General features: G+C 40.7%; 5 protein-coding genes across 5 annotated transcripts; 2 read left to right on the forward strand and 3 right to left on the reverse strand.

Moving 5' to 3' along the window:
* Window positions 1-3035: 3035 nt before the first annotated feature.
* Window positions 3036-8615, reverse strand: cnmd (chondromodulin). Its single transcript, XM_076262797.1, has 7 exons — window positions 8544-8615; window positions 8234-8371; window positions 7130-7274; window positions 6890-6999; window positions 5773-5926; window positions 3695-3879; window positions 3036-3263 (listed from the first exon to the last, which is right to left on the reverse strand). The coding sequence occupies exons 1-7, from the start codon at window positions 8613-8615 to the stop codon at window positions 3036-3038; spliced, it is 1032 nt and encodes a 343-aa protein (XP_076118912.1).
* A 3263-nt stretch (window positions 8616-11878) lies between these two features.
* pcdh8.2 (protocadherin 8, tandem duplication 2) lies at window positions 11879-24996 on the reverse strand. The gene is made up of 6 exons (XM_076262798.1): window positions 24982-24996; window positions 24690-24819; window positions 23920-23964; window positions 12904-15266; window positions 12621-12816; window positions 11879-12252 (listed from the first exon to the last, which is right to left on the reverse strand). Exons 1-6 carry the CDS (start codon window positions 24994-24996, stop codon window positions 11879-11881), a joined length of 3123 nt encoding a protein of 1040 aa, XP_076118913.1.
* Window positions 24997-25443: 447 nt separating this feature from the next.
* pcdh8.1 (protocadherin 8, tandem duplication 1) lies at window positions 25444-38700 on the forward strand. The gene is made up of 6 exons (XM_076262801.1): window positions 25444-25500; window positions 26968-27056; window positions 35126-37421; window positions 37541-37611; window positions 38103-38236; window positions 38348-38700. The coding sequence occupies exons 1-6, from the start codon at window positions 25444-25446 to the stop codon at window positions 38698-38700; spliced, it is 3000 nt and encodes a 999-aa protein (XP_076118916.1).
* A 929-nt stretch (window positions 38701-39629) lies between these two features.
* On the reverse strand, window positions 39630-46025 carry LOC143099891 (protocadherin-18-like). Its single transcript, XM_076262802.1, has 6 exons — window positions 45959-46025; window positions 41797-43122; window positions 40871-41100; window positions 40678-40751; window positions 40357-40427; window positions 39630-39967 (listed from the first exon to the last, which is right to left on the reverse strand). Exons 1-6 carry the CDS (start codon window positions 46023-46025, stop codon window positions 39630-39632), a joined length of 2106 nt encoding a protein of 701 aa, XP_076118917.1.
* Window positions 46026-52404: 6379 nt separating this feature from the next.
* On the forward strand, window positions 52405-54996 carry slitrk5b (SLIT and NTRK-like family, member 5b). The gene has a single exon (XM_076262615.1). It carries the CDS (start codon window positions 52405-52407, stop codon window positions 54994-54996), a length of 2592 nt encoding a protein of 863 aa, XP_076118730.1.
* Window positions 54997-72089: the final 17093 nt, after the last annotated feature.

A 72089-nucleotide genomic window follows, 5' to 3' on the forward strand; every position in this document is an offset into this window, starting at 1 on the left:
ATCACCCAGCCCAAGATATTCTCCTTTGTGAATGGTGCAAATGAAAAGCTACACTGCATCGGATTTTAAATGACTCTCCATTCCTGGAAACGTTGGTGAATTTTGGGAATGAAGAGCTTCCCATTTTTTTTTTTACTAATGGCCCTTTTTCCTGGGTTGTAAATTCATATACAAGGCAGAGAAACAAAGACAGAAATATAGATGGGCCTTTTTGTGCATTTTTGTGCATGTTGTGATTGTTTGAAAAATCTCTGAAAAACAGACACAGCACATGAAATTAATAAATAAAACTTCCCATTCGTACGGGAATACTGCAACAGCAGCAACCCCTGCTCCCCCTCTTTGTTTTGATGGTGGACGATGAAAGCACAGGTGGATGCTAGAAAAACAGAGAACCTTCCCCCGGCTCTGGCCGCTGCCGAGCCCACATGTCTGTGGGCTCCCATTAGCACAGGAGTGGTGGTTTGCTGTCTGGCTGCTGGGCACAGCAGGTCAGTGCTCACAAAGCTCTGTTTGTTCCTGGGCCTGCAGGGTTCCCTGGGTGAGCCTGGCTCCAGAAGGGAGACAAACAAGAAAGCGCTTCAGTCTCTGACGCCGGAGCTGCTCCCTCAACATATTTGTCTCTTCCCCGCAACAGGGGTGCCTTTCGCCAGCACTTCCTTTACTGAGCGCTGAGCCGCAGGATCAACAATCTTGTGTTGTTCTAAGTGAAGGAGCTTAAATGACACTTTTGTTGTCTTTCTGTTCTTTTCTTTTCACTTTGTAAGATTCCTCTGCCCTGCCCTGTCTTTTTTTTCCCTTCCCGGTGACATAGAATGCATTTCATGGTTGTAAAAATAGAGAGTCTTTGTTTTTTCTATGAAATTACAGCACTTGCTCTTTTCCCTTAGATAATTGCACTTGCTTTACTTGTGAGCTTAATACATTTTAATCCCAGATGACCTATGCCAAACTTCATGGGCAAGCTTGGCCTGACTTTTTTCCTCCCTCCACAGATTAATAAGAGAGCGGCCTCCCCTTGCTCTGTGGCTGTCAGGTCAAAGATTCAATACAGCACTCCAATCTGCAGTCCAAGTATAACTCCATTATAGAGGAGACTTATAAACGTGGGCTGTGTGACACACAGCCGGTTGATTTAGTTTAATGACCATGACAGTGCCAGTGCACTGATGGAAATTGGACTCCCCCCGCAAATTTACATCACTTCAGGGTACTTGGGGCTCTTTTAGTGGCTGCTCTCCGGAGCACGAGCCATCAGGAGGTCCTGGATATGTCATGCTTGTCACCTTCCTTTAAGTGCATCTGCAGACGTGGGAGGGGATTAATATTATATAGCCTACGGAAGCACATAGACTGTCTTATCAGTGCTGCGTCTGCGATAAGCACCTCAGCCCGGTGAAAACCAAAGGCTCTCCTTGCCCAGAGACAATCACCTCATATTCTTCTTCCTTCCTCACAAAGAGACATACATTTAATGTACGGTACATTAAATGTGTGTTAATAGAGAGACATACATTTAATGTATGGTACATTTAATGTGTATTAATAGAGAGACATTCATTTAATGTGTGTTAATAGAGAGACATACATTTAATGTGTGTTAATAGTCTCCTAGTGTTGTGCACAATAATGCAGGTCTGCATTTCAAATATTGTCTACAGCATAACTATCACAAGGATGAGCATTTTGCTCTGGTGTTTTGTCTTTTCATTTCATTTTGAAATCTTTGAAATATGTTTTGTTTGAAAAGATACTGTGTAATCCCTTTGCTCCATGGAGCCCCATTCTATCTCCTCCAAAGAAATTCGACGCAAATATTAGCAGACATTATCATGCCCCAGGGCCTTGTGACTTTTTCAATTTCACTGTGCCCATTCACAGATGTCAAAGTCAGTCTGCTTTTTCCCTGCCTAACTCTGGATCTTAGAAATTCAGATGACTCTAAAACAGTCCCATAAAAGCCTCTTTCTCAGAGCGTTATCATTGAGGATGATTTGCCTGTAATTTGCATGTAGAATCTCACCATTTTGAATGCACTTAGATGGCTTTGCAGAGCCACCCACTTGTTTGTTTGATAATGTGACCTAAAATCTGGACTCCGACTGAAAGTGGAGAGCGAGTGAGTGAGTGAGTGAGACAGAGAGTGAGAGAGCGCACGAGAGATTGCATGAGAGAAATGGAATGGATGGAGAAGTGTTAAAATTATTTAGGTGTTTCAGCTCTCCTGTTTTTACTGAAATGTCATTTTTTATTGAAACGTTGGTTCTCGGTAGTCTTGGCACTCACCTCACATTAGTCCACATCAATGGAGATGTCAGAGGACTAAGAAATTACTCTGCCATGCGCCTGGCACATCCCCTGCTCTGCTGAGAGCAGGGGTGTACTTGAGAAAAAAAAGACCACATCAGAGAGTGTTAAAATCACTTACCCAAAGTCAGCAGTGTGATTAGCACAACACTTCTAATCAAATCAGACTGCAGAAGGTAATGACACACACTACAGATGCCACAGGCCAGAGACTTGGAGCCTGAGATTCGCTAAATCAAACCAATAATGCGCTTTCGCATGCAACCGCACAGTCGTCTCCTTCTGAATCCATGCTGTGCAGAGTCGAGTCTTTGACTTTAATCAGAGGGACATAGCATATTGAAGCAACCATATTTGATTAATTGTGACCTAGAAAAGAACTAAAGAACTAATTGCCAGAAGACAGCTCATATCTCGTCAAGGTTTATTACGGAGTCACAAGCAACAAAAAGCAATTCCATGTTTGTGCAGTTGTCTTGTCTTTTCTTAATAGGGTACAGTACTAGGGGTATGGCTTATCAGCACCAGATATAGTGTAATTATAGACTAGTCTCAACAAAAGCCTGATGTTTCTGCAATTTCACAGTGCCTCTGATGGATACAAGCTCTACAAAGTTATATACAACCACATACAAATTAACAAAAATAAATAGCACCATTACAAAATTGTATGAATATGTCAACTGTGTGTCTTTGTTTTAGCTGAGAGCTTGAGGTGACGGGCCATTTCAGACAATACCCATGATGCGAGCGACCCACCAACGGCAGGGCAAGATGACCCGACAGGCCACTCGGCAGCCATGGTAGTTGTAGGGCCACGGCCAGTATCCACCCAGAGGCTCGCATATCCTCTCACAGTGAGTGTGGCTCCGTTGGCACTCTGTGCAGCAGATGCCATTATGGTCCAGCATGGGATCGAAGAGCATCGAGCCGGCCTCTCCCTCCTGACCACGCTGCTGTGGAACAGTGGAGCACAAGTCATGTTAGGCAAGGGGAGGTGCACAAACTGTCGATAAAAAATTGTTTCAAGTATTTCCCAGACTCTCATACTTAATAGAGAAATCTTTGGTCAAAAAGAGAAATCTTTGACCAAAAAAAATCATACAATATCAGTAACACTTTATTGTACAAATGTGACATATTAGCCTTCAAAACAGACTATCACCCTTGCTCCTTTGGTTGCACAAAAATGCAATGACCTTAATTCAAGAGAGGTTACTGTCACTTCAAATAATGCTTTTTCCAATGTTCTCGAGTGAATTTCTCTCAAGGAAGCCAGTTGGACAGAGGTCAGATGAGGTAACAGTCCAACATTTCCTTGCCTTATGTTATTCATAGGACTGAAAACAAGATGTGTGAGTGCTGACATGCTAGAGGCGCTACTCACGTGGTAGGGGTTGTCAGGGTTAAAGGCAGACGTGGACCCCTCCCTGCCCTCCTCCTCACCCCTGCCAGAGGTGATGTTTTGGCCAAAGTCATGGGAGCCGTCGGCAGAAGCCGGGTAGTCCTCTCTGTCATACTGACGCTTTGTGCGGTCAATATCCCTTTTTTCTCTGTCTCTCTTAGTGGCATCTATCATGAGGAACACACCTTAACGTTATGTCTGACCAATAATGTGTATGAATAAAAAAAAATTATCTTATGGCAGCCATTAATCAGTGGCTTAGAGGAGCTGCATTTCAGTGAGGACAGCTTGGCCATATGAATACAATATACTTACAATCTGATTCAAAGACAGAACAGTTGGTTTTGCCAGTTTGGTTTTGCTGTGGGCAAACTCCCAGAACATCCATTTGAGAATTGCAACATAGCTTAAATGTGCATTTACATTACGGCCATTGTTAGACATCCAGAGTAGAATGACTAAACATGAGTTCCGGAGTCATGGACAACTAAGAGCCAAAAAGTTGAAATGTGGAGCTTGGGATAGTGTTTAGCGTTTGGAATGTTTTGCAACCTTTAAATGAAAAGGTGACTAAATCGGAGAGGATTTAGAGCAATTTCACTCGTTTGGTTGGTTAACATTATGAATTGTATAATACACATACACATATTCACATAGGGCCATATTCTCCCATAATGCTTAAGACAAAAAAGCGTCCAATTATACACTCTGCCTCCACACATTCTGTCAGAAATTGATATTAAGTTCCAAACATATGTCTTAAATGACTTTTAGTTAATCTAACGTCGGCCTCCCACTCTGTATTACTGAAAAATGATAATACAACCATACAAATACACAATTATATACACATCTATATATCTAATGACATTTTCATCCTCAATGGAAATGTGTTTCATGATTGAGTTTAGTTAGAGTTACCGCAGATACAGGCTATAAAGCAGTTGGCATATAGACACATGCACTTCTCTTTTTAAATCATGAAACTACACCTCAAGCAATAGACTTCCGAGCAAATCTGTAATTTGGTTCATGTAATTCTTTGTAATGTGATGGGAGAGATGTTTTGTTTGAGATTCTTCCCTATAATTCTCCATGCTGTTATTATGTTCTCCATGCAATTAAATGGCATCCAAGGTTAATGGGAAAATCCATTTTCCACATTTTCGTAACAGCCAAAACTAATGAGGTTGTGGATCAGTCTGGTTTTGGTGAAATAAATCATGTTTTTTTCAGAAGGCCGCCTCGATTCTGAACTTATGTGTTGCGGTTATGACAGAAGTGTGGAGGGGAAAATGTGCTCAAAAGTGTGTATCTGGAAGCAAGTAAAAAAAAGGAGAATGGGAGAATATGGCCCATGCAATATGCAACTGCAACTAACGACAAGATACCATGCAAATGTAATTCTGCCATTACGGGCAAAATAACCACTAGCAATGTGAAAAGCTGCATAACAAAGTTAAAATAATTTCAAGTTTTGAAGCAAAGTGAAACAAATGAATCAGCGTATGTGTAACAATTATTGTAATACAATAACACAATGGCCAGTATGTCCTAAAAGCGTTAAAAGGGTAATGCAGCAGGAAAACATGTTTTCTTATTGACTTTCAGATAAGATAGTCGATGTGACTAGGGGATGTACCAGGCTTTTCAAATTTGATTTGGCCATGAAAAGAAAATGGTCACAAAGCACAGGCGAATTAGTGCATAGTTTCTACATCAAAACTGCTCTCATTTGTTAGGCTCCCTCCCCTGTTAGCAATCTAGTAGTACACCTGGAGGATGCCTAAAGATATTGGCCAATCAGAAGGAGGCCAATTATGCATACATACATTTTATATATCAAAATAAAAGCTCAAATCAACCTATTTTTCCTAAAGGGTTTTCAGAGCATGCTTGAAACTCAAAAACAAGGCAAGGATTTTATGCAATGCACAACCTTCAGACTTAGGGAATGTTATAAAATAGTTGAAATACAATGTATACAATGACGCCTTTAACATATATGAAACACTATCTCTGTTACAGGATATAGTAGGTCTGCAAAGTTGTAAACATACCATCCAGGTAGGTCGGACGTAACCAGAAGATGGGCAGATGGCCACAGAGGTTGAGGATTCTGCTGGTCAGGAAGCTGCTGTCCTTCAGTGGTTCCTCTGAGGCAACCCAAATCAGAGACTTGTCTTCAAACTTGGCAGGCATGACTTCATCTTCCTAGGAGGACAAGAGTCACCTTACTGCTCCAGTGCTGTGGTGCTTCAGGTCAGGTCAGGTCAAGTTACTTTATTGGTACCCACATATTCTAATGTTGCATGACATGTCATGTGAGGAGCATATAGAATGTACATTCTATGTATATTCTACAGGTCAACCTTCTTCAATGTTGACTGTTTATCATCAATCTCCTCCTTATCATCATCAGCATGTTTCTCTCCTCCTTTATTCATCAGTTTCTGCCCTTCTCTCTGATATTACATTATTGATCTTTCTTCCCTTCTCTCCCAGCTTCACTCCGTAAACCTCAGATTCACATTATTCTCTGCACTTTTATACTTGATGGCGCTAGTGCCATGTTCATTCAGAATCATACTTCATATCATGTCCTTGTATAGCTATGTATTCAGGGGTATACTGTATGTTTACTCTCCTTATTATTATTATTACAGCTTTGTAACAGAGTTGAGAGATTGTGTTCTGTGTGTATTTTCTGTGATTCATTTCCTGTTCTTCCCCTTCTCTCTATCTCTCTCTCGCTCCTCCTCCTTCTCTGCCAGGCCTGCCTGGGGCTCATGCCCCTCTCCCCTTTTGAGTTCGGATTTCTCAAGGTGTCTTCCTGTTATAAGGGAGATTTGCCTTGCCAGTGTTGCCATAGGCTTGCTCTTGGGGCATTGGGCCTTTGTTTCGGTAAAGTGCCTTCAGACAATGCTCATTTTTAACAGTGCTACACAAATACAATTGAACTGATCTGAACTGAACAAAAAGTATATTGCCCCATCAACAAAATATGTAGTTTGTATTTGTGAGGGACTTGGTGTTGTAGATATCACAATGGCATTCTATGGAATTATATTAAGACATTTCATTACAACGTCATAATAGGTTCATTCAGCTTCTGGTATGTATTATATCAGATGCTTTAACATCCTTCATATGTACACTACAATACTGAAATCATACCACTTCAATGATCAAAGAGTCCTTGTTCACCGTGTCCACGTCTGGAAGATTGGCTTTGATTTGAGACTTGATGTAACACTTCTCTCCCCCAGAGAAACGGATTCCAGTAACTCCCTACTAACAGGATCATAGCAGTAGCAGATATAAAAAAAAAGAAATCACAAACAAGCACATCCAAAAAATAGCCTAAAAGCTCTCATCTAGTTGGGAGAAAATAAGAACGGCAAAAGTCAAAAATACTCCCAATTTGGAAATCATGAATCTCTACTGCCTCTTCATCTCCACTGCCAATTCTGAACCTCTCCAGGTTATTTTCAGAGTCAATCTCCATGGAACCCTCTTCAATCTTCCCATTAATGCTCACGCTGTAGTGAAGATTGTACACCTGCAGAGATGAAACATGCACAAGTGATCAAATGACTGTCGTCTGCTTTTCATGTTGTCATGTCTCAAGAACTCTGCATGTAGACTTTTTGCAATGCTCAAAAACACATCCGTGAGGGAAGTTGGGGTTGATCAAGACCAGTGTGAAAGGTGTGTTATACATTACTGGCTAATGGGAGAGTGTCGGATATTCAAAAAGCCTGATTCAGAGGAGCATATGAAAAATGCACACCTAAATCCTGATCATCTTAGATATTCCTTTTTGAAATGTATTTACAGCAACTGCACTTTCACAAGTGGTCAACTAAACAGGCTAAAGAGGTGGTCTATGCACCTTTAAAGTCATTTTATATTGAAGACTAACCCATTTTCCCCGATCTATAAATCCTGTACGATACTATGTTTCCTTTGGCATAATCTCCCTGTGACACACATGCGGCTTCAACATTTCTTTCACTTAGTGGCTCGGTCCAATTACAGCCATGATTGGAATGTAATACAGGAGGGCAGTGTTGGCCATGGGCAAAAAAAAATCCAACCTGCGCTGCCTGCCCTTAAAGCTTGTTATAATATGCATAGATATTTCATTATCATTAATGAGGCAATGAACAGGCAACTGGTCCCCCTCATTTTAATCAGTGAACAAACTTCTCTGGACTTCAACAGAATAGGCCTACTACTACTGCAGAGCTGGATGGAGAAGGTCAAAAGATCCCTGGTCAATACACAACTGTTGTAATGAATCGGATAGTTTATTAGATAGTTTGTACCTCACTAAAGCACTACACACAAACCCAGACATTTGTTTGATGTTAATATATCTCACTCTCACAGTATTTTTATATCTATCGCATATTAATTGATGTATTCGTGATTTCTCATGAAATGAAAGAAAAATGGTCGGTGTGCCAAATACCAGTACATTCAGTGTCTAATCATCAAATAGATGACAAGCCTTACATTTTTATCGCTGACTTTCCAGAGGTAAAGAGCCCCCGCTGCTCCAAGCAGCATGAGGGTTGTGCCCGCGATGAACGCTGTGGTTCCAATTCTCCAAAAACTAGTGCTGCTGGGCTTCAGAGTCGTTGCGGTAAAAGTCTATCAGAATATAAAAAAAATCTTCGGCTGAAAGTATGAACGGTAAGATGGATATGATTTCTTTGGATTGGGTCCTACAAGACAATACTCAGGATAACGCATTAGGCTACTTCAGCCATCTGTAATTAACCAATATGAACCTTAATCTTTAGTATGGTGCATAGTGTCTTACCGGTGAGAAACCTTTCTCCGGATCCATAGGACAAACATGAGTGAAAAGAATCTTCTCGGAACTTTCCTCCATCGTAGCGCATTGACTCCTGTTGCTGAAGTCTGCTCAAATTAAGAAAGTGCCCTCCCAGAAAAGCGAGTGACCATAAGTCTGGAGTTATGTGAAAAAAAGGAAGCCAAACCGCAGCTTGGACGATTTATTGGAACATTAGGCTACTGGCTTTTCCGGTGCATTCCTACAGGCTAAATAAACTAATTCACATGGTCATATTATAGTTAGTATAACACTTATCATGCATAATACGTAAACAACCTATCAAATACTGTAAACCGTAGTCATATAGACTACAGTCAGATGTCAGAGTACCGGTTGCCTAATTCAGTTAAGAAGTGCTCTTAGCTATTCACTAGGTGATGGCTGTTTCAGTTCATGCTTACGGCAAGTGGTTCATGGTTCATGCAGATAGAATGAAATTACTACTGTTACGCTAAGCGTTTCCAAATTGATCTTAAACTGTAGATGATCATATAAGCACTTCCCTAATATATTTAAATACGTTTAACCACAAGTAGCATATGCATATTAAATAGGCTTAGATGAGAAGAGGATACGTCTATATTTTAAATATACTAGAATTTTATTTGTGATGTGGTGTTTCACGGGTTATAAATGGTTACAGTCGTATGAGCAAATTAACCCAGTGTTGTGGAGATTTGGGTGCAGAGACCGTTGAAGTTACACTTAAAGGGATTGTAGTTTCTGGCGTATGCGTTTTCGCCAGAGGAAATTCTTGATGTTTGCAGTGTGTTGGTTCAAAATGAGTGTGCAGTGTTACTCTCTAGCTAGCATTTCAAAAGGATGCCCAAAAGCGTTCTAGCAGCTCTAGTCGCTATACTAGGTGAACGTCAGTTGGCACTGATGGTTATTTGGTCTGTGAAGCATGCGTCTTCAACCTAAACTTATAGCTCTAATGGAAATGATGTGTTGTTGCTGAGTAGTAGTGGTTGGCAGTGCCAACAGAGGGCCTGGATTATGAAGTGACTGTGTATGGACTCTGACAGTGATTGGTGGAGGGGGTGCAGAAGAACCGGCTCAAAGCGCACCCCTGTGGTGCACCTGTAGTGCCGTGGTGATTGGTGATGACGGTGTGTGCCACCCACTCCAACAGATCAGGATCTGCACACTTCAAAGCTGCAGACATAACCATATCAGGGGCAAAAATAACATGTTGCATATGAATGGCATATGATATAAATTAATTAGGCTAGTTATTTAAGTTGTTATGACTAATTTGTTCTTAATTTGTTCAAATCTGTTCTGCTGAGACCATCAAAGTAATATAAGGTGACACACGAGCGTAAGTGACTACTACCTATATGATTCAACTTGTAGTTTACAAAATAAATGTGCTTAAAGTTTATGATAGAGTTAACATGTTGAATCATTAATAGCAAATTATGGTATGCTGTGTATAGCTGGTATATTATTAACATAGTACATTATGTCAGACAAGAGAAGATAGTGCATCAAAAAGTGGATAGAACTGGACACTGCAATTGGTAGACAAGTCTGTAGCAAGAAATATCTTCAATTGCTCATTAAGTTACAAGAGTAGAACCTGGGATTGTGCATGTACCTTCACAAAATATTGATCTAAGTAGATGGTTTATGGTTGCAATTTTGTTTGGAAACATTAAGTATTGAGGCTTGTAAGGGACACTTTGGTAGAGGGAAAACAGTGATGTTCCTGATGGACCAGTTCTTGTACTTGAAACATCCTTCCAGCATCACATTAGATCTCAGGATGTCCTATGGTAGCTCTTTGATAACTGGACAAGGGTCAATTATTATTGTTATTATTATTATTACATATTAATAATCATAATAATAATAATAAGAAGAAGAAGAAGAAGAAGAAGAAGAAGAAGAAGAAAAAGAAAAGAGAAGAAGAAGAATCAAAAACCAAACCTACCTAACAAATACAAAACCTGACCCAAAAATCTAATGCATACCATTAGTGGACTGGGTAGCCTATAACGGCACTTTTGATCATCAGAGTTGACAAAATTGCTGTTTTCCAAATTGACATGTGTTTGTCTAGTAACATCACAAAAACGATATCATCAGAAAAAAAGTAGTAGGCCAACACATTTCCATGTTGTCCCTCATTTATTTCACAGGCTCTGCTCTATATCCTTTGGAAAACCCAAATCAGTTAATGCCTCATTAGTTGAAGCCTCTTAGTTGTAATTCACCCCAGTAAATGTGGGCAGGCGGCTGTGTGGGATGATCCATGAGTAATAGCGCCACTCATGCACCAGAATCTACATGATGTCTAATTCATGTTGCTTTGGGGTCTTTAAAAAGTACCCATTAAAGATACACGAATGCAACTTCGATCTCTTTCACACCTACTATGAAATGTTTAAAGAAAGACATCTTTGGCTGTGCTGTTGGATGCTCCGGGGCAATCCTAGTTCATTTTATAGATCAAATATTGCTACACCTCATCAAACAATTTATTTTAGAGTTTATAGTTAACAGTAGGAGTAATAAAACATCATTAGGCTTTCACAGGTAATGGTTCTCAGTATTAGTTTGTATCTCATGGTCTTTTATCTAGATAGATAGATACTTTATTGATCCCCAGGGGAAATTCAAGATTTTATCTATCTATTTGTCAAAGGCATAATTTGGCACATCAGTGCATACTGTTGTAAAACACTGGAACATTGGAGTGAGTCGTTTACATTTGTAAATAGCATATTATTGAAAGTGTTCACAGCCAAAATACAATTTACATGTTATAGTCAGTAGATGTTAAGAGCACCATGCCCTTCTAAATCCTCACTGCACACATTATGATCTATTAATAGGCTTTCCTTGTTGTGGCTAAACTGAGGCTTAACATTCAAGTATGATATGACCTGTCATGTTGAATGACCTTTCAGCATTTGAGGAGATAAGAAAGCAGTGGGTGGTTTTCTATGCCAAGATACATGCATTTGTTGCCCAAACACAGCAGCATTTTGGATTTCTTTAAAACTGTTTATTTGTGCAACATTGTGACAAAATCGGATACAAACACAAAACACATTTAGTTTTCTATCATTGATTAAGACTGAATATGAATTATTCTGCCCAGTAGTTATCCATTACATGAGTCTCCACATGCCATATAAAATCAGAAGGGTGTTGTTTTCCATCTCTAATAGAAAAATATACTCTGTATTTACAAAGAAATGTAATATCAACATATTAGAAATAGTCATAAAAGAGACCAAAGGACAAACAACTACAGTACAAACTCACCTAAACACTGTGCTCTTGAGATTTTATGATTTTGAAAACCTATCATCATCATCATCATCATTATCATCAGCTGAAAATGTCTTTGTAGAATGTGTGTACAAGGGAATACTGATCTCCTCGGACTCCGGAATCCTCTCTGGTTGTGCAGAGCACACAAGTATGTAGTCAAATTTTCTATGCTGAACTTTTTCCTGAACACTGTAGGGACCACTTGTCTTGGGCATTTGAGCCTTGTTATGGCTCTCCTTCTGAAGACTGTCCCTTGGCAATGTGGCTGTCTTGGCAAATGTTGAGAGATGTCTGTTAGATGGGTTGCCATTGGGTCTGATTGCTGATGGGCTCCAGCATCTGTCAGAATGGCCCAGGATCTTGCACTCACTTGTGCAGGCCCACAGCCCTATGGAAACAATGCAACACATGTCATTCTCATTTAAAGGTCAAATATCAATTGATCACTCAGAGAACACAGTCATTGGTAGGGTCATTAGATATGTAGCCTCACTGGATTTACATGTCTTGGAATGGGGCCAGTGGGTGTATAGTGTCATAACACAAAGGATGTCAGTCAGCTTATAAAAACCAACTGGGTGATAATGTGTATTGTATGAGTGGTCTCCATCTTTACACTGAAGTCTGCTGGACTGGAGGTGATTCAGCTCCCTAAGGTTTCACATCAGATAAAGAAAATGAAGTCCTTTGGATCTCATCTATGTGGTGTATTTTTGTTTTATCTCCCTGACATTTAAATATTAAAGGGGAACTCACCATTAACAGGTTGGCAGTCTTTTTTGTTCCCATCACTGATGTCTGAATCACTGTCATTGATGTCACTGTCTCCTTTTCCACTGTCCTTTCCACTGATCTGTGGGTCTCTTGCTGAGATGGTTGTCATTGAATTGCCCTTCCATATTGTAATAGGCCTCATGGTTTCTTTTCCATAGCCAGGCAAGGTGCAATAGCCCTATGAGAAAACAAAACATGGTAAATAATAAAACCACCACCCACTTTCAAATACAGAAGATTCAGCCATTTACAAGAATCCACATACCTCCACCTTGCAGTTTATTGTCCTTCCTTTGGGATGAAATGCATGGCTTTTCTCTCTTCCACTCTTGGAGCTTGGACAGATGTCGTTACCAGTTGCAGGTGCACTGGAGTTGATGAATACAGATTTGTTGGGGAATGGCTGTGTTTCAAACATGTTGCCAACATGGTCTGATATCAGAGCAACAGAATTGCTCTCCCCCTTTTCCAAGTGAGGCACGTTTTCTTTGTCATGAAATCCACCTCCTCTCTTTTCCCTTTTGTGTCGACTGCAAATGGTGGTAATTAAGATAATAGCGAGTAAAAGGACTGTGCAGCTGCCTGCTAGAACCACAATAATTACAATTGACATGTCCCATTCATAAAGCTCTTCCTCGCCGTTTTTGGCATACAAGTTGTCACTGGAGGGAGCGCCAGCGGTGAGAATGAAATGTATTGTAGCCGTGGATGTTAGAGATGGCTGGCCATTGTCATTTACTGTGACCGTGACTTTTAATACCTCGTCCACATCGAAGGTGAGCTTGCGGTGTATATACATTTGCCCTGTGGCCCTGTTGATTGAAACCCCCAAATCTCCGCCCTCTGTCAGTTTGTAGGAAAGCTCGGCGTTTCTGCCGTCATCAGCATCCCTGGCCTTTATCTGGGTTACAATGTAACCTGAAGGTGCATCTCTCGGCAGGAGAATCTCAGCAGTTCCGTTATTCAGGATGGGATGAATTATGGAGGGTGGGTTGTCATTTTGATCTCCTATTTTTAGATTGATGGCGGCACTGCTGTGAAGCTGGGGCCAGCCACCGTCGCTTGCCTGGATTCGTATGTCCAGCTGTTTCATGACCTCATAGTTAAAACTTCTCAAAGCATAGACGGAGCCTGTCGCTGGATCCAGAGATACGAACGTTGATACAAGCGACCCCATCACAAGGCTGTCCAGCAGCTTGTAGGTTATTTTGGAATTACGTCCCAAGTCTACGTCTGTGGCAACGACAGTCATAATATATGCACCTGGTGCGTTGTTTTCCTCAATGGAAACTTCATAAAGAGGTTTGCTAAACAGCGGGGCATTGTCATTTTCATCAGTCAGTCTAATAGTATATTGGGATATGGCTCTTAATGGGGGTGAGCCAAAGTCCTCCGCCACCACTGTTAAGTTATACTCAGGGATACGTTCTCGGTCCAAGGGCGAGGTTGTGACAATAGTATAGCTGTCTTCATGCGCCCGTTGAAGTTTGAAATGATCATGCCCGTAGAGGGTGCACTGGACCTGCCCATTCACTCCCGAGTCCCTGTCCGAGGTGCTGATTAGCGCCACGAAACTGTCTGGCTCTGCAGCCTCGGTGATGTAAGCTATACCTGCCGTGGTTGAAGTCATCGGAGTGATGCTGATTTCAGGGGCATTGTCATTCACGTCTTTGACGTGGATTATTATTTTACATAGCGATGGAGTGGGGTTTGCACCTAAATCAGTTGCCTGGACATCTAATTCATACGTCTTTTTGTCTTCGAAATCAACGGGACTCTCAAGTGTTAAACGTCCTGATTTGCGTTCCACCTTAAAAAGTTGTCGGATCTCGGCAGAGACCTGTTTTCCGAATCCGTACACAACTTCCCCATTTAGTCCCTCGTCGGAGTCAACGGCATTTAAATCCAATATAAGATACCCAACAGGAGCGTCTTCAGGTAAATCGACCGAAAAATTGTTTTGGTCGAAAACTGGATAGTTGTCATTAAAGTCGTTTACTTTGATGGTTATCTTAGTGGCCCCCGATCTAGAAGGGGTACCTCCGTCGGTGGCAACAAGCTCCAGAACATGGGAGGACTGAGTCTCCCTGTCGAGCTCTTTCATTAGTACCAGCTCCGCATATTTAACCCCATCCGCTCTTGTCATCGCATCAATGGTAAAGTGACTGTTCACCGAAATCTGGTAGCTTTGGATGTAATTAGACCCCACATCAGAGTCCTCTGCTGCATCTAAAGGGATTCTGGACCCCACAACAGCATTTTCAGAAATTTCAATTGTTGATTCTTTGTGTGGAAACTGTGGAGAGTTGTCATTAATATCTTTAATCTCCACCTCGACATGAATTAATTTGAAGCGCTCTTTGGAAAAATTAACAACATCAAAAGTAAGCAAACAATGTGGATTGCGTTTGCAGATTCTCTCCCTGTCGATACGCTCGCCGACCGAAAGCTCCCCATCGCTCTCTCTCAGTCTGATAAAAGAAGCATTAAATTGTTTCATCATGCGAAAATTCGTCTTGGTGCCCGGTGAAGGAATCCAAGATAAGTCCCATGCAAGGTTACCGATCACAGTGCCTGGCCCACTCTCTTCATTTATTTGGTATCGCAGTGTATTTCCCTCTGTCACAGCTGGTGAAACAACCCATAGGCAAAGTATGATGAATCCAAGTATCCACCGATTTATCCAGGTAAATGTGTTTTGTTCCATTTTGAGGAATCTGCTATCACTTAGTTCTCTGGCTTTAATTAGGCAATTACAATCCAATCGTTTAACACATCATCCCGAGAAATGGTCTTCAGCATGTGCCGATCATCAGGTCTTCCAAACTGTACTGGAAGTCACTTGTTCGATGTGCGCACGCAGATGCGTTCACGTCCCGACCCCTCCCGCGCAGCGCGGGAACCTGCAGTGGTGGGGTCCTTTATGGAAATCCACATGCAAATGAGATGAAGTGTAGCCAATCCGCCTCTTTAGAATGGAAAGTAGACCACATAAAGGATATCTAAACCAATTTTTAATCTAGGTGAATACCTCTTGATTAACCTTTTATCTTTTGTCTCCTCTAAATTTAGGCATACATGTCCACAGACTGCATCATAATGAGGGTGCAGATTTTAATTTTATCAGTTGCCTATCCTACAAGAGTATCTGGAAAACTGAAAAGCTGAAAAGGAAAAAACTGACTGTAATCAGTGTTGAGATCTTTTAGTCCTTTATCTAGTTATATCCTTAGTAGATCAAATCACTTCCAGACTAGAAAGGAATGATGACAACTTTATATTAGGACAAAATTCCTGGATGAATAGAAGCCCCATGCAATTCACTAGATCTCAAGAAGCCAAATGTTTCTTTTTTAAAGACAGGCTACTTGTGAGGTGCTGGAGATTAATCGCATGGAAAGAGAACTCATTGAGGACATCAGTCAGCATTATTCCAAAATGACAGACCCAGGGGATAATAACCTTGGAGGGGGCTTAGATAAGAACATCATCTCTTGTGCAAATGCAGCCCTGTCAGCCACTGTCAAAACTCTTCTCACCTAACGATGACAAATGCAGGCTTGTATAGGCTCTGAGGCATGTATTGAAATGCATTTATGAACCAATCAGGCCAATCATGTCAATACCCCCCTCTCTTTTTCCTCTTCTCTCTTTCTCTCTCTGTGTCTCTCTCTCTCTCTCTCTCTCTCTCTCTCTCTCTCTTTCCCTGCATTCACTCCTAGCTTGCTCATTTATTGAAAAGAGCGTGTGATATTATTGGTCACCAGGCACTTATAAATGTATGCTGAAGACAGGGTGTTAGAAGTCTACTTTCTCTAGTTTATGGGGACTCAAAAAGCAAGCACAAACTGCATTCTCAACAGGATCCATTATCTCCATGGAACTGCTATTGCTTTGAAAGTCTGGGGCAAATCATCTGTTGGTTCAAATGAATTCTAGCAAATGTGGAGAGAAACTGTTTCAGGGAAGATAGGGATTTCAAATTTACAGTTTGCTCACAGACATAATTCTGTTTTAATGGAATTCTAAATGCATTCAGTTTCAGGGGATGTCTTTACATTTTCAAGTTTGCTAATCACTGCAGTCCATAATGTGCCTGAAGAAATACCACGATAGTCTACATTTATAGCTGGCTGTGAGCTCCAGATTCTTTCAGAGAGATTAGAAATCAGTAGCAAATTATACAGCCCTGACGCTCCAGTGGCCTGATGGTGGCTCTTGTGGGAGATCTCATTCTTTTAAGATTTCTTTAGAATTCTGGATAGACCTTCTCCAACTGAGTTGGCTTTTGTGAACTGTAGAGAAATTGGCAACAATCAGGGATAAGCCCACATGGTTTGCATGCCAATCCAACTGCCTGTACGTAAAAAAAATTCATTATTAGAAATGGGGCACAAACAAAAAAGGAGGACTCTATCCTCTCAGTGTAGTGTATTTTCAGGCATAACACTTTACTGCACTCATCCTCTTTCAGTGGAGCCATTATAGATGGAGTTTGTCCCACAGACATAACCCATAATGTTTGTGATATAATTGGACAATTCATCAGAATGCATTAACTGTGTGTCCTAGGAGTCCTGGGAGTTTTCACATTTTATGCAGTCTTCATGGTTAGTTGAAAGAGAACGACAAACTTGATCTACCTTTTGCATAATAATTATCCGCAGTTTATTTAATTATTTCCCGTAAGTAAATATTTAGATTTCATACCATCTGGCACCAGTGCAATTCAGATATGTCTAAATGAGAGGGAATGAAGATGATGGTTTGAGTGTTACTTGCTGTGTGGCTTTAATTAACTTTCCAACTATAACATTCTGGCTTGGTCCACACCCAGTTCTCTAACCCCCTTCAGTTCATTAGCTGAAGAAACCAAGCCGCCTTCAGTTCATCAGCTGAAGAAACCAACATACTAACGGAGACATTATTCTAAAGAGTGTTTGGCGGCATTCTGTGCCTCCCACACAGGCTGCGTTAACATCATTTCCTGTTGATGACCCACGTCTTTGTCAGCTGTGATTCTCATTGTGTGGTGACCTTCATCACCCTTTGTCTGATCACCCTTTGTCTGATTTGTCTGATTCTCCCAACATTACTGTCAAGGGCTGACAACAGATTTACACACTGACATCTGCAAGCTGAGTTCAGCAGCAGGCTACTAGTCAAATTAGCATGCCACAGCTGAATTATGGTTTGTGTTCTCTTGATAGTATTTATGCTCCATTTCAAATAATCTATGTATTATGGAAATCAAATATTATTTCAGGCTTAATTGAGCTTTGTCTTCTGTGCACAAGATGAGGTAAGATGAAACCTCTCGTGAAATAGTTATGGTGTTTTGTGGGAAAATAGCAGTTCAATGAATAATAACAAGATCACCAACTTCTGAAAATAATGTCAAAAATAGCAAAAATAGTGTTTTATTCACTTTTGAGTATTGTACTTTTGTTGGTTTAAAGCTTTTGTGCAGCATTTCATTTGCCTGAAACTGGACGGATAACAATCTTGGCTTTGGCAACATTAGGGAGCCTGATATGTAGTTCCTGTTCTTCTGCAGCAGATGAAAGTCAAACATGGAGTCTAGAGGCACACATTTGGTATCTCATTCCAAACATTATTTTACCATAGAATCCCATGACTGCCGTGGCATCAAACCCACTCCATCCCTCTCCTGCACATTTCTCATTCCCTTCATATGTTTGTAAGGAATTCTCTGCTGATTAAATGGAACATCAAAATGAAACCCTTTTTTGTTTGTGTGTTGTGTCTCAGCTGTCACATGGGCTTTAAAGGCCCACTGCACAGGTTGAATCCTGAGAGGAACCAATGTGATGTTTTATTGATTCTTCTTGCAGTGTCTAGAGACAATGAAGAGATTGAGTATTTCATTTAGGCTCTCTTTGTGATTTTGCTCAGAGCGAGAAGCTGATGTTAAAGGCATCTCGGTGAGTCCCAGCTCGCACATTAACAGATGCTCACAGATGGCTAAACCTGAGATGCTGGAGAAAATCCAGTCTCAGGAACCAGAGAGAATTCTTCCTGCTTTGCTTGTTACTCTCTGCTTGGGCTTGGAGGGGTTACTGGGTTGGTTCACACTGCTATAGCTGTTGCTATGCATAGGTATTGGTGATTATATTCATTACTTGCCAGATAAAAATATACTTATAATTATTTCCATCAACCCCCTGGTACATTGTGGTGTATTGAAGTGTATAGGAGTGATCTCCACTGTAATACAATGTATGTGCAAGGTCATATGGCATAAAGCAATGATCTGCTTGTAGCGGGTGTATGTATTAGAAGTCATGTGATACACTATGCATGAGTATTAACTATCAGTATGTTAACAAGCCACATATGGATCTGTTTGAATACACAAATACTAGTTGTTGAGTATGTCAGCACCCTATGGTCAGCACATCCTCTTTAACCTGTTCAATATTGGTTGAGTTAGTTTGGTGCTATTTATTCAGCAGCACACGTTCACTGTGCTCATTATGGTGTTGCACATGAGGACCAATCAAAATTATAATAGAAGTGATTGGATCTCCTCACAGTTACCGTAGCGACAACTGGGCTTCTGACATTTATCAGCATATGCACGGCCAACTTGACCTGTCACAGAGCAAATCCATTTGGGGCGTGCTACTGACCTTTTTGACCGCAGCCATTTGTCATGACTGGAATTAAAATGACAAGACTTCCTCTTTGTCATCACCTGCAACAGCCCAGAATCTCAGCTATAGCAGCAGGAATACAAATGATGTCAGAACTGACTTATTATTATGATTCCAATGTGTTAGAGCACAGGCTCTAGGTCGTAGAGGAACTGGACAGAATCTTCCTGAAATGAAGGGTTGTCCCTTTTTTATATACTTGTGTTTTACACAGGTAGGAATCTTCCGATAAGAGCTGAAGAGCCTCTTCTTTCTGATTAACAAAATATATTATTATGTAGTCACACTCACATGATGGAGCTATTGATCACATGGAGCTCCTTATCTCTCCTCTTTGTGTGAAGAAAACCAGCATAGTTTGGGAGACATGCTGTGGAAATCTAAGGTGAAGAGCAGGGTAGGAATTTCACAGCGGCCACGACGGCCATGGCCGTCGTAGCCCCTTGCGTTGGCCGTGACGCCCCTTTGAAAATCAGAGGTTTACAGGCCATGGTGGCCTTGGTGCCCCCTTCTTTCAATATTCTGCTTTGCGTCCTACTAATAGCGATATATATTTAGCCTATGGCCTGTCTAAACAATCTTTGCATTCACAGCACAAATTACGCAGTGGAGAAAGTGACAGCGCAAGAAAGAAAGTGCGTCCAAATTCACCCATTCTTCTCAGTTGAACTACTCGCGAAGTAGCCTACTCATCACACAGACATCACTAGTATCACATGAAAGCGCTTTTCTCAGCTTTTAAACGATGTTAGCTGCTAATTGCTGTGGTGAACGGTTCGCGCGAGAAAAGTAAATAATATCATTAAATTTAATCATAACTTCTACTGAAGGTTTTGCGTCCATCTCCCTACCCATTCATCTCAGTGGAATACTTCACGAACCCCTCGTTTAACACATGACAAACCATATCAGAATAAACAGCAGACCTTACCGAACACAAAATTGTAAAGCAGTCCCCTGTACAGTTTCAGAGTAATCCCGTTTTGAATTTGCAGTAAATTTCAACATGGATGTCTCCAATTTGGGCTTTAAGTTTTACACTGTGTTTAAATTGTTCCACATTATTTCATAAAGGGCCAAATACAAAATAAATATTACAAATGTCGCCTAGATATCGGTAAATCAGAGGACAGCTGACTGAGAGTTTGTGAAAGTAGCCTTAATGATCACAAACTGCTAAGCATGCATCTAGGCTATTTGAGTTTCTTAAAGCTGAGCTGTGCTTAAATTGTTCAATACATGATTTCATGACAGGCCAAATATAAAATAAATGTTATATATAGCCTAGATATCTGTAAATATTAGATGATCAGATGATTTACAGTTATATGTAATGTCATGTTTCATGTTTTTGTAATGTTTCATACAGTGATGCAGGTCTACTGCAGTGAATAGGCTAAATACAACTTTGATAATTTTTATAGCCTACTACTGTATAGTTAACTTTGGCCTTGGTGCCCTGACATGTGGCCTTTGTGCCCCCCACCAAATATGCCTAACTGAAGGCCAAGTGGCCTTGCCCCCAGAATGGTGAAATTCCAAGCCTGGTGAAGAGAGATGATTGCAGTCATGGTTTTCAGACTTCATAGTTGATAGTTTGCCTTTTGTGTCTAAATATTTGGCTAAATATAAGTACACTGCTTGGCAACACAACTTGCATTGATGCCATGGCAACTCAGATTGGAACTGAAGTTTATGTGTGTATTATTGGATGTTAACCAGTCAGAGAGCTGTGTTGCATAAACAAAATGTGCACACCATTGCACTAATGATGAATCCAGTAGGCAGCTGTAGCTTAGCCTGGTTGTTAGCTTGCCTGTGTCCCATCCGGTATTGCAGAATAAAGTCCAGTGAGGGACTGAGGAAAAGTAGGTTATGTTTGGCTCCTCTGAGTGAGGCTTGCTCTTTTCCACCATCTGCTGTGGTGTTTCACAGGTCAGTATCCCGAGTTGTATTGTAGTATTTTTCTCATGCAATGCAGAAGTCTTAACATTATTGTTTGAATGACATGTCACAGAGTATATTGATTCCTATATTCATTTAAGATAGTTTACCTACACTGTTAGCAATTTGTTTGCAATCTGCACGGATCAACTGTGATGTGCACAATAAACTACTGGATGAATAATCTACAGCACATTACTGTAAATCACAGCAGCAGTACCCTATAGAACTGCTTTTCTATATTACTGTGATTCACACCTGCACTATAGGGAAAAACAAATACCTGGGTCACAAACATCATCAAAGTCTAATAAAACTAATGCAAAAGGATAATGATGCACATCATGACACCCACTAAATGTAAATGTAGGCAGCATGCTTTGAATAGCTGAGTGGTTAGCTTGATTTGCCGTGAAGGTCTTGCATGGGTTCAAGTCTAGCTTTACTCTCAACCAAGGTTAGTCTATGTTGGAAAAGAGTCTTCAAAAGCAATTGTAACCTGAACTAACTTATTCTCACTAGTGATTATACACAAGCTAGCTAGAAACATCCCATTACTAAAATAAGAAGTCAACATAAGCCTGATAATGTGCCACTGGATCCCCCTCTGGTTACCCAACACATTTGCAGTTAAATGTTTCTACAGTAGTCTGATTATTCCTGTCATTCTAGTAACTAGTCACTGATCAATAGCTGGCAGTATGTCACTGACAGCTGCATACAGTGCAGTGTGTATGTATTGTAATGTATATTAAAAGTAACATAATGTGCACTTTTTAGTACATTGCTAAGCTCTAAATACTGCCAGTAAAATTTATTTTTCATGTCTATTGTTTTTACAGCACAATTTTTATGTTACTGTGACCACATGTATTGCTTGGAATGTATTACTGTAAGTTACTGGCCAGTAGATTCATTTCATTCATTCATTCATTCATTGTAGATTTCACAGTTTCAAGTTTTAAAAGTGCACAGAGATACTATAGTTTTGGATTCTTTGGGCAGATATGGACAGCCAAACATTAGCACATTTCGAACCATCACACCACTAGTTGTAGTTTGGGTAATATAACTATCAGCCGTCATAACTATCATTGTTGATGTCTCCCCTCACAAAAGATGAATCCAGTGGGTAAAATAATATTTTAAGCCCTGGTAGACACTTCCAGAGGTTAAAGCATGGAGGTAAATCAATGTTTTGTCTTTCTGCTTCAGTTGTAGTCTGGGCACGTGAAAACAGCCAAGTAAAGAGACAAAGAGAAGACAATTAATCGAGAAAAGACAGAAAAGTGCTTGGAGTGCTCTTGAGCGACACTTCGCGTGGGGAAAAAAATCTTGTGTCTGATTTTTTTTTTCTCTGTTGCCGTTTGCCCAAGATGAATGGGCTTTTCAGATTTAAGAAAGTGCATGGTTGAAATACAAAGAGGGGCTCATCTATCAGGACTGAATAGCTGTGTGCTGCTGTGGAGGGTGGAGGGGTGGGTGGGTGTGGGGAGGGGAGCTGTAGGCCTCTGATTAGACCCTGGGCCAGCTACTCTCAGGGTCTGCCGCGCAAAACATCAATCCTCTCTTTTCTGCCTCCAAAGCCTTTGAACTGCAGGAGACAATTTCTTCACTGTAAGCTCTGTTTTAGACATTCTCTCAGAGACTCACTAACATCCGCATATGTTATTGAACATTTCATGCCACTCTTCAAATGTTCAAGGCAGATTTTATCAGAGGAAAAAGGAAAAAATGTGATGTGAAGTATATGTGAACATTGTGCCAAGATTCTGACTAGTCTCATTTCTAAAACATGAAGTACCAGCCCATGAAAAATAATATGCAACTATATACAAACCCTTACATATGAAATACAGACAGTTTCATACACAAACACACACTATCGGCCTAGGAGAGATTGAGGACACAATGAAAAAGACAAAAAGAGAGAGAGAGGAAAAAGAGAGAAGAAATTGAATCCCTACTAAATATTGTACAATTCTGCCTGACTCAAAAAATTCACTAGCACATTTGACTTTCACACAGCACCGTTTTAACTGAACTCATAGAGAATCAAAAGGTATTGGAAAGCACACTGTGAAGGCTTCTTACAGCTCCACAGTGAAGAAATGCCACATTAGTTTTTTATGTACACTCAGAATAAAAAATGTCCACTGAAAAGCAAACAAAAACACTCTATGGTCCAATAAATGTCATCCTAACATTAAATCAAACTGACACATCTCTTTAAGGAAGAGGCCATTCAAAATTAACATGATTATTTAGACGTGCGATAGAAGAGCTGCAATCTTTGACTAAACCAAGACAGTTATGATCCCCATGTCTGTCTAAAATGATTATGCTTCATGTCAGTCTTTGTAAATGTTCAATCAACCTTAATTGCTTTTAATTGACAGCGTTGCTGCATACAAATGCTTTGTAATGGCACTGGCCTCGCTCCACTGTTGTTGCAGCAATGATGTTACTAATGTCTCTCTGTTCTAAGACACCAGCACACAATAACCAGTTAAATAAACAACATTGCTATTGTTTAAGTAAGTAAACAAACAGTGAAGTCAGGTTTGATTATACAACAACTAGCATAAAATGTACAACTTCCAGTAGGTTTGTGGCAGGCGGTTGGTGAAACGCATGCATGTCCAAGGACGCAAACACACACACACACACACACACACACACACAGACAAACACACGCACACACACTTTTTTTTCAGGTCATGATTGCAGATAAACTCTTTACAGGCCTGACAGTGAGTGATGTAAATGCATTCAACAGAAACCACTCATGCATCCCAGCAAGCACTGACTAGCACCTTGGACAGCTGTCAGTCTCTCCTATGTCTTAACTTGACATCGCCCAATTTGCTCAGCTTTGTTTTATTACTTATTATTCACGTATTTGGATTATAGAAAAACTGTGTTCGCCTGACCTTCACACTGTGAATATGATAGCAAAACATTCTATTGATCCCATATGGATGTTTTTTTGTTTTTCCTTGAAATGCAAAATCTGCAGGATTCGCTGTACTAAACCTTGAAATCCACTGAATAAACCCAATGTTTATTCAATTGCACTTCAGTTCAAACCCCTTAATCTCTCTTCATTTATCCAAATGCAAAACACATTCAGTCAAGGAGAATGCCTCGACCTCCAATATGGTGATCTGTTGTCTTTTTTTCCCACTGCCCTTCATCCAGAACGCATGGGCTGCTTGGGGTTTTTCATCTCAACCCATGAGAATGATGATATGTGAGCCACTAAGCCCCTGAACCAATGGGTTTAACGTTAGAGGCGAGATGGAGGGACGGCACACACGCCAGACCAGAACGTGTCAGAAGCTCGACCAAGACGTGTGAAGGAGCAGAGTGCACGAGCGAGGGGGCTGGCGGCTCAATCGCTGGCGGCCTCTGGCTGTCTCAACCGCACATTCACAGTTCACAGAGCTCGCCGCGCCGCACCGCACCACGCCGTGCCGCCACGCAGCCAGCAGAGGTCCCGGGGTGCTGGGCTGTTGGAGCCAGCCCTCGCTGAGGATCGCCACAGTCTCGCAGTGCTGCTAATGGAAGAGGAAAAGCATTATGACAGGCCAATGAAGAATTCATTCGAAAATATATTTTCCAGTCACAGGTCCTCTGTGAGTTCCCTCAGTGGATGAGGGAATGTTAGGTAAAGGGTAGACATGAGTGCACAGGCAACATGGGTTTAGGCTCCCTGAAACCTCTTGCAACACCATCTTTTATAGTACAAATAAACACAATACAAAATAACCTCTTGCAACACCACCTTTTATAGTACAAATAAACACAATACAAAATAACCTCCTGCAACACCACCTTTTATAGTACAAATAAACACAATACACAATAACAGCTGCTACATTCTGCATTGTTATAAGATTTTCACACATCTGTGAGAGCATCTGAAAAAAAAAAGAAATCCTCCTACTCACACACCATTGTTTATGTTGCTTGACTGAACATATTGACTGGAGTTGTCATGAAAACGTTATTCAGACAAACCTAAGTGTTAAGCATGTAGACATTTTTGTCTAGTGGAAGCGATGAAATCGATTAAGCATAAAGCACTGGGGATTTCATCACAGAAACGCGTTGGTCTTCTCGCCACGTGTTGCGTGAGCACACAACTCTCCTCCTCTACATTGAGTGAAGTCGTGTGAAGCATGAAAATGGAGAAACGCACTGTACGGGCCGTGCTGGAAAATGATCATAATGCTCAGGTAGCCCGTGAGTCTCTCACTCACTTCGCTAGATTGAAAATACAATCATCCTTGAAGAGGGAATTGCAGCTGAAGGTAGAGAAAGGAGGGCAAACGGAGGGAGGGGTGGAGGGTGGGAGCGCAGTGGTGTAGAACGAGGGAACGAGGGAGAAGCGGCGCTGGAGGAATGATGAGGCCTGACAGAACAGCCCTCCCTCGGTTTGCTGTTGACAGCTCCAACCACATTGATACCAGCGCTCAGCGATGGAGGCTAAGAAATGAAGTTGCTTTGTAGCCCTCTATCATTAAGGCCACACTCCCGCTATAGCCAGAACACATTTGCAGGATAAGCAGAAGTGAAGGAGAAAGCTTGGCTGCTTGGGCCATGTGGCGTATGTGCTTTTAAGCCCAAAATATCAGCCATGTGAGTGTTACTGGTATCTTCCAATGGTCATGTTCCATGAAAAGAATCTTTCCTAGAGAGACGTTCCTAGAGAGGTTCTACAAGTGAATAACACTTTCACCACATCGAGTGGAACTGGTGTTTCATGTGTGAATCATCACGTGTCTATTTCATTGTTGGCCAGCCTTGCTATTTTTGTAGTATGTAAGGAGGATGTATGTTAGGTTTGGTTTTTCATGTCAGACACAATACAGACAAAGGTGAATGAGAAAAGCCTTTGTAAAGCCTGACATTTGAGCATGCTCCAAAGTGCTCTGAACTAGTTAAAATATTAAAGTACAAGATCTCTTAGCAGACACAAAGCAGTGTTGCCAGTGTGTCCTTGAATATATTCATAGGGACTGGCTGATAGGAGCTCTGCTGATAGCAGGTGCATGTGTTTATAAATGATAGATTGAACAGGGGAAGAGGGCTGGTTGACAGTTGCAGAGATGAATACAGGCTGTGATGCTTTTACTGGTGATTTCTGCCTTTCCTTTTTGCACTGAAAAGGTAATGGCAAGCATGCCCGGTCAAGACTCAGTCAGAGAGTTAGTTCTTTAATTTGTATGAAATATGCATTATGTTTTCAAAGAGGGTCGATTCAATGTTATTCTTCGAAGTCTTTCTAGTCACTGTATTACATAACACACAGTTCATTTACCCCAACATACCTCCCCTGCCTAACCAAAGCAACATTTCCAGGAATTAACCATAGTTCACTCAAGGCAACCATGATCCATCTCACCTCCTGAGAGGAAGCAAGCTGACATTGTGACCTGTGCCTCATTGTCTTGTATTATATGGTTCAAATTCTTGTGTGACAGGAACAAAGACAGTGGATCATGTGAAAGGCGTAAACTACAGTAAAACAAAGGAACGCGGGGTTGGAGGGGGGTGTGAGTGCCCACAGCAGGACACTGCTAAGATTGTTCTGACAATCCAACCGGGGAAAAACACCTTCTGTCCCAGAGTTTCTCTCAGCGCATGGAAATGAGCTTCTGCAATTCACTTCATCCACGCTGCTTAAATACCTTCTGGCACAGAGTGCCACTGAAGGGTCTGTTGACAAACCTCTCTCCAGATCACTGTTTAGTTATTTAAGATGTGTGTGTGTGTGTGTGTGTGTGTGTGTGTGTGTTTGTGTGTGTGTGTGTGTGTGTGTGTGTGTGTGTGTGTGTGTGTGTGTGCGCGTGCCATAATTGTGAGGCATGAGCATTGTACAGGGAAAGTGAGAGTGGAGAGGAGGCAGCCTGCTTCATGTTATTTTCCGTTAGACTAACATATTCAAGGACAAAGATCATCTGGGATGAAAATTATTATGATAATTTAAACCTTGGTTGCCCAATGTCACTGAACTTGCTGAGCCGTAAGAACCAGATCCCAGGCACCATATGAAATGAAATCCATACTTTAAAAATCAGTTGACTTATTTGGCCTTGATGACACTGAGCAGATATGGAGATTACACAATGGGAGAACAGAGAAACTCTTAATCTGAGAATTAATTAGCCAGATTTGGTACAGAGCCCTTTTGTAAAAACTGGTGCGGAGGAAGATCTCTTAAACTGTTTGCCAGTGCCACATTTTATCTGTTCTTACTTCCTCAAAGATCAGATAGGAGCTTTGTTCTTTTCCAGCCAAGAAAAATAAAGTCTCTTCCGAATCCCTTTCGAGATGACTGCCCCATAACAGTGGAGGGATCTGATTAACCTGTGCACACCAGGACAATTCCTGTTTACTCTGTGACTCAGCTCTGTAATGGAGGCTGCTATCCGTCGGCGTGCCGTGGCCAGAGGAACATTATCTGCACCTCAGGATTGGAACAGATTGCCATCCGTTTCACTCCCCCCTGAACCACATTCATCCCGGGGCCCAAAAAATGGTGAACCTGGATTTATTTCTGCCAATATATTTATCTATTAGATTGGGAGTTCAAAGACAGATATATCTATCTATATTTTGAATGTGCAACACTTATGATCATCAGAAATAAACATTAAATTCTATACAATATTGTATGTCAATATTGACTTAATTACCACAGACCAACACATTCAGTATTAACACAAGAGTAGTCAAGCACCCAGCACCAAAAAGATTACATGTTCACTGATTTAGATGCTTTGAAGCAAAGGATTAAAGGTGCAAAATATATTCACACAACACACTTCAGAGCTTGACATGCAGGGGGTTGTTTGGGAACAAAGGATAGTGCATTTCTAATGGCTTGCCCTCTCACTACTGCCATCTACTGCCCAAACCCGTTCTTATATGTTTTTTTCTTTGAGTGAGATCACTCAAATCATGGTCATTGTGCAGCACACAAAAACACTGCCGCCATTTCTTCCTCACACGTAGAAGTGATTTGTTTGTTTTGTTGTGTGGTTGTGTACTGACGGGGGGCCTGCCAATATGGAGCTGTCAGGTCTGAGCTGTCCACAAGCTAGCAAGGTGCCGAGAGAGAGAGCAGTACAGCCACCCCAGAACTGAGCCAAATCAATCTTCTTGTCAGTTACGGACTATTCACATCAATTGCTGATAGTATTCAAGGGGAAATGACTGCAATCAAGCATAAAAGATGTAAGCCATTCAGCACCGCTGTTGGAGTTTTGCATAGGAGAATGGAGGGAAAAAAGAAAGAATATATACCTCAAGATCAAAGGAAAGTAGAATTTGAGATTTCTTACATATGCAAATGACCTCTTATAATAAGAGACACTCTCACCTTGCCTTCCTGCCTGCCTGTACACCACTAGTAACACTTCATCAGAAGGAGAAGGGCTCGTATGGCACACACTACAGACAGCTACAACACATTCATCTGTCCTCCTCATGAGCTTTAGTGTAAACCCAAGACTTGTTTACATTTGGCCAATATGCAACAAACATGTGGCCTCTCAAGGAGAAAATCACATACTGTATGCTCTAAATTTTAACAAATAAATATTATTATTTTTTTAAGTATATTTTTTGGGCTTTTTGACTTTATTTGTATAGAACAGTGAAGAGTGAGATAGGAAGTAAGTGGGAGAGAGAGATGGGGTGGGACCAGGATATGACCGCAGGTCGGATTCGAACCTGGGTCCCCGTGGGCACTTGGACCGGTATACGGTTTGAGCGCTGTAGCCTGCTGCGCCAAAGCGCCCCAACAAATAAATATTAGCATGTGCATGTGGCTTACCTGCATCAGTTGTATTTACTGAGATTGCTAACTTATTTTGTATTTTCAAGGTTTCTACTGTTATCCTTGAGGCAAATGAATAGCGAGTGAAACCATGGCGTATAATAACATAGTTAATATAACTGGATTGAAACATCATTATGAATGCTTTACACACTGAGTATAAAGCATGCCCCACTTGCATACTCACACTTACTTGCATAAACACAGACTTGTTCCAAGTGTTCTTGTTTGAGTGGAGGCAACATGAAATTGTTCCAGTTTCCCTCTTTGGCCTGCATAGTGACTCAAATGTGTGGCAGGAAAACTGGATTTAATTTTAGATGTTGATCAGGCAGGGGCCAATTCTTTGAAAAGCCAGAGATTTGAGGACTGCCAAAATCAACAGCTTGACTAATTGATTCCTACACAAAGCTTTCAGGCATTGAAAATACAGGGGATGGATTTAGTTCTTTTTTAAATCAATACATATGAAGACTGTTGTCATTGTTTGAACTGATTGATACTCGGTCCTTGAATAGTGCTGAATGACTGCATGCTGTAATAGTTTTATCAATATTACAGTAATTTGACACGCTGGGTGATCTGTGGCCTGTAGATGGCGCTGTCTCCTGAGATTCAGCCAGAATGCCTGAAACCTTCAATTGGTCAAGCAAAACAAACCCCAGAGACACAACACTGCACCAAAGACAGTATCTTGACAATCTCATTGACTTTGGTATGTACAGATTCACCCAAGTCAGTACAGCAAGACACTTGTGCAGTTGCCAGTCAGATGTGTTTATGCATGTCATGCCTGCTGAACGACAATGTAATCTGTTTCTTGCTCATGTGTTTTTTTACCCTAATGGGCAGTCTGTTCTGTAAGGGACACAATTCAGGAAGAGAAGCGTTTGAAGACGGAATGGTTCAAACCATACTGGGAGTCTGGGGGTGGCAGAGAATCAAGCAGGCATGCATTTATCTCTACATGCAAATGTGTCTTTTGATCTTGCTGTGTTTCTCACAGACCTAATACAAAAGTACAACAAACTTCTGTCCTTCTCAGTGCCAAAACAGACTGGGTTGGGAGTGGGGGTGGGGGGTATGGCTATCACATACATTCCAAATGTGCATCTATAGCACATGAGACTGCACTGGATTCAAGCATGATAAACCCACTGAGAGCCAATTACAGGCATTCTGTTTACGATTCAACTGCATCCTAATAGACTAATTAATATTTCATGAAAAGATGAATAACATGATCTTTGTGAAATATGTCATGCATTTCATTACAATAATTGGTCTTTGCTTAGCAAATCTTTTTCCATTTTCCCCCGACACTGATATATGGCATGCAAATAACTTAATATTCCAATTTTGGATCAGCAGAAACCACACATGGATTTTCCTAGACATTGATGCACACATTTGAACACTGGGGGAACACACATGCAAACAGGCACACACACACATCCACACACATCCACACACACACACACACACACACACACACACACACAGTTGTCTAAGTACACACACACACACACACAAACACGCAGGCACGCAGGCACGCACGCACATACAGGCATACAGGCACACACACACACACACACACACACACACACACACACACACACACACACACACACACACACACACACACTAATTAGGTAAAAAGTCTACAATTTTCTACAATAGGCCAATGTTTGTGCTAAGACGTGGAGTGGGATGTGGGTAGCATTAAGGTGTTACAGTAATACCACAGAGAGCCCAGATTGGTCTGATTATCTGTCACCTGCCCATCTGCTCCCCAACATGCTAGCCGCTTGACACAAAGCCAAACAGCTCCTCGAGGGTGGGGGGCTAAGCCTCATCTGACTGTTAGACATCTCAAATCCCAAATTAAATGCCACCTTGTAGCATGTGGCATGACCCCTGTTTACCTCACAACTGACACGTACACTGCTGCTTTTGAGTTAACATAGGGTCAATGTAAGGGAGACGAAGGTCCCTAAGGACAGATAGAAAGCAAGAGACAGTTCATGATGGCAAAGACAGGAATAGGTTTCGTATGACTACAAATAGACATTTAAGACATTTGACAACATACTGAGTTCCTCATGATCACCACTAGGGCATTGCATGAGCACAATGAGTAGTATGTGGATGCATGATTTCATAATGTAAACACATTTCTCACATATGTAATAATGTTGAGTTGGTCTTTATTTGTTTGTGAAATTAATCTTAAAGTAGTCATACCTATTTTGTCAACAAGTGGTAGACAATTTTAAAATCAGAGCCCATTTTCATAGCAGAACACCTATACATAGTATATTTTGCAAAGTGAAGCACTTTGGTCAAAACTATCCATTTATTAATAAAACCCTATTTTGTTATAGTCATATGATCTGATTCTGCTTGAAATGATTCTGATCATTTACACACTACTGTGCTCAATTCAGAACACTTTTGACATTGCTGCTTCTCTTAGGATATAGTGCAGGGTTAAGAAGAAGATATTGACACAACTCAACAGACAGGGCCAGGCCTGCACAGTGAGGATCACTGATCACTCAATACGTCTATCTATGATCACTGACCACTCAATACATCTATCCATTTTCAAATGTTACATTTTGCACTGGGATAGAATTTACTGCAGTGAAACATTTGTGGAAACAAAACATTTTTTATAAGTATATACTCTTTTGATCCCGTGAGGGAAATTTGGTCTTAGTGAAACACACTCAGCACACAGTGAGATGAAGCACACACTAATCCCGGAGCAGTGAGCCTGCAACAACAGCAGCGCTCGGGGAGCAGTGAGGGGTTAGGTGCCCTGATCAAGGGCACTTCAGCCGTGCCTACTGGTCGGGGTTTGAACCGGCAACCCTCCGGTTACAAGTCCGAAGCGCTAACCAGTGGGCCACGGCTGCCCCCCAATCCTGGATTTAGACACCCAGCCTGCTGGGCGTGTGTTTGGAATCTCAGCCTCACTTCATGATGGTGTCTGGATAATCACCAGAGCGACAACCATTTTATGTTTACCACGGCGTACATTTCTATATGGATAACAATGCAGAATATCTTGCTAGAAAACAAAAGTTTGCTGATGCTTTTTTATCCTTTCACAGACCCTGCACCATTTTGGTCAAATGGCTCAACCAATTCTTTACATCATAGTCAATCAATGTTGCTTGAATCTAGTTTGATATGAAAAATTGGTCCTAGTTTTCTCTGTTCACATATCTTCCAGGTCTACCTCAATCTTCATCTCAAGCTTCATCTTCCTCACCCAACCCATTTCCCTCTACAGGTCCCCTGCATTGCAACATGACTTTACAGAGTATGAATGTGGGACATGAAGAATAGTGAAGTGTGTGAACATAGCCTCTTCTTGAGAAGAGAGCACATCACCTCTTCTTGTGAACTGTATAAAAAGACAATTTCAAGAGAGCTGATGAATGTCTGTCTACCAAGTCCTCTTGTCTTTAATTGCTGAAAAAGATCTCATTAGTTCAACAGATGGTGTGTCTTGTTAGCACACAGTAATGCTCTTATGGCCACCATGCGCCTTAATCAATCTGTGATCTGGTTTAATCACCACACTTAAGTGGCAATCAAGCATCACTCCATTCCATTTCAATTCAATTCATTTTGAGTCTGAAATAAACATTTTCTGCTGCAGTGGTTGTGTAAATTACTATAAGTGCAAGTTATTCCATTGTTGCTGCTTTGATTAGTTTATTTATAACCTAGTCAACAGAGGTGTGTATAAAAAGTATAAAAGCTATCTGTACACATTTATTTGTCAAGGGTAAGTGTCTAAATATCTTTTCCTGATGCAGCTTGAAATGTAGTCTTCATAATTTGTGAAGCCTATGTGTACTTTTGCACGTGTTTGTGTGCTCAAGTTGATATCAAAATAAGAGCATGGTACCTGCCTCCGAGATAAGACGATAAGATGCCACGTAAGCCTCTCAGAAACTCAGAGGTCTGCCTGGAAATCCTCTTACAAGCAAACAACTCATGTGGTCTAATTGTTTAGCATTATCCATCAAACTACTACATACAAGCCTGAAAATCCTGGATTTAGACACCCAGCCTGCTGGGCGTGTGTTTGGAATCTCAGCCTCACTTCATGATGGTGTCTGGATAATCACCAGAGCGACAACCACTTTATGTTTACCACGGCGTACATTTCTATATGGATAACAATGCAGAATATCTTGCTAGAAAACAAAAGGCTCATTTTTGTTTGCTGATTTTTTTAATTTCATGATTGGTCAAAGATGAAGGAACAGTTTCAAAACAAGCTTAGAAAGCCCCCGTTTTGTCACTGCCTTTTTACAGAGGCCGACTGAAGTGACAGAACTGTAATTGCTGATAAGAGATCTGACTGTCTGCTCACACTTATCTTTAATGAATCAAACGGTCTTTATCATTAATAAACTAGCTAAAGATTCAAGCGCTCTGTATGGACTGTGTAGTGTAATCTCCAATCACTGTCCATTTTACAGAGTATTTATTTTCTATGGAGGAACATTAGAAAACAAAGATTAGATTTCCATATAAAACCTCACCAGCCTCTCAGTTTTCTCTCTTGCTTATCTTGTTGATTTATGATGGTCCCATAGGCTTAGGTTTCCTAATGCATGAGAGCAGAAATGACTGATGTTTTCATGAATAAAGGCAGAGAGATGGCAACAACCCATTGTCCTCATGGGCAATGTAAAATATCCACAATTATGTAAAACCCTGTTGTCTTTGTATTCATGTGTTACTGACACCAATACAATCCACTACTCTATGTGTGCCTGTGTAAATAAAAGCACTGCATGCAAAGCACTACACTGATAAAAGCACCCTGTGCTGAATTTAAATTAACACAATTTTCTCAAACAATGGAAATGAAGTGGCTCCTTTAGAGATGTAAATGAGAGACTGACCTATGTGTGGACCCTTTCCATGTTTCTTTGCTGATATAAGTACAATCAACAACCCAGACTGTTTGTCCCTGTGGACATTTCCCAGTCTTTCATGACAGATTTTAAGTCTTGCCAGAGTGATACATTTGAAAAGATGATGCTGCATTTGTCTCTTGACCACACAGACTAGCACACAGAGTCCCTGGCACACGCTTTAACAATCCTCCAAACCCTGGAAGTTGTGAGGAAACCCTGGTGTAAATCTAATCTTGAAAACATTGTTTTCACCTCATCTAGACAGGCTAATTAGACTCTCAGACAGTGGGCCATGTCTGGAAGAAAGCTGTTTACACCTTAAATTAACAAACTGATGTGGGGGTAGATCAGACAGATTAACAGTAATTGAACAGACAGACGATGTTTGACCCTCTGATATCAAAGCATTCTGTCAGAAATAAACTGAAGTGGTCTGCCTACAATTTGTCTACATAATTTGATTATTTGAAATAAAATGTAAAAAAAAACTATCGACACTTCATGTAGTCATCATGCCCATTCCAAAACACCTAACCTGGTAGGAATATAGAGAATGTCCACCAAATAGCTAAATTATCTATGTAGAGAGTTAAATCATAGTTTCATGCCTTTCTATATGAATTTCATTAAACAGTAAGGCTACTGACTTGTATATGACTTGTATGGGCTAATACAAACAGTATTTTGTGTAAAATGCAATCTGTAATATAAACTGAAAAAATAACAAAATATCAAGTTTTCGTAAATAAAGTTTGCTATCTCAGAAGACTGGCACAAAAAACGCCATGCATTTGAGTTCAAGTGACTGTAACATTCACTGTGACTATGGAACTTGCACCATGTGGTAGGCCGAGTGAAGATCATTGGTCTGCCGGGCAGCCTATTTGCATAAGTCAAGACTTATATCCATTTGATAACAGCGGTCAAACCAGTCAGAGTGTAGCAGATGACCGGTCAAGAAATGGCAACTTCTGTGTAGTTGTACACAGCGTCGTTTCAACGTTTTCTGTTCTCGCATGTGAAGATGGAGTTTTTAGAGAAAAGTGTACTGTTTGTGCTGTGTGTCAGTCTAACCCACTGTACCACGACGAAGTATTTTACATATGAAGAAGATGCACCAGGCACGGAGATTGGGAATCTCTCTCGGGATTTACAGATTGACCCAGCGGACGACCCAGAGACAGCCTTCCGGTTCATGCAGGAATCTGACTCGTACTTGATTCAAATGAGAGAAATAGACGGACTTTTAACTGTGGGAGAGACCATAGACCGCGAACAACTGTGCCAACAGTCACCACGATGCCTCATCACGTTTGATGTTGTCACTTTTTCCAAAGAAAAGTTTCAGCTGATTCACGTGGAAATCGAGGTGAAAGACATTAACGACAACTCACCACAGTTCCCAGCAAATGAAACGGTTTTAGAAATTTCAGAGAATGCCCCATTGGATTCGCGAATCCCGTTGGATATAGCAGTTGACAAAGATGTTGGCAACAACTACATCCAAAGTTACCGTATCTCTCACAACAACCATTTTGCCATTGAAGTGCGCACGACAGAGGACGGTGTTAAATTTGCTGAACTAGTGTTGGTGAAAAGACTGGACAGGGAGATCGAGGACTCTTATACCGTTGAAGTGACAGCTTCTGATGGAGGAACCCCACCAAGAACAGGATCAACTAAAGTTGTTATCAAAGTTCTGGATTTCAATGACAATAGCCCCACATTTGAGCACAATTCCCTAAAGGTCGAATTGTACGAGGACTCACCAATAGGCTTTCGTGTTCTGAAAGTCCATGCTTTTGACCCAGATGCAGGTGTCAATGGTGAGGTGGTGTATGGATTCGTCGAGGGATTTCCTTCCGAAGTCACGCGAGTATTTAAAATTGACCCTCTTTCAGGCTCTGTGACTTTGAAAGAAATGGTTGACTTCGAAAAGAAAAGGTCATATGAACTCAACATTAAAGCGTCTGATCTGGGTGCCAACCCTATGCCATCTACATGTAGAGTTATAGTGGAGATTCTAGATGTGAATGATAATGCGCCAGAAATAAACATTAAGCCAATGACTTCCACCAATGACGGTGTCGCTTTCATCACGGAGGCCGCGGCCATGGAGAGTTTTGTGGCGTTGATCAGCACCTCGGACAGAGACTCTGGTTCCAACGGCTACGTGCGCAGCAGCTTGCACGGACACCGGCACTTCAAACTTCAGCAGGCCTATGGTGACAACCTAATGATTGTAACCACCACGATTTTAGACAGAGAAACAATTGCAGAATACAATCTTACTGTGGAGGCTGAAGATTTTGGGTCACCTCCATTCAGGACCGTGAAGCAGTATACAATTAGGGTGACTGACGAGAATGACAACCTTCCACTTTTCAACAAATCAGTGTATGAAGTTTCCATCATAGAAAATAACATCCCTGGTTCATACATCACTTCAATTCTGGCTACTGATCTTGATGCTGGTAAAAATAGTAAAGTAACTTATAAACTTGTTGAAAGCCATGTTTTGGATGATGATTCAATAACAACATTTGTATCAGTTGACCCAGTTTCAGGATCATTGTACAGTTTGAGGTCATTTGATTTTGAAACTGTTCAGCAGATTGATTTAACTATTCAGGCTAGTGACAGTGGCTCACCATCACTATCCAGCACAGCTTTAGTCAGGATCAAAGTCATCGATCAAAATGACAACTACCCATATTTTACATATCCAGACATCCAAAATGAAACGGCTGAAGTTCCCATTCCTTCCAATGCACCCCCTGGGTACATTTTACTTCGGGTCAAAGCTGATGATGAGGATGGGGGTGAGAACAGTAAACTGAGCTTTGATATTTTGGAGGATGACCAAAAGCTATTCTCCATGGACAAAAGGACTGGACAGATTGTTTTGAAGCAAAAATTGAACTGCCCCTGTGATGATGCCCTGGATATTAAGATCAGAGTGAGTGACAATGGCCAACCTGCTCTCTTCAGCGTGTCCACTGTCCGTTTTGTTGTGACGGACACTCAAGCCTTTAATGATCAATTTATAATTTCAGTGGGCGACGACTTGGAAGAATTCAACTTTGTTGTCCCTTCAGCAGTGATTGCATTTGTTGGTGGGGGCTGCATTCTGCTGTTAATAGTAGTTGTGACTCTCACAGTTTTCTGTAAGCTCCGACAAAAACCAAGAAGCTACAGTTCCAAATCGAACAGGAACCATGGCCTGTTCGGCACTACATCCTTAACAGTGTATAACGCCTCAGAGCCAAACATATATGGTGGGCCCACACATTTCCTGACCCATGGGATGAAATCTAAACATGAGGACTCGTGTCTGTATGAGGATAAAAGCTCTGACTCAAAGGTGAGGTCGCCATTACAGTAACCGTTTAAACCTACATGAGGTATTTAAACCTACATGTATGGACAGTAACTTTATTATTTATTAATAAATGTTCCTTTTTCATCTTTGTTATCACTTAGGGTTTTATAACGTCAAGGTCTTTTGAGGGAACAGCAATATGGCAAGATGACAAATACAGTTTGCAAAGAAGGTAAGATTCCTGATACCTTTATAGACTTTTCAATATTTTTTATGGCCACTAGGGTCAGTCCACACTGGCAACAGTAGCTATGACATTAACTGTACATTAATGATAACAAATCTACACTTTTAAATGTCTTTCTAGCTTAGAAAGTAATGTCCACACTACACACTACAACAGTAACAGCTCTAATAGTTATTATTGGTAGTGTTGGACTTGAGTTGTGGAGTACACCATGTGTGTGATATAAAGGGGAACGGTGTGTCTTATAGTCCAAGTCCAATAGATGTCAAAAGATTTCAAAACAGTGTGAGATACACATCAATAATTTATGAACTATTGTGAAGGTACAAATCTATTTTTAAACTCTTAAAGTAGCTTAACTTGTATAACTGCTACTGCCACTTTTTCACTGGTCCATGTAGTATTTTTTACTATGTCAGAACATCAATAAGTTGATAGACAGATGCAGGGGCTGACATGTTTGATCGCATCCACAGTGGCACTGGCAACACAGACCAACTGAGCGTGAAGGACAGTGGCAAAGGTGACAGTGACTTCAACGACAGTGACTCCGACGTCAGTGGAGATGGACTTAAGAGGACCCTCTCAACATTTCAACCATGGGCAAAAAGTGAGATATAAACCACACAAAAACACACATATCCAACTATTATCATCACCGATCTTCGGAGACGGGACTGATGTCATTTTCAACCATAATTTCTCTGTTTCTCTGTTCCAGATTCTTTTCATTCGGCTAACACTCTCAGTGTGGATTGGCAGAGCAGATACTGTGTAATTCCAACCCACAGTATCCATGCCACCCCAGGAAATGCATACACAATAGGCTTTTCCCAAGAACCGGCATATAGTAATACCCATGTTAATCCCCAGTCCTGGAAAGAATCCTGCTACAACACAAACATTCCCAAAGCCAAGGGATCGGCGGCACAGACATTCTGTAGGGCAGGCACACTACCCCCGTACAGCTCCCATCTGACGCGAGAGCTGGGCGCCAGGGCAGACGACCAGCGGGAGCAGAACCAGGACATCCTCACAGTGACGACGCTGTCAGAAATCGCTACCACCTTTTAATCGCTGGAAAATCCCAACAGGGCTCTTTTCCCTCCTCAATGAATCACAGAGGGGTTTTGTGTTTAACAGATTTGTCAAAGCAGAAGAATTAACATATAAATAAGAATCGCTCTGTGTAAGTGAACAGGAGATGTAAATATTTTTTTGCATAAATAGAAAAGAACTTGTCTGTACATGCTTGACTCATAAAAAATGTATTTTTATCATTTGACACTTGCTTTTTTATAAATAAAGGAATTGTTGAAAGCCTGAAGTGTTACCAATTCCAGCAGCTAAAACCAAACCACACAATCACATCAGGCTATGGTTGATGCTTTGTGTAGAATACAAACCAGCACAGCTGTTTTGAAAGGTTGTCTTTTTATGTAAAAAGAAGAAATTGGTGTGAAATTCATATTATAGTGTACCTATTATATACCCATAAAGATTAACAATGAGGCTGTATCCATCCAAACCTGAACACAACTTTACTCAGGTATAGAAGTCTTTATATTCATTCCAAGTAGCCAGATACAAATAGACTGTAGTTCAAAATCGAGGAATATACATCATCTAACGTCTGTTTACTGCAAAGACTTAATGGTTTTGGAGGAATGAGCAAGAATAACTCCTTACATAGTGTTTTGTTTAAAGGCAATGGCCAACACAGATTTATGAAATTTAATTCTATTAAGAAAAAAAAGGAAAACCAAAGTGTCAGAGTGTTTTGTTGCTTTATTTCATTATATGACACTATTACAGAATATGAGGCTCAATTATTTAACATCTGATCACCATTAAGTTATACTTTACAATAGAGTTGGCAAATGTCTTCTATTAGGAATACTTGGATTGGAATGCATTACAACTTTGTGCCAGCATTTTTCTGAGGCAATGAGTGAACATCAGGAAGGTCACTGTTGAGGTTCCTATCCTAAGCACTCCAGACTCTACAGAGCAGTAGAGGTCCTTCCTCGCACCAGTGACACAGGGGAGCATGATCCAGATGAGCTCTGCTCATACTCAGGATACAGTGGTAATCCACTTCTTGGAATCACCTGTAACAAGCCTTTCGTTTTGGGAATCTTGGTCCGAAACAGGTAATTCTTTTTCCTGCAGGGAACACCCCTGGCATTTCTTGTGGTGTGTTCTTTAGTGTAAATCTTGCCTTGTTGATGAGGTGACTGCTGACACTGTTTATCTGTGTTGTCATGACTGCTGAAGTCCAGTCTCCTGTGAGCTGACTGGACACAATCTTCCATCTGCTTCTGATTGCATGGACACAAGCCTGCAACATGGGAATGACATAATATTAATAATACTGAAAGCCTGGTCACAGGACTCTGAAATGCTCTTACACGTCCTGTGTGCCACTTTCTGCTCTTATCCCACAAAAGTCCATTTTAGCTTGGAAAACCACTATTTAATCTCTTAAGTGAGCCATAATAGTACATTATTTGCTAATTGTTCCTTCTAAGGCTATAAGTGAAATGACTGTGACAGTTTGTCTCAAAGCAAGTCTGAGACTTGCCTAAACACAGATTAGAGTGAATGCCCCGATAATGACCAGGCTCAGCTAAGTCACCATATCTGGGTTTTAAAAGCTTGAATACTATTTTGAGACATCCTATAATGCACTGGCCACAAAATGAAGAGGGACTAACAAATTTGACCCACATGCGCCAGATGTGCCACCAGTGGGGTCAGTTGAAATCCTCATGTCCTCCTCTGCACTGGTCTGAGTGCCCCTGATGGCAGATAAAGCAGCAAGAAATACAGTTTTTTTTCCAGAGTAAATGAAAAGTTGTCGCTCAGATAGTTGGATACTCTGCCCTGCAATATTTTCAGACATTTCCTCTCTTAAAAGCTGGAGCGGTGGTGACCCACACAACATTGGGCTCTATCTGCCTTGTTGTGTTAAACAGAGGATGACACATCTCCAATAGAATATGAAGGGCAAATAGCATTAATCGATCCATGTGATATGAAATGACTTACCCTGCTCTGTATTTCCTATGTAGGTCAAATGGCTGTGGATCGACCAGGGACCTGGTGCTACAAGGCATAATTATCTGGAGGGAGGGGGAGAAAGGGGTCTGTTTAGAAAATGCATGAGCTACCAGGGATGTTGTTTTTCCCTCATCAGATGGAAATATTCATCTATGCGTTCAGTTCAGTGTGCACAACTTACTTCGGTTTGAGCGTCACTCAAGAAGACAGAGAAAAAGGAGTTGCAGAATTCATTTTCATGGCTCAGGGTCTCCCGTCTCCTTCCTAAGAAGGGTGCGCAGGTGTTTGAGTGGGCTTCGAATATGTCCTCCATCTCACTGAGGGCACACTTGTCCTGGCTGCTATTTGTGCTGTAGGAGCCTCTTCTTCTCATGAGTTTGATCAACACTGTTGCCACCACACTGACTGCAACTAAAATCACACAGAGGCCTAGAGGGACGGAATATTTCACTAGAACATTCAGGAAGTGTTCTAAATGCTCAACGTAAGTGAACATATTTTCCCTTGTTGGTACGGCTTGGGAAGTAACAATAAAGTGGATATCAACTGTAGACTGAAGAGAAGGAATGCCGTTGTCTCGAACACTCGCCGTGATCCTCAGCACTCCTCCTGAGTTCTTGACACTCTCATTCAGTGCTGTTTTTAGATATACATAGCCAGATGTCTGGTCCAGAACAAAGAGGTCATTTGGGTCGTCCAAAAGTTTGAAAGTCAGCTGTGCATTCAAACCTTCATCAGCATCATCTGCTATGATTTTTAGGACAGGGGTCACCGTTGTTGCCTCAAGAGATATGTAACAGAGGGCAGAGCCATTTATTGACCTGGGCTGCATTATCACAGGAGCATTGTCGTTCACGTCCATAACTCTTATCCAAACCATCGTGGTTTTAGATAGGAGTGGAAAACCACCATCACTAGCCAGAACTTGCACTTCAATGTCTTTGGCCTGTTCATAATTGAATGATGTTGCCGAGTGTAAAGATCCTAAAAGTGGATCAATTAACACTAAATTTGATGAAATAATTTGAGAGTTTGATTTAATGTTCAGTATTGAATATGTTATATCTGCATTTTGACCAACATCACTGTCATATGCTTGCACTATACAGAGAAATGCACCTGGTAGATTATTCTCTTCAATCCAAACTTCATATAATGATTTAGTGAACTCCGGAGGATTGTCGTTCACATCCCTCAACTGAATAGAGAATGTCATGATTGTTGTCAGTGGAGGAGTTCCATGGTCTGTAGCAACTGCTGTGAGGTTATATTCAGGCAAAGTTTCTCTATCCAAAAATGATGTTGTTACGATCATAAAAGTGTGTTCATAAGCGTGTTGCAGCCTGAAATGTTGGTGTCCGAGCAAATTGCAATGCACGTGTCCGTTGACTCCTGAGTCTCTGTCCATGGTGCTGACAAGGGCCACGAAACTGTTTACTGGTGCCGATTCTGCGATATATGTCACGCTGTCAAAGTCTAGTGATTTAATAATGATTAAAGGTGCGTTATCGTTGGCATCTAAAATATCCACTCTAACTGTGCACTGCGCTGGGACAGAATTTATGCCCATATCATATGCTATTATTTTCAAATCAAAAAAATTGTTTTTTTCATAGTCGACTTCTCTCGCGAGAGTCAGTCGTCCTATGTGAGGATCAATATTAAAGATCTGTTTTATCTCTAGAGGCGTTTTCTCCTCAAACCCATACACAACTTCCCCGTTTTGACCCTCGTCTGGGTCAGAGGCACGTAAATGTAAAAGCAAGAGACCAACTCTTGCACTTTCACTGAGTGTAATTTTTATGAAACTGTCTTCGAAGGCCGGTGTATTATCATTGATATCTAATACTTTTATCTTCACAGTTAGTATTCCAGACAGGATTGGTATTCCTTCGTCCATTGCTGTGATTTCAAGGTTATATGTGTCCTCTTTTTCCCTGTCAAGCTCTTTGACCAATACTAGCTCTGCATACAAACCTCCTTCTCCACTTCGGGCTTCAACGATGAAATACTCGTTCGTGGAAATGGTGTAACTCTGTATATAGTTTCGACCTATATCTTCATCGGTGGCTACTTCTAAAGGGAAGCGAGTTCCTTCTGATGCGCTTTCAAGTGTCTCTACGTACATTTCGTGTACAGGGAATTTCGGGGCGTTGTCGTTGATGTCCCTTATATCCACTTCGACGTGCATTAGAAAAGACTTCTCCTGGTGAACAGCAACCACATCCAGCGGTATCACGCAGTATTGAGATCGACGACAGAGTTGCTCACGGTCAATTCTCTGAGCAACCGAAAGTTGTCCATCAGTCACCCTCAAGTTAAAAAGACTCAAATAAGGTTGGTCAATAAATCTAAAACTTCTTCGGTTGGCGTTCGACAGGAAAACATTCAGATCCCTTGCAAGGTCTCCGACCTTGGCGCCCACATCCGACTCTTCGTATAAAACATACCGAATTGTCTTAGTTGATGCAATGTATGTGATGGAAGATAGCACTCTGAAAACAACAACAAAAAGTGATACATTCATTTTAGAGTCAAAGACAAAGATGTTTGCCAACCTAAGTAGGCCTATCTCAAAGTGCATCAAAGAGGCCTATTTCGGCATCTTTAGTCAATAAAATGAAGGTGTTTTCAGACAGTCTTGGCAACAGACATGCATATTTGGCTAATGAGTTTAACTTAATTCCACAGGCACCTTGGTCCAATGGCATTGTTTTACCTAAACAATGGAACAATCCTTTTAAAAGATAACTGATAAAGTCACTGCCTTAAGCGCAGCTTAATCCAGAAACGCTCTTAGGCTACAGATTTTAGGACTCAGACATTAAGTGTTTATAAGCACTTTGACTTGAAAGACACTTTCTGTTAATTGCATAGCAAACTACATTATATTATCAGGCAGAATTCACATTATGATATTATAATCATGTTCTTAAAATTGTGCACAGTAAACTTGTTGTAACTGACTGAGGAATTGGTTTATTTATGCCAAAGCATGCTCCTCCGTGGCTGCAGCAACTATCTTTTCCGAAGCAGAGGAGGAAAACATGTCAATGCCACTCAAGTCAGTCCCACACAGGAATTGGAGTCATGGTTGTCTCGGAGTCCTCCTGGCTGCAGGGATGGCCCAGCTGTTAATCAGCCTTTGCATGTGCCCTGCCCCTCCACACGCCAGAAGGCCAAGATTATGAGACATAGTGTGTCACTTGTTCTGGAAAAACACAAAGCCAATCAAGATTCTGCGAAAAGTGCTGGAGATAATCTGCCCATTAATTAGCCTGATTGACTTAGGTGTGTAATTAGCACCATTCTTCAGCTTTGCCAGGTTGTAGTAGTGTTGTTTACTCTGGTTCATCAGCATGCCAAACAGTTGTTAGGGGTTCTCTAATTCATTAAGCGAGAGGTTTTCTCATTCAGTGTTGTATTTCAATTAACACCTGGCTGTCATGTTTCAAATCTTATGTAAATACACATCTGCTTGGCCTTGCTAGGTTACTGAACACACATATTTTATTTCAGGTTGACAGAATACCTCAAATTCCTATATCCTGCTGTATTAGCCTTTAAGATCAAGTCCATTTAGTTTTATTCAACCCCTGTTATGATGAGCACTAGATGCTTTAAAAGAGCTGCGACCCAAACCTACAAGATCATGTCCTGATATGAAGATGAGCTTTCCTCCCAAACCAAGGCTGGTCCACAACAAAGGCAGTGATGAGGGGATGTAACACCAACGTAATAACTTCCCACCAACGTAATAAACCACCAACGTTTCTTTTTGCCCAACATTGCACATCATCTACTTAGGAGATCATTGCTCCTACATACTTTGGCCTATAATCAAATGCCTGACCTCTTTGGAAAGCTTAGACACTGTAGTTACTTGGAAAACAATCAAGAAACTGTGTGATGTACTGATACAGAGTTACAGAGGCTAGAATATTATTTTCTCATTCTGCCGGATAACAAGCATTTCTGAACTGATCACATTTCAGCCCTCTAGGTCACTTGATATGACTTAGAAACACAACTGAGCCCTAGCATCCGGTCTTGTGAAGCTGTGTGCAAAAGTAGATCAATATAGAATGAAAACTACTTACTTTAGACCATTATTTGCCAAGGTATGCTCATGTGTTTTGTAAAATGCCCTATGGAAACTCCCCATAGGACTTTTGGTTATCCAAAATGCATACTGACAATCAAATGCTTACTGCATATGAACCCCTTTGTGTAAAAACATAATCTTGGTCTCAATTGAAAGGTAACACATTGAAGTTTCATGTTTGTATTTGGATTATACTTCAGGGGTTCTGGTATGGAATGACTACACTAAATATATAATTACAATTTCTATTTCAATTCAGTTGGTGGACTATCTGCATAACTAATATTGGATCAAATTACATGAATATTCATTTTCTATGGATTCTTGTGAATATTTCAAGACCCAATATGCTATATCTAGCAGGGTTTTGCAAAATTCGATTTGGAATTCTGCTTCCTGTTTACTGCCTCAATTGAAATGCAAGTGAAATTCAAGAATTGAATTGGAATTTAAGAGCCAGTTTCAATTAAATTGTGGAATTTTGCACAAGCCTGATATCTAGACATAGTAAGATTAATCTGACATTGTAAAACACTATACATATTTTACATGGCAAATGTAATTGATTCCTAAACTTCCAAACTTTCAAATGATGTATAATATGGCTATGCTACATAACAATCTGAAGTATAAAAATGATTTTGAATGTTGGGGGGAGGTGGCCATGTCCACAGCCACTGTTTCCAGCTGTAGGCTAGGCTATATCCTCATGACCACATCTTTTTCACATGAGTTTTTCTCTTTATGTTAGTCATTGTATATGTTCACATCCAACAACAAAATCAACTTAGACATTTAGGCTACGTCCACACAAAACCAACGGGTATATTTTTTTACTGCTTTCACACCTTTAATAACACTGGTAAAAAAAAGAAACTCGCTTCCACACGAAGAGGTGAAACCAACAGAAAGCCCAGGCCAGTCGTTGGCGCTATGACGGTGCAGAGGCTTCAGATTAATTTGCAAAGAAAAGACAGAAACATTTCAAAAGCAGTCACGTAAGATGAGTTTTCAATTCAACTGTAGAACTAATAACGTTCATTTTCAGGGTATGTGACTGCTATGTATGTAGAAATGTTTTTATGTTTTGCATTAGGTCTGGTATAGAGCAAGTTACACTGAAGAAATTCTTGAGATATTTACAGAAAACTGTGTCCGGCCTACCTCCTTTTGGGGGGCCCAGTGTGGCCTGTGGTGGGCAACGGATCAAAGTGTCCTGGAAGACAGACATTTTGACAGAAATTCATTAAAGGTCATAATAATACAATTCAAAGTACACTGCAGTAACTTCTTTTCAATGCCTGCCATTCAAAGCCCTTTTGCTGACTCACACATTCTCCAACCATCTCAGCATTCCGTCTTCTAACAATCACAAAGCATGAGGTCAAAATTGGATCTTTTTTATGTAAGGGATAATGTATAGAACACTGGTCATTATTGGGAAAATAAGTCCCGACAGGGCGAACCGGACCCCGACGCGCAGCTGATTGTTCCGCCCTGAAGGGACTTATTTTCCCAATAATGACCGGCGTTCTAGACATTATCCCGCTTATTACACGGCTACTTGCCAAAACTAAATAATAAACTCCCCACAATATGAATTTAGCCTACATAGCCTAGCCTATTTGTTACCGTTCAGTGGCATTTGCAACACGCTGAACTTGAATCAAACATTCTTTAGAACAGCTGATCAACCGTCTGCTTTCAGCTTTTGAATGAAGTTCCAGTCCTTGCGTAGGGATATGAAATACCTGCACAAACTCCGTTGCCATTGACAGCGTTCATTATTTTTTCAGAGGTCATTACCCAAGAAATAATGACCGCTAGAACTTTGGGAAATCCCATTCAAGTCAATGGAGCGTTCTACTTGCCTTGTGAAGAGCCGTGTAATAAGTTCCTGTAACTTGGGGTCCTTGGTTTTTGGACCTTGGTATTTTCAAAACTGTGTGCGTCCCTGGTTACCTCAGCGACCATTAGGGGTTTTGATAATATAATAATAATATAATGGATTTATATCTGAAAATGTTCAGAGCTTCAAACTGTACCAAGTTACATCATTTTATGGAAAAAATGACCTAATTAGCATATCACAACTTAGTTTTTCAAAAATTATTTCTGTTGGAATTAGTTTTGGGTTGGGTAAAATCTTCCTGGACTGTGTAACTGTACCACACCATTGGCACATGAGCACAGCTTCCTTCACCGTTTTTAACGACTTGTGCCGTCGCTGTAGCTTTGTTTGGTTAATCGGCAGGTCTTTGTCCCATTGCTCCTGAGTGTGGCTTCTATGCCAGTCCCATCATCTAGCCTTTCAAGGTACATGAGTACATTCACATCTGCTTGGCCCCCAGTAAAAAGGTGATGAAAATAACTAAAGGTAGAAAGACAATGATATCCTATGCAGTAATCTGCTTGGCCCCCACTAAAGGTGTTGAACTATGTGTAAGGCAAAAACACAATGGATGACAAATCAACTTTGCATGAAGAGTCCCTAGAAATATACTACATTTAAAAAATATTTACTATATGGTTATAGGGCTGCCACAGACTGCAATTATGATATTAATTTAAGTGAAATAATAACAAAAGATCACAAGGGGTGTCCATGTAGCTTTGCTTGGCTCCTAGTAAAGGAGATGAATAATAAGTTGAGGTATAAGTAAAGGATGCGGGGGTACAAAGTTTTATGGTCATGAGAAGGTTTAGATGGTGACAATTATTGACAACTATACCCTTACAACTGATAAAACAGATATAATATCACTAAATCAGTGATTTATTACCTTGGTAGGAAGTAAATGTAATCATTTTTTAACCTTCCCACCAACGTAATAACTTCCTGCAAACGTAATAATTATTATGTTGGTGGGAAATTGGGTTATTACGTTAGCAGTAGGCAACATTTATTACGTTGGTGGGAAATTATTACGTTGGCAGGTCTATTATGTTTAAAGTGTGCAGATTTTGTGCCGATTTTTATTACGTTGGTGGGTGTTACAGGGGATGAGGGGAAAGGTGCAGGAAGGGAAGAGAAAAAAGAAGTAAGCTCACAGAGCTCTACAGCTGTAAAGTTTGCAAGAGCACGCATGATGATCATTTGGCTGCATACTTAAAGTCTGTGCGCTTAGTTCTACATCCTCTGGTTGGTGAATTTTACAAATTGGGTCGGCTACAGCTGGATACATGTAAGGATGGAGAGATAATCTAGCATCAGTGCCCTGACCTTCTTACTGTAGAATGTAGTCAGAGAGGATGTGCACATGAAGCCCAAGCGTTGATCAGCACTGCCACCCAGTGGCCTAGAAATGAACTGTTGGTGGTTGTGCACAAATTCAATTGTAAGCTGACAGCAGGGAACACTGCCCCTCATACTGGTCAATGTTGTTTGTTTTGACCTCATATTACCCACGTTTCTACACTGACAACAATGGACTATTCTGATATGGTTCATATATAATTTCTATTTTGGCTTTATCTTAGATAGGCTATTTTCAGATTGATAGATTGACTACACTCCAATTCGTATGTGGAAATCAAACTATTTTCAAACAAGACATATGTAAATCTGCATGGTATCGATGTGTAGTTTATTCGAATTAAATGCTAGACCAACCGTGGAAATCACTGCAATTCTTTTTAGTTAACTGTGACCATTAACTGTCATCTTTTGAGGGAGCATGATTTACATGTAGCATGATGAAAGCTGGATATTGTTTATTATAATTTAAGTATAAGTATATATACTCTTTTGATCCCGTGAGGGAAATTTGATCTCTGCATTTATCCCAATCTGTGAATTAGTGAAACAAACTCAGCACACAGTGAACACACAGTGAGGTGAAGCACACACTAATCCCAGCGCAGTGAGCTGCAACAACAGCGGCGCTCGGGGAGCAGTGAGGGGTTAGGTGCCTTGCTCAAGGGCACTTCAGCCATGCCTACTGGTCGGAGTTCGACAAGTCCGAAGCGCTAACCAGTAGGCCACGGCCGGCATCAGTATTTGAAAAACAACAGTAATAAGTACAATTCAAGCTGAATATATTTAATTCAATGTTATTTTGTTCCTTTGCAGTATGTTATTTTCACCTCTTTGTCTGAGTTGTGCTGGATAATTCACCACTTCCAGAGATGTCAGTTTATATGAATAGCAGAGGACACATTACAGTGAGGTGTTGTAATGCACTGCCTCTATCCAAGTGAACCTTCCTTAGGTGATGAAAATGCATAGTGTCATTATAGTCCTCCTGAAACTCCTATTACACCATTTTCCATCATTATATCGGATTATTGGAAGGTGGCTGTGACCTGTTTGAGTTATTGATGGGGTCTTAGAAATTAGACATCCGAGTGCTGAAAAAACATCTTCAAAGACCCTTTAAATAGATAACCATATTTTTTTAGAATCATGTTATCATAGTAGTCTATTAAAAGATTAATCGCAGGAAGGTCCATCTTAGCACCCTGATCTGACCTGCATGCATTGGAGCACCCTGAAATGTGTGGTTTTTGGCCGGTGATCCTAGTATTATTTACTATCTCTGTCTGTTGACACACAGAGACTTAGCATACATGACCGTAGCTTTGTTTTAGAAGAAAATGACTTGACAAAATACCCCTCTGGCTGCTTGTCACATTGTTTCACATCTTATCTGAGATCAAGTCCACAGTGACAGATACGCTTTGATGGTAATTCATGCTGACTGTTCTGTGAATTTAGACCTAATGACCCAAAATTATGACTCATCAATCATTTTCAATCATCCTCTGTGAGGTCTGACTCAGGGGGTGGGAATATCCTTAAATGCAGGAAAATGTGCTCAATGTCATGGAAGACTTGCTGAAACATTAAATCAGTCTTAGACATGACCTCACTCAGCTGAGATATTTATGCCCCTTAGCTGCAAATGATTTATCAGTCTAACAGTTATCACGGCCTGTGGAGGACTTGAACTTAAGGATGAAAATATGACACATTGTTAGACACAACGCATATTAGTGTCGTTTCTGCACAGCAGGCAGTGTCATTGCATAATGAGTGTTAATTAGTGTGTGTGTGTGTGTGTGTGTGTGATAATTAAAACTTCTGAAGAATTCCCTCTTTCTCCAGTAATTTGACTCAATGCGAGCAACTAACATAGTGATGATCACTTTGCTATGCAAGTGACCTAAGTGGATTATGTGCTTTCAAAAACGTCCAGCCATCTATGAACACAAAGGACCTTATCCATGCAAAGTACTGTTATAATGTGGAGGTGTGTGTGTGTGTTTGTGTGGTGTGTGTGTGTGTGTGTGTGTGTGTGTGTGTGCTCGTGTGTGTGCGTGTGTAAGAGAGAAGGAGGGGTGCTTATTATGTTAAACTAATTATGCTAATCCACATATTTTTAATCACTCTCAGCCTATAGGTGAATATTCTCATTATATGTCACATCATTACGTTGAGCAAATTAACTTGAATGTTTACTCCTCTACACCCTGCAATAATCACATAAAGAGGTATGTAAACATTGCATCATCACAGATGTCTATTAATACCTATGTGATGTCACATTATTGAGACTAAGGGTAGTGATATCGGCACATTGTGGTCTTTGTTAGCCAGATGGTCTTTGCCCTTTTGAAACATTTCTGTATTTTCCCTGTGCGACACACCCAAACTCAGTTTTCTAATTCATGCATGACAATGGTGAAATTGTATATTTCATGCACTGGGTGATAGTGCCGTTACTGAAGGAAGTGCTGCAGCTTCACTATCCAAGCTGGAAGAAGCAGGGGTATATAACTTGATTTAATGGTCCACCTTTTGGAGTGGACTTGTATGTTTACGGGTATGTGGGCCATATTTAATCAATGCATATGTTTCATGACAATTGTTTAAACGCAGGCCACAGAATCCGCACAAAATCAAAACTAGGCTCCACTAAATTGCATCCTCTTCCAACTTTGAAGGCTTTCAAATGAAAAACATAGGCCTACACGTCTAAATGCTCACAAAACAAACCACCAACACGTTTTCTCTCATATAGCCTAGATATTGGGATATTATCAACACCTCTTGGACAAGGAAACCCACTTGCCAACGTTTCGGAATTGTTGTGTCGACACAGACCGGCGTGAAATCGGTTAAACTTTCAAAATAAAAAAACTAATAAAAACTGTACATATGGCTGTGTAGCTCACAATTATTCTTTGAACTTCAGAGGCGGGACTCCACTGTAGTGACAGCGTTGCACATTTGAGGAAAATCGCTCCAACGGCATGTATCGCAGTCAGTCCCATTCTTAAACTACGGGGGGAAATAGCGACAGTAAGTCTATTAATAGAGTCTATCTTAATTAGAGGAAGGTTACATTTTCACTATGTGACTATTTATTTATTCATGCGCGCGTACTTATCATCGTCATCTTGGCATTCGTGTGTGTTTGGTCCCACTTCACAGCACATGAGTGTACTGCTATGTCGGATTCACCGTCACGTTGCAAGTGTACAGCAGCTCGAGCAATGGTTGCTTGACAGAGCAGAAACCATGAGCAACTCTACCATGTTTGCCCATTCGGGAGGATGGAACGCCAACTGTAACGTTATGTGTTGAACACAGTTGGATATATTGGAGACGTTGACACTTCGTAGAAGTCTTCTCGAGTAAGCTATTTAAATTTATATCTCTCAACATTCATTGAACTATGAGTGAGTGTCTTAAATTAATTATTTGGTCACGTTTCTATCAAAATAGTGGTATTCGTTGTCACCTAACTGTTGGATATGAATTCATCATCATGCATCCAAACTTAAGGAACTGATATGAGAAAAGACGATGTTTCTCAATTAATGGCTTTGTTGAACATTAAATGTATGTACCATAGCAGTGATGGAGAGAAATTAATAGAGAATCTTCTTAATGTCGAGTCTGATATAGTGATTAGGGTATGTCACAAGGACAACATCACAAAAGAGGCTGTGTGACTGTCCTCAAAGTAGTCTATGTGGGTGCGCGCTCTCGCGCCCTTGGCGTGTGTGCATGAGAGGCAAAGAAATGGAGAAAGCACGTAAACGCTTGGAGGAACTTTCGGTCGCCGAATATTCACGACAGTAGAAATGCACAAGAGTTCGGACCGAAATCTTACGCGGGGATAAGTGACTTTAGCTTTCTTTGTCCATGTGCAGTCCTGGGTGAGTATTATTAGCAACAAAGAGTACGAAGATATTCTATAAATATGCAGAGAGCATTTTCAGATTATGATCAATTGTACCCTAAAAGAATCAATATTTGACAGAATTGGCTTCCTCCGAATAATTAATCTTCAGAATCTCGTAAGGGATGTGCAATCTTTTTATTTGGATTTTTTGCTGATGCAATGTTTAGTGGTGATATTATTTCCTTTTCATGCACACAGATACGCTCTGCGTCGTTATAAAGAATATTGTAAGTTCTATATTGCTGTTCATCGCGTCCAGACTGTGTGGGAGTCTCATTTTATTTGCTGATGACTTTGCGATGACCGGGGGAAAGTGATTAACCTAATGCTCTTTCAACAGCGAATGTATGCTTCTTTTTTTCCTTTAGATGACTTACCTCAGTTGCACAGCAGTGAGCTTGGCCATCCATTCCCAAGATGCATGTTTGGATTGCTACTACTCTGCTTGCAGTCACATCTCTGGGTTTTGTTGAGATGCTTGACAGATATGGAGAGATATGTAGAGAGCTGTGTGACTGTGAAGAGAAGGATGGGAGTCTGAGTGTCAGCTGTGAAAACAGAGGAATAACAAGCCTGGCAGAGATAGCACCACTGCACTTTTCCACATATCATCTACTGCTCACTGGAAATCTCCTGAAGAAACTCTCTTTCAATGACTTTGTGCATTATGAGGGGGCCACCATTTTGCATTTAGGAAACAATGACATATCGGAAGTTGAAACAGGGGCATTTAATGGACTGCAAGGATTAAGAAGACTACATCTAAACAATAATAAAATTGATTCTTTAAGGGATGACTTTTTTGTTGGTCTAGAACTACTGGAATATCTTCAGCTTGACTATAATTACATTTCCCTTATTGATGCCAGTGCCTTCAGCAAACTGCGTCATCTGGAGGTTATCATTTTGAACGACAACTTGCTGTCTTCCCTGCCAACCAATGTGTTCCAATATGTCCCCTTAACCCATCTTGACCTGCGGGGAAATCAGCTGAAACTGCTTCCGTACAACGGCCTGTTAGAACACATGAACAAAATTGTGGAATTACAGTTAGAGGAAAACCCTTGGAATTGCTCATGTGAACTCATCCCCCTCAAGGCTTGGCTGGAGAGCATTTCCTACACAGCCCTGGTGGGAGACGTGGTCTGCGAGACTCCGTTCCGGCTCCACGGGAGGGATGTGGATGAGGTCTCCAAGCAGGAGCTGTGCCCCCGGAGAGCAATTGCCGAGTATGAGATGCATGCAGAGCCTGCCCGGAGCAGTGAGGCGTACCATCAAACCACACCAGCCTCAGTGGCAGCATCTGTAACGTCATCAGGAATTTTACGCTCTTTAAGACCTACTAAGGGCTCTCGTCAGTCAGGCAAGCTGAGATCTAAACCCACCTCCCGACCATCTCCTAATAAACAAAACTATGGCCCCATGGTGTCCTACCAAACCAAATCTCCTGTGCCTTTGGATTGTCCTAGTGCATGCAATTGCAACCTTCAGATATCAGACCTAGGTCTGAATGTGAACTGCCAAGAGAGAAAAATTGAAAGCATTGCTGATCTTATTCCTAAACCTTACAATCCTAAAAAAATGTACCTCACTGGAAATTATATCCCCATGGTGCATAGATCAGATTTCACTGAGGCCACTGGATTAGATCTGCTTCACTTGGGCAACAACCGAATCTCTGTCATTCATGACAGTGCTTTTCGGGATTTAGTAAATTTGCGAAGACTTTACTTGAATGGGAATTTAATAGAGCGCCTGACAGAGGACATGTTTTATGGGTTAGAAAGTCTGCAGTTCCTGTATTTAGAATACAATGTCATAAGAGAAATCATGTCAGGTACCTTTGAGCAAGTTCCCAACCTCCAGCTGCTCTTTCTCAATAACAATCTTCTCAAAACCCTACCAGAGGGAGTGTTTAATGGATTAACACTCGCTCGACTAAACCTGCGTAATAATCACTTCCGTAATCTACCGGTTGGTGGTGTGCTGGATCAGTTGAAGTCACTGGTGCAAATAGATCTTTTTGAAAACCCCTGGGATTGCTCATGCAGCATCGTGGAGATGAAGCTCTGGTTGGAGCAGCTCAACTCTGGTACAGTAGTAAACAGTGTGATATGTGAGTCCCCAGTGAGACTGTCTGGAGAAGACATGAGATATATCCATGCCTCTCATCTCTGCTCCATCAACTCCAGCCTCCAAGGCTCAGCCATCCCACCATCTGAAGAGTCGTTACCTGGCAGCACAATCACCTTGGAGTCGTCTCTGGACTATGACACGCCGTACAGCACAGTTCCGCTCTCGGTGCTCATCCTGGCGCTGCTCATGATCTTCATCATGTCTGTGTTCATCACAGCAGGCTTGTTTGCCGTGGTGAGACGGAGGCGGAAGAAAACGCAGCATGGCCGGGCCACATCCATAAGTGCAGATCTGAGCTCGTTCAACAGTCTGTACAGCAACAGAGCGGCCGCTAAAGTGAAATCCTCGGCGGGACATTTGTACGAGTACATCCCTCCTCCTGGCAATCACCCATCGAAAAACCCCACCTACGCCATTAATGAACACAGTGCAGTGCAGCGATTCAGAGACTTTGATGATCTGAATGGAGCGTTCACCCCCAATTCTGATGATGAGTTGGCCAGCAACGCGAGAAGTTCAGAGTACAGTGAGAGTACTCTGGACCCTCTCAACAAACCATCCCCCATGCAAGACGACAACTTTTTTTACAGAGATATTTTAGCACGGGACAAGCAGGTACCTTATAGAGGTAGTCAACACTGTAAACACAGTGGTCATTCTTCAACCCAATATAATAACCAAGACTACGATGTCAGACCACAGTTTTTGCATCCAGACAACAGAGTACCACAGACAATGGTGTACTGCACAGCACCAGCAACAGTGTATGTTGAACCCAATAGGAGTGAATATTGGGAGTTGAAAGCCAAGCTCCACTTTGAACCAGACTACCTTGAAGTCCATGAGAAACGGACAACATTCACCCAGTTTTAATCCATGACCTGTTTTTTTTCTATTAATTCTCATAGGGAATTTTGCAAAGTTCAGTTTGGTCATTTTTTTTTAAAAGTTGTTGCTTTAAACACATCTCATATCATTGTAAATTCTTTAAACCTTGTACTTACTGATATACTGACTGTTCACCACGCTATATAACCTAGGATTTTGTTGGAGTGGCTCAACATTTGTGCCATTTAGTAGGCTAAGCCTTGCCTGAAATACAGTTCTAGCTGTATTCACTGTACTTTTATTATAACTGATGTCTCCAAATATGCATCCCGTGTTCTGCATATGAATTGAATATTGATGTGAAATGCAATTTCTTTACTGGAATATTAGTGTTTGCAGTTCCATATCCATCGGCAATGTATACCCTCACAGATATTGCACTATTTGTTAAAGTTATCAGCAATCAATATGATGTCTGTTTTGTAGCATTTACATTGACAATCTTTTATAGAATTGTACATAAAACCTTGCTGATGCAATTACAGTGAAACAGTGATACAGGTTACAATGACATTTTTTTCCAGGCATGTCATTGGTGTAAACACACACACAGGCACACACAGACAGAACGGCACACATGCACACACATACACGCACACGCACACACACACACACACACACACACACACACACACACACACACACACACACACAAGCGTAAATGTATATTACCACATGAAATTGCATTATTCCACCATCCATCTGTTTGGTTAGGCCAAATTTGTTTTTGTTATTGGTGCGTTTAAGAGTGTGCATGTCTGTGTGGTTTGTGCGTATGTTTGTGTGTGTGTGTGTGTGTGTGTGTGTGTGTGTGTGTGTGTGTGTGTGGTTTGTGTGTTTGTGTGAGAGAGAGAGAGAGAGAGAGAGGGCATGCATGCATGTGTGTGTGTGGATATCTCTGTGTATGTATGTCTCTGTGTGTGTGTGTTTGTGTGTGCATGTGGTTCCTGTGTAGACTGAAAGAGCCTCATAATATCTGCACAAAAGTCAGGTTTGGCGTTTCAGGGGTTTGCCGGTCTTTGTGCAGGTAAAGTTATTATTCATGTGCCACAGGAGTTAGTCATTGCAATGATGCCACTGTCACTGTGACATTTTTTAAAATGGCTTCTTTTCTTCATCATTAATCACAAGATATGTAAATATGATTTCAAGAGAATGCGCTGTGGTTCTGTGTGTTTATTCCCTCTATGGAAATCAATGAAGGAAATAGCAATATAGGTCTTTACCAACTACGGTTCACCCTTGAACATGTGCCAATAAAAAATTCATGCAATGCTTGAGGCAGTAGGGGAGGATTGTTTTTCAGAAACATTATTTTGCTGTCCTGAAGTAACACACTGTTTTTTTTCCACAGTGCATAGACAAGAGTGTAATGTCATTGTAGGAGATTTTTATTAAGTTTTTTCTTGTGTTAATCGATTTGAGCTGAAGCACTGCAAATGTCGCAGCAGCAGGAAGTAGAGGTGACAAGTCTGGGACAAGTCTGTTTCAGTTGAGTGTGGCAAAGTGCGGTAAATATTTCCAGCCATTTTTTTCTCACTCTACTAAAACAGTTTGTCATTTTGAAAAAAAGTCATATTATTATTGGACGTCAGATTTTCTTTGGTCATTTTCTGAAATAAAACATATATCTCTATGTTAACATTTAAAGTAAGAATAATACACAAATAAAGTTGAGGTGGTGAGCTGAGTTGAAGGCAGTACATCATGCCAGCATGCATAAACATGAACTACATTTGTTATAGATTGGGATGGCCTCAATGAAAGACACTTTCAACATGACATGATATCATGACATGACATTTGGCAAGGCAAAGCTTATATCAATATGGAGAAGTAATAAGTGAGTTATTATAGATATATACAGTAAGTAAGTACATTCTTATATTGAGGATCCAAATATATAAATCAGTTTTTCAAGAACGTATATAGTCAGTTGGAATCTTGTCCCGTTCATTCAGTAAAAATATGTGTAAATAAGATCTTGCAAACACGTTGAATAGTATGCAAATTATTCATAATGTTTTGGAATTTTTGATAGATGTTGCACAAACTATTTCACTTGTGACAAGTGAATGACTTCACTATTCTTGTATTGTTCTGGTATGCAAACAGATGGGATCAGCCTTGTAAATATGTAAGTGCATTGCTGAAGGTTTTCAAGAGTTTATTGAGTGTGTTGGCATCATTCATGACTGAAAATATTTTCTTTAATTTGATCATATCAACATGGCAGTGAAATGATATAAATCCAAGGCTTGAATATACTGGTCTGTGAACTTGAAACAAATAAATTGTAACCGTACAGTTAATAGTGTCTCTTGTCTACTATACCAAGGGTGAAGTGTCGTATGTAGGTTGTGTTGTGGAAATATATTCCACATTCTTGATCTATAGCAATTGTTTCATTCTCAAGAGACAATAAAAAGATCATGTATCAGCATTCCCATGCATAATGGACATCTTTTCTCCCCTTCCTACTCTTGAAGGGCAATGGGAGTGGGGAAATATAAACAAATGGAAGCCTAAAACATGAGACTCTTGCAATATATGGGAATACTTTTCAGAATACCAAGGCAATAACGTATTTGTTACAGTTTGACATGGTTTTCACAAAAAAACTACATATAGCTTTGTTGTTTTGAAAAGTGCAATGTATAGAGTGTATAGAGTATTGCATGTCAGCTGTTTAGTACAGCATATATCTGACCACAACATTAAAGGAGATGGCTTAAGGCCCAATGGCAAATTCCATGCAGTCCTTGGAATTGTTATGCCTTAAACCACTGAACACAATCTGTGTAAAGGGGGGGGGGGGGGGGCTTTGTTGACCATTTTTATGCTACAAACAAGGTAAAAATAAAAACGAGAGTGGACCAGAAAAGCAATGTTGCTCTTGCTCTGCTTGTTTGTATTACCTCACTAAGATTAGTGGAAGCGCAAATTCTGTTTATGTCCTCCGGTTTAGCTCATTAAAATCTCACCTCTGGCTTTGCCAACGTCCAGCTTAATCTTCCTTACTGTAGGTAAGAAAATAATGTCTTTTTTTCTATGGGCCACATTTTGAAAGCTAATGCAATTGTAGTGTCCTGTTGTTATTGTGCTGTTAGATACATTGTTGTTTTAAATATACAGTACATATATATAAAATATATATAAGATTTTGATGCCACCAAATGCTTATTACATGACTCATTCCCATGGTTACATATAAAGCACATGCATAATTTGTAATGATTCAAGGGAGATGGGAGAGTGTTCTTGAAATGGCTTCCTCTGGAAAATCCTTTAGGAGAGCTCTTTGCCAAAAAACACCTTATCTGAAGCAACACATGATTATCTTGATTTCAGATATCCACAACTGGTCCAATCCAATGCTGATAATGCACTGAAAAATAAGGTGTCTGCCACAATGAGAATCATTTTATCAATTTATCATTTTAACACCTTGTCCTGGAAACTATTCATTTTAACACCTTGTCCTGGAGTATTCGTTTTATCAAGACTCATAAGATCTCTCATTTGGATACTCTTACATGGTAATGACTCAGTTTATGTGCCATGGCCATGCTCCCCTGTGTTTGTGGGAACCCACTGAAGATTTCCTGACCATAAATATTTTACACCGTTGGGAAATATTTAAACCTAAATGGTTTTAGGAATTGTGCCATGATGCAACGTTAAATGTCTTGACTCAACTATTTGGCAGATTGCGGGTGTTATGTCGAGTGCTTGAGGATCTTGGTGCTGCTTGGGAGAAATTAGGACAGATCTAGATTATGTAAGCTTGAGGAGCTCTGTCAGGCACCGAGAAGACTGCATATGACTGCAAGTTGTGCACTGGAGGAGAAAACTCAAATCTGCGTGTATTATTCAAGCAAACACTGGCTGATTATCACTGCAAGGAGAATGGCTGTCTCATTTCCATAAAGGCATCCCATCACTGTGTATGGCAGCTGTAGTATTTGGTGATATATTGCTTCTTTGTGGTCGCCCCTCCTGAAGTCTCTCATCTGTCTGCTTCAGTTGCAGCGACATTCCACCGTCTGTGTGTCTGTATGCATAAATTATTGACTCCTGGTCTATTCATGCATGCCTCAAGGCCTTCAACCAGTGTGGAAATAGGGCTATCCTCACTCAACATATCCTGTGCCTGAACAAAACTTTTACATAATTCACAGGCATACCTCATACTGATGAAGAAATAATACATTGCCTAGCTGGTAGTCAAACGTAGCATTTCATTATATTCACAATATATATGTCTCTTATACACAACCCAGAGGCTTTCTTTTGATATTTAACTGTTTTTAATCTAATTGAAAGGAACAGGTTTTAATTAGTAGTTTAAGCAGATATTTGAAGTGTCCCTGTGCATCTTGTAAGAACATTTAGCACAGCTTGAGGCCGTGGGTGTGGGGCACAGTGACATTTATACAGGCTCATCGAGTCATGCTCACTCACAGCGAGATGACAACGTTTCACTCCCTCCCCCATCGCTTCCGCTTTCAACGCCGCAAAATATTCTGCATGTAGGGAATTTCATCCAGCCCAGAGAGTCTGCGACCTACAATGTACTCTTTTTGAAACAATCTGTCTCGGTCTGCCGCGTGTTTAAATCGTCACCTAGGAACAAGTCATGTTCCACACAGCCTCACACTGTGCAGTGCACAGCTGGTTGTCAAGGTCACAAGGTTCCCAAACTCTGTCGATTCCAACCTCCACGGAGAGCTCTTCCAAAATAATCCTGAACTGATAATCCCCTCACTGTCACTGTGACGAGACGGAGCTTACTCAATCATCTGTCTTCTTCTCCTCCCTTTGTTCCACAGATGAGTGTGCTGCAATGTTGTCCAGCAGTGAGCAGCGCACCCGGGCATCTGACATTAACCTCTGACCTTGCCCGGGAATGATCTACCAGTTATCAGTCCCTCCCAGCTGTGGATCTTGTCTATGCCAAGGACGTGTCCTTCCTCACCACCAAGCCTGAAGAATTAGCTGCCCCCTTTGGCATCCGCCGGTGCATCTCCCTCATCAGGAACAGCCAGCGTGACGATGCTGGGGTTGTGACTGTGATTAGTCCTAATTAATCTTCATAAAAATTCAAAAGGTTGGTGTGTACTGTTGTTGGCAGTAGTGGCACAAACTCAGTGTGGTGTACTCTTGATTTTTGAGTGATAATCAAGGGAATGATGATAAAAAAGAGCTCACCCAGTTTACTCTGTGGTTTACGACTGTTTGAAGAATGTCCCGGCAGATCTGACTAATACACACAAACACACAAAGACTTATCATGGAAGAGCAACCCTTATCAGCAGCAGGACTTTGTGTGCTGCACATGTGGATATAATCTGTCCTGTGCCTCTTGGATGTAAATAAGAAGAGTGGCCTCATTACAGTATTGGAAACCGTGGGGGTTGCTGCAAGCACTTTGCATTCGACGCAGAAATACACTGCATCCGCAGCTGGGTTTCAGAGGAGGAAGCCAGTGCTTTTTTTTATTTTAGGGCATACAGAGTCTGGTCCTGCTAGAGATGTCCTGCCCAATTTTGCTCACAACACTGATGCATCCACAAACGATGCCGGGCTCTAAACTGAAGCCAGATAGCTCTGTCGGTGTTAGAGCATCCTCATGTTCCTTTGTCTCATTGGACAGACAGGTCGCGTGGGAGAGAGGATGGAGCATAGAGGACACAGCCAGATGGCAAGGTGGGGTTTTTTGGAACCTCCATGAGAAGTCTCAGCACCACCGCTTCTCTCTCTCTTTCTTATCCACAGCAACAGCAGGTTGCTTGTTACCTGACTTTTGTTAAATGATGATTTTGTGCTTACTGAACTGAAATACTTTGATGCTTTAGGAACAGAATGCTTTCAAGGCCATCGATATCAGCATACATCGAGAATTTGTGCTAAATCGTACACTTGTGTATGGATATTAAATGCAAATGCATACATAAGTTCAAACAGCGGCATTTGCCATAATGTTTAGACCAATTTAATCCCACAGATACTTGCATAAGGACATAATGCATTTTCATAAATGGAAGAGGAATTATTTTTTCCCCTGCACAACTATGCAGAGGCTCACAGCATCATTACAATGTTGAGAGCAATTCTTCACCATGAGTGCACTGCACTATACAGCCGTACTGAAACCATAGCCAGATGTAACAGCATCAGATGCGATTCATCTGACTCAAAGCAACTTTGGGTTGTGCAACACTGAGCCTGTAATGCTTTTTGTACTGGCACTTGGCGACAGCTACGCCTAATGCCAGATGAGATGCATCAGCAAGAGAGCACCGTCCGGAGATAAGTAGGCGAGCTGTGGATTATTGCCCGCAAGCACCCTCCTCTAAAAGGAAATTTGAGGTGCTGATGACCTTTATGTCTTTGTGCAGAACTTGGGTAACAGCCCAAGGCACCTGGGACACCATTCTTTCCAAAAATATTTGTGGGGGATGGGGAACTCCTGTGCACAACACTGCGTCTGCTATAGTTGGTGTTGATTTAGATCAATTAGATGTGCTAGCGGTGGTAATGTGCATTGAGCTAATGTCTTATTTACCAAATGAAATAAGCTAACATTTGCCTGTGAGTGAGACTAATGACATCTTCCACCAGTGCACTAATCTGTCATATGCTGTGTAAAAAGTGTTTCTCAGTACTTCAATTCATATTCTCATGCCCTCTCATTTTAATGTACTGTATAAGTATAAGTAAGCGCTAACCAGTAGGCCACGGGTGCCTAAACTGGTCTTTACTGGACTCTACTGCGATGACAGGAAACATATTGCTAACATCAAAAACATATATGTGTATTAACAGCATTATAGCAATTTTGTAAACTGTATTGTAAACGTTATTAAGAATATGTGATACAATATTAATGATTTGGACAAACCAATATCATTTAATACTGAGGGGACAATTCATGATTTTTTCAAGTGCCTTAAGTAACATTTGTGAATGTTAATAATTTAATGCATTTTGAATGTCTTCAGTTTCTTTAATAATATCAAGATGCACCTTAATGTTTCACAGGCTTACTTAATTTAAGAATTTATGACTCCCATTAATTCCCTAGACTAAAGTTGCTACCTGCAACGACATTCCTGGATCTGTCCTCAGAACTACTTCCGCCTCCCCGACAGATGAACCAGTCTCTAACTGCAGAGCATTCCCACTCATCCCCATGGACCAGCTGAGCTGCAGTTATCTCTTAAAGCCACGGACCACAGGGACAGCCAGTGTTGAGTAAATTAATATGAGGATTAAAATAGTGCCTTCCTAGGTAAGTCTCTGTTGTTCATAAACCGAGTTTACGAATGCCACACCAGGGGCAAGAGTGAGATGCTGTGAAATAGTCAGATATGCAAGAGTGATTTAAATGCCTGGGGTTGCACAGACTGTAAATGATGCTTGTTTTATTCATCCACCCAGAGTTTGGGAGAGTGAAATTAAGCCTGAGAGCAGATGCAAGCATGGAGAAATCAGTAAGGTCACGCCAGTAACATTAATTAATGCCATTCATTCTTGAGGACCACATCAGATTTGATTTGCAGCTCCTTGTCCCTGACATCTCTCATTTCCCCAGCTGCATATCATGAGGCTGCTGAATGTTGACTAGCAGCCCAAGGCCCTTGGACTCCCAGTTGATATGCTCCCATGTTCCCTGCTGAGGACGCGTGGTGCTTCCGCCATCTTAAAGGATACTCGCCTAAACGCCCTGTGGGTTTCAGCTGCAGATTAACACATGCCATTTATCCATAAGCCTGCAATCTGTCTGTCTGTGATTACCTGAAACTTCACTGTGGTTTCGTGAGAAAGGAGCCCAAAGGTAAATATTGTGCCCTCCAGAGGAAGGCCAGGGGACAGGGATAGCACGTGTGGCTTTAATGAAATAATAAATAATGTGTTTTCAGATGAAGACCAGAATGACAGTCTCTAAAAATGAACAACGCTCATTTATTTATCGCTGCTTCAGTTTGCACAGCATTTCCAGAAAAGAGCCCTCCTAATGATAATGATCAAGAGTGTGTGTAAATAGTTATTTGCATTATTTAGTCACTAGTCAGCATTGTCTACCTTGCTGATGTTTCATTGCATTTTAATGTATCAGTCAGTGTTGTTTTCGGTTGGTGCTGGGTGATAAAACAGAGTCCCAATTCCCTACTAGAATGCTATGCCAGTTGGACCTACAGCACTTCGCCAAACAGTTAGCTATGGGAGCTCTGATCAAAGCAGTGACCCTCACAGCAACACTGAGAAGGAGGAGGCTGTGTCCAAGCAGTTGCTATAGCAACCAACCCAGTAACGATAGTTGTCTCAGAGGTCCATAGAAAAAAGCAGAGGATAAAAAATGACATCCATTAAAACGTCTAAAACAACAAATTTGATAAGAAATGTTTCTTCTCAAAGATCCTTAGAGTCACTACAGTCCATTCAATAGCAGAGAAGTAGGACAACACAATAGTGTTTAGGGGGCTTTTCATTTTCTTATGATGCATCTGACCTATTTTAACATTCTTCATATGAGATGAAAGTAATTATTATAGAATTATTTTTGTCATTTTGAATAAAAGAATCAATATTAGTATGTTTTGTGCAGATCCATCTATTGTGGCATACAAAATAGACATGAACATTTTAATTGGATAGTCCTTTCTGCACTTGTTTTTTAACTTAATTATAAGTGGCTTATTTATGTATGTTAGACCTCTTTGCACAAACGCCTAAATACAACCATCAGGACGAAAGCAATCCATGCTTTCAAAACGGCCAAATCCATTATTTGATCCCTAAAATGTATCTCACTGGCCTTACATAATGCCTCTTATACAATATCAGCATCAAAAAGGATATACTTCATCGTGAATGCTGTGTCCGTGAACTAAATGAGGACAATACAATGTGACACAAAGTGACCTGGGATTTTGGACTGTTTGTGTGGACGCATGACTCAAGTTCAAGGCAAAGAAGTGTCCCCAGAGAGAGAGGGCGCCTTTGCATGAAATATTCACCATCGCACTTGGAGCAGGATCATCCATGACAGTTTGTGAAATTTATAATTAAGCAGCGCGGATTAAAGGAGGAATGGAGCCTAATGAACTGCTGAGTGAGTTCATAAACCAACAGAAGAGGCCGGCATTTTAACCCTATGTGTGTCCCACACATGCATCTGGACACAATAATCAGTTCCCACGGGCATCCTCTGTAGCCAATTCCCTGCCGCAAATCAATGTACTCATTAATAAAACATACTGAAGGACACAAATAGAAAACACCGCTTTTCATTTTCAGACGTTTGACTGTGTATCGGGTGAGATCCACAGGGTTGCTGCGGTATCTGTTTCAGGCGGTGTATGAGTGTGTGAGACGGTGCTGTGTTGTCATCTTTTTATGCTGAAAAAGCCTTTCTGGCATGGCACCGATGCCATGACATGTCTTGCCATAGTGTGCAGCAGTGCGTACTGTACATTTTTCCCCGACATCTGAGCTGTGCGAGTGTGCTTGTGCACCCTGCATTATTTATGACTGAAAAGGTGGAACACTAGAACCATTTTAAGGTTTCAGGCCGCCCTCGCGCGAGCTGTCACCTTTTTGTTTAACAAAATGTGATTTGGTGGAGTACCACTTCAAAATAAAATTGACCAGAGTTGACTTGGCTATGACTATGATATCCATATTTATGAATTAGGATGTGAATTTGAAGAGGTACATGAGTCAGAGCTGTCCAATGTGATAAGGTGAGCTTGTTATTCTCAGCTAGTCTACAGCTCATCCAAATATCAACAAGACTGACCTACTTAGGCCTTTCATGCAATAGGCCTATTAACTACTTGTTCCATCACCACTTCTTTCATACATCCCTTCATAGCTAAATAATAAAATGCTTCATCAATCTCTGCAAATAGTAGACATCAAAACATGCACTACAGACCTTTAATTATCCACATAGACTGCATTAAGACAGAATCAATCATACACATCACAAAATTATTCTATTATATTATTCATTTGACAATTTTTACAAGCAGCTATGTCATGAAGCTGTTTTGAATTCATTGCATATTGCAGGTATTATGAACTTAGCCATAGGATATTTTATCAAACATCAGAGGGAACAGTGACCTGCTCAATCCTGCTGAACAGAGAGGAGGACTTGGAGTGAATACCAATAGTCTGAAATGTTCAACTTAGTTCCCCTGATTCTGTATTCTCCATTTTTAACATAAGTCAGTGACTGGAATGGGAGTTTTATTATTCTCGTGCACAGCTGTTCTGACTGTATAAGAGTGACTTGTTTAGTGTGTTATTTATGCTTGATTACACATAGCTTATTTGCTGAAATTCTATTTGTTCATTATTTGTCAAGTCAACGATTCCAGCATTAAGTTACTTTGATGTCAACCACTGGTTATTTAGGTTTTTATCGACATTCATTGCCACTAAATCAGTCCTATCCAGTTCAAGAAATCAATTACCTGATTGTTTCCCCTTGTATAATAATACACCTCAAATTTCCATCCTCTCATAGTCTTGCCAGTGCAATCTGCCTGAGTTAGTCTTGCACTACACTTATTGCAATGCAATACATAGCCCTTAAAAGGCCAGAAAATATTTTTTCCACAGTCATTTATTTTAGGTGATTTTATCAGACCAAACCTGAATTGCTTTTACATGGCCAAATGGTCTTCTACATCCTTATCTCTCTAAGCCTTGTCAGTGTACTATTCCCACTTAAGCCACCACACCAGGCTGATGAGGATTCTTTCTAACATTTTGCTCATTTACTCCTTGGCAAGTTACTCTGTCTTGGTTTAAACTGAGTAGATAATATTTTCAGCGCATTCACACCAATAAATAATGCAGTGGACAGATGAGAGATTTTCTGCTACCAATAGATAATGGTCATACAGTATGACAACCAGCTATTGGGCAAGAGATATAAGTTTGTGAGCAGCTGTGAGGAGCCTTGGCACAAAGCACACTGAAGCACTGTCTCTGTTCCCAGGCTGCTGCAGGTGATTGCCATGCAGAGAATAACAAAGCACCATCACAGAGAGTACTGATGTATCCCTTCATACAGTTCAGTCAAAACAAACATTTTCTGAAGTACACGGTAACTACTCTGTGAACATGCTGAACTTATTATTTGCCTGCATCTTCCGAGATTATATTCAATTTCACAAAGCAAGCCCCTGTGGATAAATAAACAAAAAGCTCCACTGAGGCATTTCTTGTTTACCACACACAAGGAAGAGGTCAGTATCAGAAATAGTGAGACATTTATTATTTATCTTTTAGTTTGGATTGTGTGACTGTCAATGAAGTGGAATAGTCATGTTTTAGTGTTTTGTTTTTATGTCTGATTAAGTTGCAGCAGTTATCATGGCTGGAGGCAGTGCTGCTTATACTCCATGAGTTATTTAAAGAATACCTCTTCCAATTGTGCCATTACTGAGTTCACTGCTTAATAGATAACGAGAGTTAGTGACTGGTAAACACACACTGGTCTGAAGTCCTCTGATCTCATTTTTCATTCATCCAAATGACTAAAAGTTGATTATTTCTGGATGTGTTTGTGACTGCTTGGCTAACAAATAGAATCTCCCCCCTCTCTCTCTCACCAGTGCAGAATGCTAACGCCCTCTCACATTGTGATGTCCCTGGAGCAGTTGGCTCAGGAGAGTGGGTGAGTGGAATGTTAAATGCATCTTACTCCAAACATTTCAGGATGCCACCTAAAGGGGGCTAAAAAGCATTTGGGTGACAGCGGATGAGGGCGGAAACTGGCAGCTCTCGGATATTTCCACCATGGCCTCAAGTTACCGAGCTCTTACAACTCTGCATACGCGTCCTGCTCCCCTGCACCAGGACACAATTTTAGATGGAATTTCTGTGTATGAAAATAAAAGCGTTTCGGGTGTGCTCAGTTACTCATTCACTCAGAAACATGAACAGACTTAGCAGCTATCTTGACTGTTTTTTTTTTTAATTGGAAGCAAATGAATGGCATAAGGCTAGGCACATAGGCTATGCAATCTTTGATGATTGAAAAGGTGTTGACTAAACAGTACGCTCCCCTTTAATACATAATACTTTAAGTGAACATTTGGTGAAGTTGTATGTTGCAATCCCGTGTGACAGACAATTCAATAAAGCTTTAATTTCCCAAGTCAGTTCACATAATATCTTTATGATAAACTCTTTTAATATCCATTTAAATGAAATCTCAGTGGGAGTGTCATATTATTATGATCAATCTGTATAAACACAGCAATTTCCTTTCACATTTACAATTATAATTCCTTCAGAAATCTGACAATTTGTTGCCATCTGTGGAGTAAACAGACTCATTTGTCGTAACCAGAATGCCTTGTTGACATGATTAAAGCCTGCTAATGTGGATATCTTAAGAATCTTATGAAAGCACAAAAGATGTTTCAGTGAGTGGATTCTTGTGTTTATAATGCTGTGTGTCAAACTAAACAGTGCTTCTAGAATTTTCCTGACAGAGACATGTCTGTGTGAAGAGGCCTTTAGGAATTGTCAGCAAAAAAACACAGGCCTCATTCAAGATGGCATAGGATTAGCTGTGAGGCTGAGAAAAGCAGAAGAATTAAAATGCAAATTAGAGAGGGATTACAGAGGAGGAGAACATTAACTCTGTTAGCATTTCCCCCTCTAATTGGAGCCATTGTTTCTTATTTTAAACATTTATCACACTCTCCAAACACATCTCAATGCAGCTACAAATATAGCCAGCGTTTCTTGGCGTTATTTTATTTGAAGGAAATTAGGCTTTTGAGGCTTTTGTAGTCATTCTTCCTGAACTGATTTGGCTCCATGCCTGGGCAAGGCAAAATAAACACACCTCTGAAGGCACTCGAATGGGCAATGCTTTAGACCATTACTAGGGACTACTGAGCAATATGGCTTTGATGTTTCTTTATGTGCCATCAATTATGCTATTGCTATATCTTGAATCCCCCTAACAATTCTCACAACTAAAATCATCTTCACAACTACAGCATGAGGAAGAATACCAACTATCCCCTGGATAGACTTTAAGGGTTTCATCAGCTGTCTAAAATGTTGCTCATGTATTCAATGAGAAGGGATGGAAACCAGTCATCTTCACTTCAAAAGCCCGTGCTCTGTGAATGTGCTGTAGGGTTGGTTCTGACTTGATGCTGGCGCACGCAGCGCACACTTTGATCTCGGTTCATTTTTAGAGGGGGGGGGGGGGGGGGGCAGAGTTGCATGTGATTATATTTTGCACATTATGTGCTCAAACAGCACTATTGCCATACAGCATGGCCTTAAAACAATAATTGCTGAGTCTTTTGTATTTTGCACTTGTTATGTTCTTTTTACCCCTCATATCCTCCACATCTCTCTTGTGAACAAAAGAAAGCTGTCATACAGAATGCTGGTGGAGTAATGAAGTTTTCACAATGTGAAATAAGGATGCACAGGCTACGCATCATTTTGCACTGGGTTGAGCATTCCCTCATTCATGTCTGGCCTAATCCTTTACTTTCTTTACTGAAGACCATGGTTTAAAATAATTACATATCTTTCATAAATCAACTCCATCTGTCTCCCCACACAAAATCATCTGCTTTCTGTTGCATGCTCAGCAGCTGGAGAGGGATAAATAATTTCATCACAAGCATTATATCCTGTGTTACAAATGTCCTGCTCAACTGCAAATTTCTTTCTCTTTCATTTTCTTTTTGTAATGTAATGCTGTGCTTTTACCACAATGTGAACAACAGTATCAAGGAGTAAAAACTGCATGTGTTGTGCGGGGTCATAGCTAGTAAGCTATTGTTGGAGTAAAGCGCTCTCTGCTGGTGGAATTTGCACATAACAAGTGAAAAGGCTGTTGTGTGTAAACATGCTCTACTAATGGTTTTGTTTTGGGAGAATCCTACAGCCCTCAGCGGTCCTACCGAGTGATGCCGGGGACTGACGGCCTGGGGTGGACGGGAGACAGATGGGGCCTCTGACCTGAGGCAGAAAAAATAATTAGGCTGATGGAGGCACATGACCCACCCAACCACCTCCCACAGCCTCACTTTCTTAGTTTTACACTATAGTGCAACAAGGTTTAACCTTGTAACATGTGGGGCATCATTAAACACTGGGCAGGAACTCAGGGTAGGATAATTTCTGATTATAGAAACAACAACAAATCTATCACGTGTTAACATACTGAATGATGTGGGATGTTGGAACATTTTCATGAGATTAATCATATTGTGTAATTTTAACAAAAGTAATTCCAACAGTAACACGATGTTTTGCCATTATACCTTACATGGAGTTATATACTTTATATCAGTGACTGAGCTCTTGAAAAAAAACAATACACAAATAGTTCTAGTATGGCAGCATTTTAGAGCCATCACAAACATTTCAAGAAAGATATAGGGCCTAGTTGAATGAGAAAGAGAGTATAGGTACATGTAAAAATGTGTGTTTTAGTCTTTATGACATGATGTCACCTTTCATTGAACAGTTATATTGTTATCTTACATCTATTTCTCTACAACTAACAAACCTTACACAAATTACACATTCTGTTTCCCCCCTACAACTTAAAGACTAGAGAAGAGAGAAGCAGATCCTGACATTTCATGTTCTTCCAAGCCCTGAGGCTATGTATTATAATCTAACCAGTGTATTGTCAGCCCCCTAGTGGAGTATCTGCACTTTCTTCTGCAGCACCATTGAGCTGTGCAGGTGAAAGACTTAAAATAAAATATTCTTCCCGAGCAAGTGCAAATTTGACATTTGGAGATGATGTAGGCCTACCCTACTGACTGTATGACAGAAATGTGGAAATATATTTTATTTATTGAAAACCAATTACTGGGAAATGATAAACTAGGGTGCACACACATAGTTTATAAACTTGGTGTGCTGACCAACTATCTCTACCAATATGTTCATGTGTGATTGTGCGTTTCTTAATTTCCATAATATTAATTATGTAGACCTACTCATTTCTAATCTTTAGATTAAGAAGGTTCTACAGTATTTCCAACACTTTGCCTCTTTCTCTGAGTTTGGCGGGATGGAATCTCTGTTTCCCTCCCTCTCTTATGTGAGATTTTGCACATGAATAGGACTGGAGGTGAGAGGTGATCTGGCCTGACCCTGGGTCACACAGATAAATCTAGCCTTTGCTTTGGGAGAGGAGAACCCTCCCCCTGGCCCCTTTTATGGGCGGGGCCTCACTAACTGCCATTTTTAAAAGAGTTGGTGGCAGCCACTGTTGCCTCAGGAAAGACAATACTTGAGAGGGAAGAAAAGAAATGCTCCAACTGAGGAGCAATGACTGTTGTTAGCTGGATTCACCGGTCACTAACTCCACATTTCTACATTTTACAAGACACTCACAGGCTACTCAATAGCCTACTTGGCCACTGAAAACGTAATTATTGTGCAGCCTATTTATAAAATCCAATAGATTTATGTCTCATCAGGTTTCTGCTTGGGAAATGGTGTTAATCGAGGAATGAATTTTAAAAGATGGCACAAAGATGAAGAAGACAGGTACAAGAGTGGACTGGGTAAGAAGAAGCAGAAGAAGTGTCATATGAGTCCCTTTTTAAAAATAGTGAGCGTGCACTTAGACAAACTAACATTCAAGGTATTTAGAGCATGTATAGCTTTTCCCTACTAAATGCATGACACATTCACCTGTAGAACCTGTATTGTAGATATTCTTTTTAAAATCATCTGGATGTTAAATAGACTATAAACTCCCAAAAAGTAAAACTGTGAAGGATGTTGTTATTGTTTTTTCAAAATGTATTTACACTTTGGCATGGGCATTTGAAATAAAAGTAATGTTTTAGCACAGCAACTCAGTAGGCTATGCCATTTATATAGGCTAACCAAAGTTGAAAGCACTGGTGCTGAAACCTTGACACAATGTATCTAAGTCTATTTGAACGAGCATATAATGGACCTGTTTAAAACACTTTTAGTAGGCTAACTGCAGTTGCTTAATAGCAGAGAAACTATAATAAGGCTATCGCATCGAAAAGAACTGCAAGGCTTTTTTACCCGCAAAATTGGGATAGCCATAAATGAAGATGAGAACATGACAGATTTGACTGATTTGCGTAACCTAGACCTAATACAAATCAATATCCTGCTATTTTTTTGTTCACATGTTTAAGATAAACACGGCTGAAAGCTAGAACAGGTGAGAATAGCAGAGTTCTCGCATTTTAAACTCAGATTTGTGCTAACCCAACCGTTTTTATAGCCAGGCATCTTCACGTTTCCATTCTATCCAAAAAGTATCCCTCCTCACATGTTACTTTGACGCAGGATGTTGACAATGTAATTTGTGTTTACAGTTAAGCCTGTTTTCTTCAATTGATTGCAAGTGGCTTTTGGATTGGTGGATGTTTCGTATCGGAAGTAGTTTATTTAGGCCTATGCAAATGAGGAGTTGGGGTTGTAGATATTTACGTTCAACGGGAGCCGCCCTTCATTCACCACATGGTTAACAGCGAGTAGCTTGGCGCCACTTTCGCAAATGTATTTTGTTTTATCAAGTTTACATGTTTTAAATCACACAAGTGAAAACTAACCCGGTTATTTAACGTAGCTACAACCTAAGGAAGTTTGGGCGTTAGTTTGCTAGATATGCCTGGAGTAGTGACAGTAAACGGTAAGTCTGTTCAAGTGAGTGAAGATGGTGGATTTCACAGGCGGGTGTCTTACTACGCGCATGTTATTGACATGAAACCTGTTGTTAGCCATTTAGCGTTGTTCGGTTGTCGAAGTGAAAATATGATTACTTCTTAAATCTGACTTACTTTCCAAATGGATTATCTTACTTACCGAGTATGCGACAGACAGCTTTGTAGTAAAACAATGCGATAACAGGCGCATGGCTGTCCCTTTCCTCCATAGTTAGAATGAGGGAGATTTGAAAAGCGTGCGCTTCTCACTGCAGTGCCTACACTAACTAGTGGCTGGAGTAGTAAGTTGTGATTTTGCAGGGCGTCATTTCTCCTGTCGTTGGTAAGAATCATAATTCA

Source organism: Alosa pseudoharengus, unplaced genomic scaffold, assembly GCF_046254945.1.
Source record: "Alosa pseudoharengus isolate Yale_2024_CS ecotype anadromous, Long Island Sound unplaced genomic scaffold, YU_APseudo_1.1 YU_APseudo_1.1_scf_3, whole genome shotgun sequence".
Taxonomy (NCBI): Eukaryota; Metazoa; Chordata; class Actinopteri; order Clupeiformes; family Clupeidae; genus Alosa; species Alosa pseudoharengus.

Coding starts and splice junctions, on each gene's coding strand:
- cnmd (XM_076262797.1), bottom strand. CDS start 8,615: ATGGAGGAAAGTTCCGAGAAGATTCTTTTCACTCATGTTTGTCCTATG. Junction 8,372..8,543: donor CGGAGAAAGGTTTCTCACCG/GTAAGACACTAT, acceptor ATATTCTGATAG/ACTTTTACCGCAACGACTCT. Junction 3,880..5,772: donor ACGTCCGACCTACCTGGATG/GTATGTTTACAA, acceptor TCCTCATGATAG/ATGCCACTAAGAGAGACAGA.
- pcdh8.2 (XM_076262798.1), bottom strand. Junction 23,965..24,689: donor GAGCTCTGTGAACTGTGAAT/GTGCGGTTGAGA, acceptor CTGAAAAAAAAG/TGTGTGTGCGTGTGTTTGTC. Junction 12,817..12,903: donor CAATAAACTGCAAGGTGGAG/GTATGTGGATTC, acceptor GTTTTCTCATAG/GGCTATTGCACCTTGCCTGG.
- pcdh8.1 (XM_076262801.1), top strand. CDS start 25,444: ATGAAAATGGAGAAACGCACTGTACGGGCCGTGCTGGAAAATGATCAT. Junction 37,612..38,102: donor AAATACAGTTTGCAAAGAAG/GTAAGATTCCTG, acceptor TCGCATCCACAG/TGGCACTGGCAACACAGACC. Junction 38,237..38,347: donor ATTTCAACCATGGGCAAAAA/GTGAGATATAAA, acceptor TCTCTGTTCCAG/ATTCTTTTCATTCGGCTAAC.
- LOC143099891 (XM_076262802.1), bottom strand. CDS start 46,025: ATGTCTGTCTTCCAGGACACTTTGATCCGTTGCCCACCACAGGCCACA. Junction 43,123..45,958: donor ACTGGGCCCCCCAAAAGGAG/GTAGGCCGGACA, acceptor TTTTATACGAAG/AGTCGGATGTGGGCGCCAAG. Junction 39,968..40,356: donor TGGTGGCACATCTGGCGCAT/GTGGGTCAAATT, acceptor CCCATGTTGCAG/GCTTGTGTCCATGCAATCAG.
- slitrk5b (XM_076262615.1), top strand. CDS start 52,405: ATGCATGTTTGGATTGCTACTACTCTGCTTGCAGTCACATCTCTGGGT.